Source organism: Pseudochaenichthys georgianus, chromosome 7, assembly GCF_902827115.2.
Source record: "Pseudochaenichthys georgianus chromosome 7, fPseGeo1.2, whole genome shotgun sequence".
NCBI lineage: Eukaryota > Metazoa > Chordata > Actinopteri > Perciformes > Channichthyidae > Pseudochaenichthys > Pseudochaenichthys georgianus.
Genome location: NC_047509.1, coordinates 32,902,144 through 32,971,153, shown reverse-complemented (window position 1 = coordinate 32,971,153; position 69,010 = coordinate 32,902,144). Strand labels below are relative to the sequence as shown.

The window sequence follows — 69,010 nt, the reverse complement described above, 5'->3', positions numbered from 1 at the left end:
TACAGTGGGACTCCCTCAGAAGGTGATAAACACTATTCAGAGTGCGAGAGCTTCCTCCACCAGGTCTCTTTACGACTGTAAGTGGAGGGTGTTTGAGGAGTGGTGCCTTCAAGAAGGACACATCTCTTTTCAATGTCCTGTCGGGGTGATTTTATCATTTCTACAGGACTTGATCGATAAACGCAGAGCTTTCTCCACGATCAAGGTGTACCTGGCTGCTATTGCTGCATGCCATGTGGGCTTTGAGGGTAAGACGGCTAGCCAACATCCTTTGGTCTGCTGTTTTATGAAGGGAGCTCGCAGGCTCCTCCCTGTCTCCAGGTCGCTGGTGCCCTTATGGGACCTGGCAGTGGTTTTAAATGGGCTCAGAATGACCCCATTTGAACCCCTGGAAGGAGCTGACATGAAACATCTGTCACTCAAGACAGTGCTGTTACTGGCCCTGGCATCCGCCAAGCGGGTCAGTGATATTCATGCGCTGTCTGTACATCCTTCATGCACTCAGTTCGCCCCAGGGCAAACGAGAGTGTTGTTGAAGCCCAACCCTGCCTTTACACCAAAGGTGGTTGGTTCGTGTACCCCGATTGACATTGAGGCATTTCCTCCGCCGCTGGTTTCCTCCGGGGAGCAGCAGCAGGATCTGTTGTGTCCAGTCCGTGCTTTACGCACATATATGGACAGATCAAAGGAGTTTCGTCTTAATGACCAACTCTTTGTGTCCTGGGCTAACCCTCACAAGGGCAAGCCTGTTACTAAGCAACGGCTCTCCCACTGGATTGTGGAGGCAATTGCTTTGGCCTATACGAGTCAGAGTTTGCAATCACCTTCGGGTCTGCGGGCTCACTCGACTCGGGGCCTGGCTACATCCTGGGCTTTGTTCAAGGGTGTTTCCATCCAAGACATCTGTGCAGCGGCGAGCTGGTCCTCGCCGCTCACTTTTGTCCGCTTTTACAGGCTAGACGTCTCCGCTCCAAGCGTGGCCCGAGCAGTGCTGGGCACCTTGTTGAGTCGGGACTCTACCTGTTAAGTTCTGGTTGGTTGGTGATTTTCGAGATAAGCTCGTCTGGCAATACGGGAGCTACAATTTCCCATAGTGAGACATCGAACGGAGTGTTATGAATGAGAACTATAGGTTACTTACGTAACCCCAGTCTTAAGAGTAACATGAAGTGAGATGTCTCACCAGACGGCCCTCGAGAAGCGATTGTGTTAGTTGGAAATTCTTGTGCAAGATAAATCCCAACTAAGGTATAAAGGAAAGTAGAGGTTTCATCAGCACATAGCTATCAGTTGCTACATAGTAACAGATAAAGGTGTGTACAGGGTGTGTGTGCAGGGTGTTCACTGTCATGCCTCAGTTCCAGGGAAAGGCATCTGCCCAATTGATTTGATGAGAACAATGAATCATTGTTTGGAGCTTCCATGGAAGATATTGAATGTGTTTTAAATGTGTTTAGTTTTTCAGGGTTTTTACCATGTTATTTGTTTCCCCTATATTTCAAGATCTCGTTATGTGTAGGTAACAAGTATCTTGAGTGTCAGGGGAGGTTTTACCATAAGCTCCTAGGGGCTTTCCAACTTTCCTGCACAATCTTTGTTGGGTTTGTTACTTTTATATACTTTTATTTGTATCACTTCCTTTTTTGCTAATAGAGTAAACATCACAAACTGTATATGGTGGGCTGGAGGATATATGTGAAAACGTAAATCCCATGGGGAAGGTTTAATCCCATGGCGAAGGGTTAATCATCTTCAACACCTCACTGGAGACAGCATGCCTCAAAACCTCAACAATCATCCCGGTTCCCAAGAAAACAAGGATCACAGGACTAAGTGACTACAGACCCGTCGCCCTGACCTCTGTGGTTATGAAGTCCTTTGAGTGCCTTGTCCTGTCCCACCTAAAATCCATCACAGACCCCCTCCTGGACCCCCTGTAGTTCGCCTACAGAGCCAACAGGTCTGTGGACGACGCTGCCAACATGGCCCTTCACTTCCTCCTCCAGCACCTGGACACAGCAGGAACCTACGCCAGGATCCTGTTTGTGGACTTCAGCTCCGCCTTCAACACCATCGCCGGCTCTGCTGCAGGACAAGCTCTCCCAGCTGCACGTTCCCGACTCCACCTGCAGGTGGATCACAGACTTCCTGTCTGACAGGAAGCAGCACGTGAGGCTGGGGAAACAGGTCTCTGACCCCTGGACCATTGGCACCGGTTCCCCTCAAGGCTGCGTTCTTTCCCCTCTGCTCTTCTCTCTGTACACCAACAGTTGAACCTCCAGTCACCAGTCTGTCAAGCTACTGAAGTTCGCAGACGAAACCACCCTCATCGGACTCATCTCTGGTGGGGACTAGTCTGCCTACAGGTGGAAGATGGACCATCTGGTGTAGGGACAACCACCTGGAGCTCAACGCTCTCAAGACAGTGGAGATGGTTGTGGACGTTAGGAAGAACGCAGCCTGACCTGTGGGGGAGACTTCTGTGTAGCAATGCAGTGGGAGTCACCAACTCAGGAAGGAGACACGGGAAGAGCAGGAGCTCTGATGTCAAACACTGATGGTTTATTTGGAGCTTCGGCCGGAGAATTCAGAAAACAAGTCCAAGAGCCAGAGGTTCTGACTTCCGCCACAACTTGTGAACAGAGCCATTCCGCATGTACTTCTACTTTTGATACTTCGAGTACATTTAGCTGATAATACTTATAATACTCTTTTACTTAAGAAACACTTTGAATTCAGGACTTTCAATTTTATTGAACACAGAAAGCAACAGACAAGACAGGACAAAATAATACACAGACAGATCGTGACAACTAATACATTTTGAGGCATTAGTGAACCTAATACAGCTGATTGTAACAGCTCCCCCCCAGCAGCGGTCACTCATGACCCCATCTCAAATGATGGCCTGCTTCTTTTGTGGAACCTCACAACCTCTTCATCTTGAAATATATTTGACAAAGAGAGGTTAAATGTTTAACACTCACACTGGTTCAAGACTTTATCATTTGTGATTCAACAACTTCTACCTGCATTGCCTTTTCCTCCCGTCGCCTCTTGCAGTCTTGCAACCTCTCTTCTTCAGACCTTGGTGAGTAAAAGACAAACATTAAAAACATTCATTAAAAATGATATAGTCAGGTTACAGTGTAACAAATAGTCTCAAGAATGCAAATGTAAATTGTAAAATTAAAGAAACATAGGCCTACGGCATGGGAACGTTTTTGAGGAGAATAGGCACCACCAGTGCCTAATTTGCTGCATGTTTGTCCTGGAATATAAAAAGCACACAACCAGATGGGTCAACAACACATGTCCTGAAAAGTCTTGTATCCACAAGTGATATCAATGAAAAACTGAAATATGAAACCCTTATTTATACATACCTCATTGAAATCAAATTGGGCTCTTGCCACAATGTAAAATGCGTACTGTAAATAAAGAAATAGTATATTATGTTAGGTTGTTGTGATGCTATGGTGTTCATTGACAAATAATATTCCTCCGTGAATGTTGTTTAGGATATAAATAAATCACAGCATGTCTCAAACTATGAGCAATAATGGAGTGCATAGCATGCTGAAAGCATTATACATTTGTATACATTATTATAAACAGAAAAATAGGACTACTATATGTATATATATATATCCAGTATCTTACCTGGACATCATCCACACCAAGACTTGCCCAAGATCTGAGCAAGGTTTCTGTGAACACAATGCATGTGAAAGTTAAGAATAAGTACAATTTAATTCAACTTTATAAGTACTCGAAAATCATGCAGAAAATCTCCCTAGCTTGTGGCCTCAGTATCTGTTAATATCACACGTTCCAATATCAACTGGTATACTTTGACATACAAACGTTATATTATATAGTTGTAGGATCTGTATTATACAACTAAATGAAGCGTTGAATTGAAAGATAGAAACACTATTTGCGGCATGGCATGAATACAGGTTGTCAATATCAAGCAGATAACTTACACTCCTGTTGCTCCTGACCATCTCTGTGGTGTTCTGAAAATGCACTGGCCATCCCAACTTGTGTTGGAGGAGCTTTTGAAATTAAATAATATTAGTTCTCCAGATAACCACATAAAAGAACAAGAACATAATGATTCTAAGAAATGCTTCACCTAATGATATCCTCCCATTGACATCAAGCTGTATTTCCATATCTGCTGGGATGATTTTTCTGTATTGCTCTTTAGCTTTGTTGTTTGTTGTCACATTGTAGTGGTGTAGTATATTTCTTTGCAGAAATATGTGTGTTAAGGGTGTTGTCATGTTCAAAAAGTAATTGTTTTTCCTCATTCCTGAGAACAGTTGTTCCGCACATTGACTGTTTATGCACCCCGCCAGCTCTGGCACAAGCTCTATCCTTCTGAGAACATCCCTTTCATCAGTGTGTGATGTGTTTCTGGTCAAAGAAAAATAAACACAAACAAAATAGTTAGGCAATAGGCAGGAATAAAATAAGCTGCATACACATTTATTTTGTAAAAATCTAATTGAAATATAGGTTATGCATAGTATAGTTATTAGTATTTCTCAAGTAGTGCAAAAATAATATAAAAACGTTCCTAAAGTTTTCAGGACTTTGCTTATACAGCAATCCTACTATTTTGAAGCAACACAAATGTAGTTTGTAGTTATAATTAGTGATGTTACGTATTGCGCCGAGGCTTCGGAGCGTGTGTCGAGTAATCCCCGAAGCTTTTTGTGAAGCTTGTATCGAGGCTTGTATCGCTTTGTACCAGTGACGTCATCGATGACAAACGAAGCCTCGCTGCCTGTCGATACCACGTGAGTGCTTCACGAAGCGATTCAGATCGGTTGAACCGTTGAACCACAACGCTCATAATACCCATGGATGTTAGAACCATATTACCACTCCTACCCGGGCCCGATGACACGAAGGAATCAAGAGAGCTCAGACCCTCACTTAGAGGTCGGAACATGTCATAAGTATAAATAGATACAAGCATAAATAAATGTGGGAATAAAAACATGAATAAATAAATGAATAAATACAGGAATAAATATGTTGCAGTGTTTTCAAGGAGATTCAGCGTGTGTGCTGTGGCTCAGCTGGAAAGCAGTTGACTCATGGCCGCAGGGTCCCTGGTTCAACGACTGAACAATACGTATTTGTTGTTGTTTATAAAAGCTACAGCTAAATGAGATAATTAATAAATATATTCTTTGATATGGTTTAGCCTTTCTCAGGCTACAACATGGTTAAGTTTAGGAATATTATTAAGAAATACAAATCCCTCTTTGCAATGTTTACCAGCCTCCTTAGGCTTTTCAATCACAATCATTAAACTGGAATAAATACAATATTGTTAAAATGAAAATATGATTTTATGTTCGTTTGTTTAGAGTTATTCTAAGGCTTTACTCAATGGGAACTCGGTATGAGATAGAGCACACTGTTGAGATGTCCAATCTGCCTGTTTTACATACTTTGACCAACAGGGGGTTTGTGTCCAAATGAAGCCCATGATGAAGCCTCATGAGATGAACCCTTTTGCGAACCAATTGGCTGGAAAGCTTCAAAGCTTCATAAGGCTTCATCTCACCATCACTAGTTATAATTAATAGTTATTAAATGTAGTTAGTTTCTGCATCACTAGGACATGCACGTCCTAGTAGCGACAGCGCACATTTGACAGCAAATAAGTGAGACTTAAAATAAACACATTTTAAACCGCAGCAAAAACAAATAGTTAATTTATTCAGGGTTTACTTACCTCCATCTTACTCTGACGACATGATTAACAAAACAGAACTGCTACCCCGGAAACTATGGAATGCCATTTAAGCCAAAATTAAATAATTAAATAAATAAATACATATATATATAAATATGCCTATGAAATAAATTCTGAAATAAATAAATGAGGCAATAAATATGTATACATGTACATTTAAATACACATTTATTTATTTCATGGGACTTTTATTTCATAATGACACATTTATTTATTTCAAGAGACTTTTATTTCATAATGACACATTTATTTATTTCAAGAGACTTGTATTTCATAATGACACATGTCCCACTACGCAGGGACAGATTGTCTCAGGCGGGGGGGGCGATCCTTCACCCACGCCCAGAGCGCGGGGCACTATGGGCCTGACCCGTGAGTGGTACAATCTGAATACAGTGGGACTCCCTCAGAAGGTGATAAACACTATTCAGAGTGCGAGAGCTTCTTCCACCAGGTCTCTTTACGACTGTAAGTGGAGGGTGTTTGAGGAGTGGTGCCTTCAAGAAGGACACATCTCTTTTCAATGTCCTGTCGGAGTGATTTTATCATTCCTACAGGACTTGATCGAAAAACACAGAGCTTTCTCCACGATCAAGGTGTACCTGGCTGCTATTGCTGCATGCCATGTGGGCTTTGAGGGTAAGACGGCTAGCCAACATCCTTTGGTCTGCTGTTTTATGAAGGGAGCTCGCAGGCTCCTCCCTGTCTCCAGGTCGCTGGTGCCCTTATGGGACCTGGCAGTGGTTTTAAATGGGCTCAAGATGACCCCATTTGAACCCCTGGAGGGAGCTGACATGAAACATCTGTCACTCAAGACAGTGCTGTTACTGGCCCTGGCATCCGCCAAGCGGGTCAGTGATATTCATGCGCTGTCTGTACATCCTTCATGCACTCAGTTCGCCCCAGGGCAAACGAGAGTGTTGTTGAAGCCCAACCCTGCCTTTACACCAAAGGTGGTTGGTTCGTGTACCCCAATTGACATTGAGGCATTTCCTCTGCCGCTGGTTTCCTCCGGGGAGCAGCAGCAGGATCTGTTGTGTCCAGTCCGGGCTTTACACACATATATGGACAGATCAAAAGAGCTTCGTCTTAATGACCAACTCTTTGTGTCCTGGGCTAACCCTCACAAGGGCAAGCCTGTTACTAAGCAACGGCTCTCCCACTGGATTGTGGAGGCAATTGCTTTGGCCTATACGAGTCAGAGTTTGCAATCAACTTCGGGTCTGCGGGCTCACTCGACTCGGGGCCTGGCTACATCCTGGGCTTTGTTCAAGGGTGTTTCCATCCAAGACATCTGTGCAGCGGCGAGCTGGTCCTCGCCGCTCACTTTTTTCCGCTTTTACAGGCTAGACGTCTCCGCTCCAAGCGTGGCCCGAGCAGTGCTGGGCACCTTGTTGAGTCGGGACTCTACCTGCTAAGTTCTGGTTGGTTGGTGATTTTCGAGATAAGCTCGTCTGGCAATACGGGAGCTACAATATCCCATAGTGAGACATCGAACGGAGTGTTATGAATGAGAACTATAAGTTACTTACGTAACCCCAGCCTTAAGAGTAACATGAAGTGAGATGTCTCACCAGACGGCCCTCGAGAAGCGATTGTGTTAGTTGGAAATTCTTGTGCAAGATAAATCCCAACTAAGGTATAAAGGAAAGTAGAGGTTTCATCAGCACATAGCTATCAGTTGCTACATAGTAACAGATAAAGGTGTGTACAGGGTGTGTGTGCAGGGTGTTCACTGTCATGCCTCAGTTCCAGGGAAAGGCATCTGCCCAATTGATTTGATGAGAACAATGAATCATTGTTTGGAGCTTCCATGGAAGATATTGAATGTGTTTTAAATGTGTTTAGTTTTTCAGGGTTTTTACCATGTTATTTGTTTCCCCTATATTTCAAGATCTCGTTATGTGTAGGTAACAAGTATCTTGAGTGTCAGGGGAGGTTTTACCATAAGCTCCTAGGGGCTTTCCAACTTTCCTGCACAATCTTTGTTGGGTTTGTTACTTTTATATACTTTTATTTGTATCACTTCCTTTTTTGCTAATAGAGTAAACATCACAAACTGTATATGGTGGGCTGGAGGATATATGTGAAAACGTAAATCCCATGGGGAAGGTTTAATCCCATGGCGAAGGGTTAATCATCTTCAACACCTCACTGGAGACAGCATGCCTCAAAACCTCAACAATCATCCCGGTTCCCAAGAAAAAAAGGATCACAGGACTAAATGACTACAGACCCGTCGCCCTGACCTCTGTGGTTATGAAGTCCTTTGAGTGCCCTGTCCTGTCCCACCTAAAATCCATCACAGACCCCCTCCTGGACCCCCTGTAGTTCGCCTACAGAGCCAACAGGTCTGTGGACGACGCTGCCAACATGGCCCTTCACTTCCTCCTCCAGCACCTGGACACAGCAGGAACCTACGCCAGGATCCTGTTTGTGGACTTCAGCTCCGCCTTCAACACCATCGCCGGCTCTGCTGCAGGACAAGCTCTCCCAGCTGCACGTGCCCGACTCCACCTGCAGGTGGATCACAGACTTCCTGTCTGACAGGAAGCAGCACGTGAGGCTGGGGAAACAGGTCTCTGACCCCCGGACCATCGGCACCGGTTCCCCTCAAGGCTGCGTTCTTTCCCCTCTGCTCTTCTCCTTGTACACCAACAGTTGAACCTCCAGTCACCAGTCTGTCAAGCTACTGAAGTTCGCAGACGACACCACCCTCATCGGACTCATCTCTGGTGGGGACTAGTCTGCCTACAGGTGGGAGATGGACCATCTGGTGTAGGGACAACCACCTGGAGCTCAACGCTCTCAAGACAGTGGAGATGGTTGTGGACGTTAGGAAGAACGCAGCCTGACCTGTGGGGGAGACTTCTGTGTAGCAATGCAGTGGGAGTCACCAACTCAGGAAGGAGACACGGGAAGAGCAGGAGCTCTGATGTCAAACACTGATGGTTTATTTGGAGCTTCGGCCGGAGAATTCACAAAACAAGTCCAAGAGCCAGAGGTTCTGACTTCCACCACGACTTGTGAACAGAGCCATTCCGCATGTACTTCTACTTTTGATACTTCGAGTACATTTAGCTGATAATACTTATAATAATACTCTTTTACTTAAGAAACACTTTGCATTCAGGACTTTCAATTTTATTGAACACAGAAAGCAACAGACAAGACAGGACAAAATAATACACAGACAGATCGTGACAACTAATACATTTTGAGGCATTAGTGAACCTAATACAGCTGATTGTAACCGCTCCCCCCCAGCAGCGGTCACTCATGACCCCATCTCAAATGATGGCCTGCTTCTTTTGTGGAACCTCACAACCTCTAAAATGAAAATATGATTTTATGTTCGTTTGTTTAGAGTTATTCTAAGGCTTTACTCAATGGGAACTCGGTATGAGATAGAGCACACTGTTGAGATGTCCAATCTGCCTGTTTTACACACTTTGACCAAATGAAGCCCATGATGAAGCCTCATGAGATGAACCCTTTTGCGAACCAATTGGCTGGAAAGCTTCAAAGCTTCATAAGGCTTCATCTCACCATCACTAGTTATAATTAGGGCTGTCAAACGATTAACATTTTTAATCAGATTAATCACAGCTTAAAAATTCATTAATCATGATTAATCACCATTCGAACTATGTCCAAAATATGCCATTTATTTATGTATATTGTTGTGGGAATGGAAAGATAAATGAAAGAAGGCGGATATATCCATTTAACATACAGTATCTATGTTTATTATAACATTTTTCTGCATGTCAAAATGAAAGACAACCCACACACCTGTCAATCATCAAACCGTGGGGTCTTAATTCATTACGTGTTGATTTCTATCAACGGGGGAGTACTTCAGGAAAGTCGACAGAGGGGGGGGGGGGGGGGGCTAGTGGAGTACTTTGTGACCACAGTGTGTGAACGTTGTGATCAGCTGTTTTAGCGCAGTTCTCCAGTGAAGGGGGGAGTCTCCCTCCGCAGCCGGTTGGCGTAGTTTTGGCACAGTTCCGTTGTACAGACCGACGTTAACAGCAGCCCTGTCTGTGCACACGGAGACCGACTCTGTCGTCCGGTAATCTAACCGCCTTCTGGAAAAGCTTCACAAGTACGTCGGTACGCAAATGCGCTTTGTGACACAAGTGACGGTACGCATTTCAGACTACGCACATAACCTGCGTACCAGTTATGTGCACCCCTGTACCAGAGCCATATTATTACTATTATATGGCTCTGCCCTGTACTACAGCAAAAGTATTCTGCGTCGGGACTTCCTGCAACAACACCACGCCGTTATCAAATATGTTCTATTGAGAAGACGATCACTACGTGACAAAAGTTTTCAAAACCGTGGCGACTGAAATCAATCTTACTAACTGCTGTCTGTGCAATTTACTCCGCGCGAGTTGGCAGACTTTATTTTGCTTACTTTAACATCATTTTTCATGGTGGGGCTAAGCCATTTCTTGGTATGGGTGTAGCCTACCCCAGCCATACCCTGGCGCTGCCACTGGTGGCACGTATGGGGCGGGCCATTCTGCACATGCGTTAAATGCGTTAAATATTTTAACGCAATTAATTCAAAAAATTAATTACCGCCGTTAACGCGATAATTTTGACAGCATTAAAATGTATATATATATTTTTTGACTACTTGTAATCTGTTTTTAATTTTATATTTATTAAAGCCTTAGTCTCTGTTTGACTTTACACGCACTGTTTACCCAGCTGGTATGGCAATGTCACCCCCCTCTTGCAAATGATGGCCTAGGCCCCTTGTCATGTCTGCCGATATCTGTTTTTTTATGTCTGTTCTTTTTTATCTGCGACTATGTTGTTGTCAGTGACGTATGTTTTATCTTTTTAAATGCCTTGTGATATGCTGCAACTAGGGATGTCCCGATCACCTTTTTTTGCTCCTGATCCGATTCCGATCATTTGATTTTGACAATCTGCCGATACCGATTTTTCCCGATCCGATCTTTATGCAATGCATTAAGAGAAAAAAAAGGTAACAGATAACGGCTGGTCATCCAACGCGATGAATTCAGCTATCTTGGCTGTTAATTTTTTGGCCTTTTCACTGTTCTGGGGCAGTTTCTCCTTCCTTTTAAAAGTCTCTGAAAGTGTCGGTTGTTTCAGTGCCGATACCTGAGTGGCCGCTGTGTACTCGTCGTGTTGTTGTTTGTTTCTCAGGTCGCGTATTAGATTGGTCGTGTTGAACGTAGCTCTGTTCTTTCCACCACGCGGAACCTCTGCCTTGCAAACATTGCATCTGGCTGTTACACTGCCTTCGCTTTCAATTTTATAATACTTCCAAACTCCTGACATTTTCTCTGTCCCGACTCCCGAGTCACCAGCTGAACGTAGCCTCTCGTTAGCTTACTGCTACTATTAGACACTGCGCCCACTCTGTTGCCAGATTTGAGAGAAATAAGCAACCAGGTCTATGAAAACAAGCCCAAAGAAAGCAACACATACATGATGTTGTGTAATTTTAAACCAAAACTAAGTCCTCAGGATGACTTTAAGATGTGAACATGGTCATTTTTGTTTTGTAACATTAAATAAAATAATAAAAATATTTTATATATATAAAAAAAAAAAATCCCGATCCCCGATTTTTTTCTCCCGATTCCGATCTTTTGAAAATCACGTGATCGGCTCCGATCCCCGATCACGTGATCGGATCGGGACATCTCTAGCTGCAACCCATTGTCCCCTCTGGGACAAATAAACTCTACTAAAGGTTTGTGCAGGCTGATTACTGTCATGTCTCAGCAGACCCGGCGTCATGGGCGGGCCGCATGGGGCCGGGCCCGCCCATCCAGGATTTGGGCCCGACCATCCAGAATTTGGGCCCGCTGTTTTAATCAGGGCTGAATACAACATTTTAATTGTTTTATTATTATGTTCAGTGGCGGCGCCAGGGTATACTTGGGTAGGCTACAGCCATACCAATACATGGCTTAGCCCCACCATGGAAAATGATTTTAAAGTAACCTAAATAAAGTCCGCCAACTCGCGTGGAGTAAATTGCACAGACAGCAGTTAGTAAGATTGATTTCAGCAGTCACTTGTCTGGAAATACCGAAGACTATAAACGGTTTGAAAACTTTTGTCACGTAGTGATCATCTTCTCAATAGAACATCTTTGATAATGTCTTCTGGCCAATCAGAATCAAGATAACGACGTGGTGTTGTTGCAGGAAGTCCCGACGGAGAATATTTTTGCTGTAGTTACAGTACATCTCTATATACATCGATACAACATTACGTGTTGATAGAAATCAACACGTAATTAAATAAGACCCCACGGTTTGATGATTGATGTGTGGGCTGTCTTTCATTTTGACACACAGAACAATGGGGGCAATCCACCCTTATCCACAATGTAAAGTAATTCACAGCCTCTTCCCTCTTCTCTCTGTGAGGAGCAGCAGGTTCAGCTTTCAGAACAAAGTAACAAAAAACTGAAATGGCATTCATTTTTTTTTTAAATATGTTGCGTAGTAATAGATTTATTTATTTTTCTTCTCAAGAGAGGACCAGAATGTGTATTTTATGTTAGTATTTCAAAAAATCTCCTGGGGGAGAATCTCCCCAGACCCCCTGGCCTGCAGGCGTTGGGTTTTCACTTTTCAGCATGTCAGCTCTTTCACAATTCAGTTTTCCCGGGAAATGTAAGTTTCGGGGTGGGCCCGCCCTGGTACATCAAATGCCCGCCCAGAGACGTATGTCTGCCAATTGATTGCATCAGAATGTTGAATCATTGTGTGCAGCTTCCAAGGAAGATATTGAATGTGTTTTAAAGAGTTCTGTATTGTTCTCCTTCGAGATCAGCTGTAATTTGCATGTGTGTTTCAGTGTCTCACTTCCAACGGAGCGCTGTCTGGATACATTCAGTAAAATAAGCTCACTAAAATAGAAAAGTACATTTCAACAAAATAGGAGTAATATCAGATTAAAATACAACTTTGAAAGAACTCATACTAACAACAGTGCCTTATAATAATCTTATTTAAAATAATAAAAGCAAGATCAATTTAAGAAACAAAAATTCCAAACAAATATTGTGGATGATATTGAGTTATATTGTCATGCTTGTGTGAACATTAATATTCTTATATATCGGTAATGTTAACACCTCACTACATCAAGTCAACATAAACAAACCTAAAAATCATTACATTATTAAAACCAAATAAAATACATTTATATAAATTATTAAATGCCTGTATTGCTGCGGCAATAATTTTGTATCTGATTTTTTTATTATTGCAGTCGTTAGAAAAGCCTTTTAAAAAGAGTTGCAAACTGGACTTGATCCGAAGATAGAAAGAAATACAAAACAAAACTGTCACAGTCACAACAAAGGAGGGAGAGGGAGTTACTTATCAGAGGGAATGTGGAGTTGCCTGTCATTCCTTCACCTGCAGCTCCAGCTGTCACACCATGGACTTCATGCAGCAGAGCACAACAAAAATCAATGGTGAGTTTAATCTCCAAACCATGCTAAACTTTAAGATCTGCTGAAGAGAAAGCTGTGTTAATGCTTTTCAGTTTCTTTAAAATCAAATTACTTTTTTTTTGTTGCAATTTTTGTGCTAGATTACTATATAGTCAAATAATTCTTGCTTGGTAAAACACTTTCTAACGTGATTAAATCCATCCCACATTGGATGAATAACATCAGTTACCTCCACATAAATCAGATTTATATGTGAGTAACAACATGATAGCATTTTTATCATGTTATTCTACTGAAGACAGAGCCAAGAGGAGTTGCAAAAGTCAAGTTTTTCACTCACCACTTGAATTACATTATGCTGAGAATTCATACTAGACTTTTCCCAATGATGGCCAAAATACAACTTCCTAATTCGTCTTTAATAATTATTATTTAGTCTAGTATTTTTCCTGAACTATATGATGACTGGTTTCCTTCAACACAACTAACACAACTTCCATCTTTCCCGCTTCTTTTATTTCGGTTCTCTGAGTGATAGCAGATCTTTAATGTGTTTTTTATAATAAGTCACCTTTCTTTACCCAGGCTTTAACAATAGCCATTGCCAACTGAAGATTGTCAACTATGAGGTTGAGGAAAACAGCATTTCTCATGAGACACACGGCCTCAGCAAAAAACACCTGGTGGTGCGACGAGGGAAACCTTTCAAACTGACTCTGTGGTTCCACTCGCGGCTGTGGAATCCACACACAGAGTACCCGGTCCTCGAGGTCTTTCTGGGTAAAAAAAGATGTGATAAATTCTTCTAACATTAAGCATTAAACCAAGACTGTAGCATTTATGAAGGAAATAATTGTCCAATCCTTACATATGATAAATTACATCCAAAAGAAATAAAAAGCACACTTGTTTGATCCAATGCACTCAGGGGAGTTGTTACTATAGTTTTACTTGGTCTTGTATGACCAGTAGTTTAGCTGCAAATCTTAGCTAATGTTAGCAAAGTTCACAAAGTTATCACTTAGTCAATTTACTGACTTTTAGTTGTTTTACTAATTTAAAATATTTGGAAATACTGTTATTTACTCTTGAGTTAGGTGAGGAAAAAACATTATAATGATAATGCTCTGTTTTGCTAAGCTAAATTAGCCACCATTAGCTACTGGTTGTACTAAAACAAATAGATGTTGTAGCAAAACCCCTTCTAGTACTGAATGGAGAAATGTTCATATTGCTTATAAGTTAAACGTTTTTTTTCTTAAGGGGAAAGTATGTTATTTCTTTATTCATAATCTCACTTTAGGTAACTAGTATAATTATTTGTTTCACCTTGCAGGAAATCATTCAGACAGGATCATAGTCCAGATCTCTGACGAGCAACACGACCCCCAAGGCTGGTCAGCCAAAATCTACCCAGGCGACATTCAATCGAAGTCAGTCACCATCCACATCTGCTCACCTGTTAATTCCCCAGTGGCTCAGTATTACCTCTTCCTCCACATTGAGACGATGCATTGGAGCAGAAGTACCTTTGAAGTGGGAACATTTGTGCTACTCTGCAACCCTTGGCTGAAAGGTGGGACCATTTAGTAATATTCCTTCCTTTTATTGTCTAAATGTGTTGCTGTTACCTTGTTTTAGAGGTGAACCCGTTCCACTGCTATTGCCTTTCAGAGGATCCAGTGTACATGCCACTGAAGGCCCAAAGAGAAGAGTATATCAAGAATGATTGCGGCATTTTGTTCACGGGCACCCCTCAAAACATTAATGAAAGACCCTGGATGTTTGGTCAGGTAGGTGATGCTCAGCTTTCATGAACGGGTCACAGCATTATGTGATGGTAAGAATACAGTACAGGAATTGTATGTTTCCTTGTGTGAACATAAAGTATGAGCCTGGAGTCCTGGAGGCGTGTATGAAGCTGCTGCAGGTCAGCCGGTGGCACTTCAACAACAAAGAAAAAGACTACATTCGACGAGCAGACCCCGTCTACCTCAGCCGGGTGATTTGTGCTATGGTGAGCGGCAACATTCACATTTACTCTTTGTGATGGATATGTAAAACATGCACATGTAATCCCTCTAATGTGAAATGTTTTTAATTATATTATCAATAATATACAGAAGCCTCGTGAGGCAAATAAGTCTGATCGAAATTGTTTTTCTATAACTTGTTTATAACTTAAGAACAGGTTAAAGATTGTGCCAGTTCCATTTTAGGCACTTTTAAATAAGTCTTTAGGATAACATTGTTGGTGTAATTATTTTGGCCAACAAGGCAAAAGTGCTACTAAATAGGAAGTGAAAATATGTTCAGGACAATTCCTCCATGCACTCTAAACACAGGTACATATTGTTTGGTAGAAAGTTATGTGAGATAAATGTCATGACCAACTTTTAAATTGTGTATTGTTTATTTGCAGTGGTCCTATTTTGAACATGGGGTAGTCGTGCACTTCAGCCTTTTCAGGTTGAAATTAGTCTAAAAAATATCACTTAGAAGAATTGCTCTGGCAAATGTATTTTAAGCCTGTTATTAAGACTTAAACACACACATTTAATCTAGAAAATGGATCACCATTTTTTCTGACACAGTTATACAAAGAATGTAATGTGTCTCTACTGTCTTAAGGTTAACTGCGACGGCGACCTGGGTATTTTAATGGGAAATTGGTCAGGCAACTACAGAGATGGTGTCAGTCCCGCAGAGTGGAGCAGCAGCGCTGACATCCTCCACCAATGGGCCTTGTCCAACTGCAAACCCGTACGCTACGGACAGTGCTGGGTCTTTGCATCTGTCCTCTGCACCGGTACGGTATAAATTAGGACAATAGAGTTCTAAAATCGTGGCTGACAATCAAGTGTTATTTAGCCATCAACGACACCAAAGAGTTGCCTTACATGTCATTAAGTTTGGCCTATGATTAAGGAAGCTATCACACTTGGCTTACAAGTATTATAAGCTAAATCCACCTGAACCTGTTTTAATCTATTATATTGATACAGTATTTGCATTGGCTTATGTTATTTAGTAGTTTTATCCCAATCCTTTGTTTCCTTTGTTCTTCTCGTAATTTATGAAAGGGCCAATCCTAGGATCATAAACCTAAATAAAGGGCTTTTCAACCTAAGCAAGCTGTTAGCCTGTTTCTAATAAATCTTTCATAATGGCACAAACCTGCCGACTTTTAGATAGGGTTTGCTGTCCCTGCTTTCATCATCATCGCTACGTTATTTGAATAAAAAAGGAATGTTTTGTCTTTACAGGCTTAACATATCAAGCCATAATTTGTCCTAACAGATCATTTCAAAATGTTGGTCCATCTAGTCTTATAGTGTGACTGCTTTTTTGTGTTTTTTTCCAGTGATGAGAGTGCTGGGTGTTCCCTCCAGGGTGGTGACAGTTTTTAACGCTGCCCATGACGCTAACAGCAACCTGATAATTGAGGAAAATTTCTCAAGCAGCGGGGAAAAGCTCCCAGGACCAAAGGACAGCACGTGGTGGGTGTCTATTGCTCAGTTGATCTTTTAGGATGATTAAACTATGCTTAGTCCAGACCTACTCTGGTACTCTATTACTCTAGTACACTATTTTTAATAGTAACATTAAACTTGAAGTAATTTCCATCTTAAATGATTTATATATACACAAAACATTTGCACGTGCTTTGTATTGGTCGGGCGTAATATAATAGTTTAAATTATGTGTGTGGAAATCTCAGTTCATTTGTAGGGCTGCACGGTTATGGCCAAAAGTTTGCTGTAAATCTCACGGTAAATAAGTAAACAATTTGACCATAGTCCCATTTGGTGATATTATGACCGATCATAACTCATCTTTATGCACACACATACATTTAGCATGGCTTAAGAAACGGGCTCTGTGTTACAAGACGGACACATTTTAGAGTCAACACATATGGAACCTAAATATAGTCTATGTTAAAGGTGGGGTAGGTAAGTTTCAGAAACCGGCTCGAGTGCACTAAAATTTGAAAGTACACAGACAAAAAGAATCCGCCCCTTTCTTCAGACTTCCTCCCAGAGCACCTCCTCCAACACACATGAACGCGCACATGACGTCAGCAGACTGGTGAAAGTGGCCGCCTGTTGCTGGCGAGTCATTGAAGTACTGCTGCAATGCACGCCCAATGACGGCACGCCCAATGAGGGCACGAGATACATTTGTGCGTGCACAAGATGTAAGGCTGACAGACAGGGTGGCAATCGTAATACTGTAAAAAGTACAACCAATCCGTTTAGCCGGGTTGTACTTTTTACAGTATTACGGCTTCCACAGATGACATTTTTTTATGGATTTTTTGTCAAAGCACTTAAGATATTCATTGCTATCGGGATGTTAAGAGCATTCCATGGAATATAACAAAAAGTGTATCTCGAGCCGGTTTCTGAAACTTACCTACCCCACCTTTAAGAATGAGAAAAGTTTTAATATATAGTTTTTTGTAAACATGACACATTTTGAGTCTGACGACGTCAGACCATCGTCCTAATTCAAACCCTGCCTACATTCAATATTTCAACATATTTCAACATGCATAATTTTCATTACTTCCAAAAAAGCTAGAATATAAAATGAAAGAACAAAGAAAAGGATAGGATAAAATATGGTTATCATCCCCTACACTAGATCGACCAACCACACATGCATGTGTCTACTTGCAAAATAAACAACCCCCCTTTAAATAAAAACCCACACAAACACATTGATGTGAAAGACGAGCTAAAGATTATTGTTTTTTGTTTTTCCTTTTTTTTCCTTCCCCAACATAATGACATCATTATGTAACACTCACGCTTCTATTGGCTTGCAGCCCGCCACATTTTACGTGATAGGGGCTAACCAATCAGGGCAGACTGGGCTCTGGTTTCAGACAGAGGGGGGAAAGAGATGCAGCAGAACAGGCAGTATGAGAACAATAAAGAGCTTGGAGACATGTCACAGTAGAGACACAATATACAAATATGAAACCTGAAAATTAGCATAATATAGCCTCTTTAATGTTAAGTAATATTACAGTTTTTGAGTGAAGGTGCTTCCTTATTTTCCCAGTTTTGCAGTATCAATTTTTTATATAATAATGATGAAAAAAGTGAGTTGGCTATCTTATTTTCCCAGCATATTTGATTTTGCATTTTTGTTCATTTTTTTCAAAATGTGTGTGGTTAATTTACAGCATCCATTCGTGTTTGTCCTCTTGCAGGAACTTCCATGTGTGGGTAGAGTGCTGGATGAGGAGACCAGACCTCGGCTCAGCGTTTGATGGGTGGCAGGTAGTGGACCCCACCCCCCAGGAGAAGAGTGGAGGTGGGTTCTCTGCTTCGATCGATTAATATCAAATTTGTTGACATAAGAGCTTCCTTTTTTGATTAAATGTCAAAGAAGGCGAAATACAATTGATAACTCATTTCAGAGGTAGTCAAATCCATGTTTAACTGTATTTTGATCTCCTGCGCTCTGTCGCAGTATCAAGACAGTACGGAAAATTGTTATCCATCATTCTAAAACAAGAGCTAAGCTAACATGCTAAGTCGCTGTCTATGAATCTCTGCCTCAACATAGAGAGATCAATAACCATGTAGCACCATACTAGACTAATTAGATTTGTGATTTCTACATTATTGACACCCCTGGTGAGTTACTTGGGATTGTAGCTACTTAGCATACTGTAACTCAAACACCTTCCTCTGCAGGGATATACTGCTGTGGCCCTTGCCCAGTAGTTGCCATCCATCAACATTTCCTTAGAGCCAGTTTCGACACCCGGTTTATCTACGCTGCTGTTGACGCTGATATCGTACGGCTGATCATACACAATGGACGGGTGATGAAGAGGACGATAGACACTGAGACGGTGGGACGGCTGATCTGCACCAAGAGCATTGGCTCAGACCTACTAGAAAACCTGACACAGGATTACAAGAGCAAGACAAGTAAGGCAAAACACATTATTGTTTTTAAGGAAGCTATATTGTGTTAGAATGATTCAAATGCACTATGCATACTATATTTCTACTATGAAAGTAGAAATAGGGTGGTTATCTTTGTTCTCTACATGTGTGGATAAAGTTGTTCTCCCCATGTTTTACCCTTTCAGAACCACAAGCAGCAGGTTATGGAAGATACTCAGGTTGGAGAGGTCAGTGGTTGAGATTAAGCCATTTTTTACTCATTCTAAATGTGTTTTGAGGTTTTTAATCCCCATTTTCTGTCTTTTTCTCAGGTGGCCAGGATCGACCAATGAGCAGAGATGGTGAAAATGTCATCCAAATTATCTTTGGAGTTTCTGTTAGCCATACCACAAATGTTTCTCTGTTTCTTGTGTTCTGGTGAGGGCATACATTTGATACCATTGTTTTTTTATGACAAAATCCCTTTTTCACAGTTCGCATGTCAGCTACAACTTTTCTGTCCAGTTCAGTGGGAAATCAAGAACGTAAGCTCTTATATTACAAATACTTTTTACATTTAACATGTCAAATTGCTATTATGCGACAATGTTTATTTTGGTGTTTGAAAATCGAAAGTACGCTCTGATCCTATATGGGCCATTCTTCCGAATTGGACCAAAGTCAGGTTGGAAATGTTTTGAAATGTTGTATGTTTTTTTCCCAAAACTTTGTCCATATATATTTTGTACCATATCTAAACACATATCTAGTAAAAGAACCGAACATTTTTATATCGTATTTTCAGACTGTATTGGAATGTTCTTTCTCTACCACAAATAGTCACTACCGAAACATAGTACATACACACTGTAGTAAAAAAGTATTATATTAACCTGTTAAGATTGTTTTGCTTTGTAAAATGCATAACACTGATCATATTGAGTCCAGAGTTGATGATTGTTGAAATTGAACATACATTAAACCAATCAGTATCATATCATTTTAGTTGATAACTCAATTTTTTACAAAACATCAACTGTTTCGGTAGTGACCACAGTATTTTGTTCTCAAGGTTGTATCATATTCCCTCAACCTTATTGCTTAATCTTAACTCATAACATGCCTTATGTTGAAGTGTGAATGTTTGAAGCTACTGACTCAGAATCAGCACTGTAACAGGCTGAAATAGAGGGGAATGAGGCTAGAATGCATGATCCAGTGTTTCCCATAAATTGATTTATTTGTGGCGGGCCTCGACAATTAAAACATTTTAATGTGGTGCGGTTTTAGATTTTTTTTAGTATAGTTTTTATAAAAAAATTAAACCTACAACAAATCAATATATTCCAACTTCTGTTTGAATGTAATCATAAAGATCTTCTAAATACACCATTTAAACAACATTTAAAAAAGTGTTTTAAGTGTTATTTACAGAAATTGAAATTTAGATGTCAGGGTTGGGGACAGCTACTTTGCAATAGAAAGTACCCTATAAATGATGTTTTTGTATATATTAAGCTTATCACTATCTAATTTAATGCCTTGTGTTTAAATAGACCATAACATATTTTTTGTAAATATCTATGTCTGAATGCTTAATTGTTTTGTTAAATAGTTTTTCTTGTCGTGGGACCGCACTTTGTACTAATTTGATAGAATGCCCCATATACAATCTATGCTCTGGTCAGAGGTTTCTCTCCCCACTGGCACAATATCTACCAAAAGGGTTTCCGCTGGGTTATAAGCATGCTTTTGATACTGGTTTTTAAATGACAAAATCCCTTTCATTTTTACAGATGGGGTTATTTTGAGGAACAGCCAAATGTCAGATGGAGAAGGTAAGCTTTCATTTTAATCTAACGCCACAAGGTGTATTTAGGTGTTTCCACTGACAATAGTTTCATAGTCAGAGGGTCAGTTCCAACTGGCATCATCCCTACTAAAAATACCAACAAGTCCTCCAACTCATATGACCAAATAGGTCGATTGTTCAAGCCCTTATTACGACCAAATAGGTCGATTGTTCAAGCGCTTGTTACGACCTATAATCACGTTTGAAAGTTTTCGACCTCGAGTGCTCCCGTTGAATGCAAATGCTACGGAGGGTCGTATATTCACAAATAACCCTCTCTGGAAAATCCTAAACTGTAGGATAGTTTGGCCATTACATTTTTTTTTTATTAGATTTCTATCGAGAAGTATATATTGTACTTTCAGAATCCACGTCCAGTGGATGTGTAGGATCTATAGTTTGATAGATATTACGAAGATGATTTGAGGTCTCGCCAGGAGAACGTGTAACGGCAGCGTCCAAGTAAAGTTAGCGTCAACCCTCACTGTCTAATGATTTTAAAGCTATATCTGCAGTTCTCATCCATTAAAAACATCAGTTTATCCTTTTTTTAAATTGTGTCCAATGCTTTTGTGTTTTTCCCATAGGTTTTTTTCCTTTCGATTCTGAGACACATTTCTTTTTTCAGAAGTTTTGAAAACAGGGGTGTCAAACTCAATTTCTCCCGGATCACATCAACATTATGTTTGCACTCAAAGGGCCGGTTGTAATTTTAATTATATATAAATATACATATGTAAATATATAATATATATTAAATAATGTATTATATTACATTGTTGGCCCTGCATTGGATTATTATCAGTTCTGGTAATATCTTCCTAAATAAATACGTCTGAAAGCAGAAGTCTAGGGCAAATAATTGAAAGTAAATATTCAACAATTACACCCAGAAAAGAGATCTTTTGATCTCAAGGGGCTTTCACCAGGTTAAATAAAGGCTACAAACAAACACCAATTGTATTGTATATTATATTCTTTGCAAGCTCTTGCGGGCCACATAAAATTAGGACGCGGCTGGATTTGGCCCCCAGGCCTTGAGTTTGACACCCCTGGGCTAAAACATCAAACTTGAAGCTCGGTGATTGGATGTTTTAGCAACAATGCACGTTGGGATATGGTGTTTATGCGATATGAAATCAGAAAACATTAAAAAAATTAAATTATACTTTATTCCGAGTGTGCTTGCTTTTCTCTTTGGAAGTCATCACATAACGGCATTGTAATACACGGTCCAGCTGCATTAAATAATACATATCTGCCGTAGTTCTTTATTTATAGAGCCCTGATTCGAAGACCTTTGGACAAACTGGAAAAAATGCTGCCGAAACTGAATACGTGACGTGGATCATAAATATATCAGCAATTAAACAACATCTTCCATTTCATTTCATTTCATTTCAAACCTTTATTTATACAGATAAATCCTATTGAGATCATTGATCTCTTTTTCAAGGGAGACCTGCTCAAGTAGTTCCACATGAAACATAAAAACATAAATAGAACAACAAAAGGACATCATCCAGCATCATTTACATAATTATCCACATCAACAGGTACCAATAGCTTCCGATTGAGTAGCATCCAACCGAGCTTTAAAAACATTTAGTGGCACCAGATTGTTCAGTTTCCATTTAATTTGCAGACTATTAAATACAACACATAAATAAAGCACTCAAATTTCATTTACCGCAAAACCGCATTCATGCACCGTCTGTTTTAACCGCATTTGATACCATTGTTTTTTTATGACAAAATCCCTTTTTCACAGTTCGCATGTCAGCTACAACTTTTCTGTCCAGTTCAGTGGGAAATCAAGAACGTAATCTCTTATATTACAAATACTTTTTACATTTAACATGTCAAATTGCTATTATGCGACAATGTTTATTTTGGTGTTTGAAAATCGAAAGTACGCTCTGATCCTATATGGGCCATTCTTCCGAATTGGACCAAAGTCAGGTTGGAAATGTTTTGAAATGTTGTATGTTTTTTTCCCAAAACTTTGTCCATATATATTTTGTACCATATCTAAACACATATCTAGTAAAAGAACCGAACATTTTTATATCGTATTTTCAGACTGTATTGGAATGTTCTTTCTCTACCAAAAATAGTCACTACCGAAACATAGTACATACACACTGTAGTAAAAAAGTATTATATTAACCTGTTAAGATTGTTTTGCTTTGTAAAATGCATAACACTGATCATATTGAGTCCAGAGTTGATGATTGTTGAAATTGAACATACATTAAACCAATCAGTATCATATCATTTTAGTTGATAACTCAATTTTTTACAAAACATCAACTGTTTCGGTAGTGACCACAGTATTTTGTTCTCAAGGTTGTATCATATTCCCTCAACCTTATTGCTTAATCTTAACTCATAACATGCCTTATGTTGAAGTGTGAATGTTTGAAGCTACTGACTCAGAATCAGCACTGTAACAGGCTGAAATAGAGGGGAATGAGGCTAGAATGCATGATCCAGTGTTTCCCATAAATTGATTTATTTGTGGCGGGCCTCGACAATTAAAACATTTTAATGTGGTGCGGTTTTAGATTTTTTTTAGTATAGTTTTTATAAAAAAATTAAACCTACAACAAATCAATATATTCCAACTTCTGTTTGAATGTAATCATAAAGATCTTCTAAATACACCATTTAAACAACATTTAAAAAAGTGTTTTAAGTGTTATTTACAGAAATTGAAATTTAGATGTCAGGGTTGGGGACAGCTACTTTGCAATAGAAAGTACCCTATAAATGATGTTTTTGTATATATTAAGCTTATCACTATCTAATTTAATGCCTTGTGTTTAAATAGACCATAACATATTTTTTGTAAATATCTATGTCTGAATGCTTAATTGTTTTGTTAAATAGTTTTTCTTGTCGTGGGACCGCACTTTGTACTAATTTGATAGAATGCCCCATATACAATCTATGCTCTGGTCAGAGGTTTCTCTCCCCACTGGCACAATATCTACCAAAAGGGTTTCCGCTGGGTTATAAGCATGCTTTTGATACTGGTTTTTAAATGACAAAATCCCTTTCATTTTTACAGATGGGGTTATTTTGAGGAACAGCCAAATGTCAGATGGAGAAGGTAAGCTTTCATTTTAATCTAACGCCACAAGGTGTATTTAGGTGTTTCCACTGACAATAGTTTCATAGTCAGAGGGTCAGTTCCAACTGGCATCATCCCTACTAAAAATACCAACAAGTCCTCCAACTCATATGACCAAATAGGTCGATTGTTCAAGCCCTTATTACGACCAAATAGGTCGATTGTTCAAGCGCTTGTTACGACCTATAATCACGTTTGAAAGTTTTCGACCTCGAGTGCTCCCGTTGAATGCAAATGCTACGGAGGGTCGTATATTCACAAATAACCCTCTCTGGAAAATCCTAAACTGTAGGATAGTTTGGCCATTACATTTTTTTTTTATTAGATTTCTATCGAGAAGTATATATTGTACTTTCAGAATCCACGTCCAGTGGATGTGTAGGATCTATAGTTTGATAGATATTACGAAGATGATTTGAGGTCTCGCCAGGAGAACGTGTAACGGCAGCGTCCAAGTAAAGTTAGCGTCAACCCTCACTGTCTAATGATTTTAAAGCTATATCTGCAGTTCTCATCCATTAAAAACATCAGTTTATCCTTTTTTTAAATTGTGTCCAATGCTTTTGTGTTTTTCCCATAGGTTTTTTTCCTTTCGATTCTGAGACACATTTCTTTTTTCAGAAGTTTTGAAAACAGGGGTGTCAAACTCAATTTCTCCCGGATCACATCAACATTATGTTTGCACTCAAAGGGCCGGTTGTAATTTTAATTATATATAAATATACATATGTAAATATATAATATATATTAAATAATGTATTATATTACATTGTTGGCCCTGCATTGGATTATTATCAGTTCTGGTAATATCTTCCTAAATAAATACGTCTGAAAGCAGAAGTCTAGGGCAAATAATTGAAAGTAAATATTCAACAATTACACCCAGAAAAGAGATCTTTTGATCTCAAGGGGCTTTCACCAGGTTAAATAAAGGCTACAAACAAACACCAATTGTATTGTATATTATATTCTTTGCAAGCTCTTGCGGGCCACATAAAATTAGGACGCGGCTGGATTTGGCCCCCAGGCCTTGAGTTTGACACCCCTGGGCTAAAACATCAAACTTGAAGCTCGGTGATTGGATGTTTTAGCAACAATGCACGTTGGGATATGGTGTTTATGCGATATGAAATCAGAAAACATTAAAAAAATTAAATTATACTTTATTCCGAGTGTGCTTGCTTTTCTCTTTGGAAGTCATCACATAACGGCATTGTAATACACGGTCCAGCTGCATTAAATAATACATATCTGCCGTAGTTCTTTATTTATAGAGCCCTGATTCGAAGACCTTTGGACAAACTGGAAAAAATGCTGCCGAAACTGAATACGTGACGTGGATCATAAATATATCAGCAATTAAACAACATCTTCCATTTCATTTCATTTCATTTCAAACCTTTATTTATACAGATAAATCCTATTGAGATCATTGATCTCTTTTTCAAGGGAGACCTGCTCAAGTAGTTCCACATGAAACATAAAAACATAAATAGAACAACAAAAGGACATCATCCAGCATCATTTACATAATTATCCACATCAACAGGTACCAATAGCTTCCGATTGAGTAGCATCCAACCGAGCTTTAAAAACATTTAGTGGCACCAGATTGTTCAGTTTCCATTTAATTTGCAGACTATTAAATACAACACATAAATAAAGCACTCACATTTCATTTACCGCAAAACCGCATTCATGCACCGTCTGTTTTAACCGCAGAGCGAGTCACAATAGTCCGATATATAAGCATGAAGAACAAACAACCACGGCCGGCTTCAAGTTGTGTTTCCTGGATGAACTGACCAGGCAGAGTCCCTGTAACTATCTTCACGGAGCAGCTAGCAGAGAGACAAGAAGCTAGCAGCAGCAGTCACTTGACAGAGCTGTCACTCAATGTGACCACGCCCTAATTTATGCACAAACTTTAAGACCTAATATAAATAAAAGGGTCGCGTTAGAAAACAATTCACTCACAGATTCATAATCATGACGGTGGAATCTAACTATATCGATAATAAAATGTATGGAGCCAGGGGTAGAAACATGTTTTTTTCTGCTGTAAAATTGGGCATTTTAACATGGGGGTCTATGGAAATTGCTCCTTTCTGCAGCCATCGCCTATCGGCCAATATATGAACTGCACTGTGTGGCACTTCCGTATTGGCGTCCCGGCTCTACCCCACAGTTTGCCGCTTAGTTGTAACACAGAAACAATAACATCCAACAAACAGTTTACATGTCAAACAAGAATATTTCAATCACTTGGGATATTTTTTAATCTTACTGGATTTTGGTCAAGCAATTGATAGCTGTTGTGTCTTTCCTTGTTGGCAGGTACATTTTTCACCTTCATAGTTAGCGAATTTGATAAATGGAAGTTGCAAAAATACCATAAACCTTAATCTGATATAGAAATAACAACTGATTGAGAACCCTTTCTTCCTCTCCCTATTTCTCTGGAGCAAACTTACAAAAGCCTAGTGTCGCTACCTGATCCGTACTGGAAACCCAACAATCTGATTAGGTCATTTACAAAGCAAGAGAAAAGGTATGTTACATGTAAGGCAAATCTCTCCTTCATCTGCAGAAGAAATGCCTCCTGGTTTGGAGGTGTCCCTAAGCCTCAAGAGGGTGCCAACAGTGGGTGAGAGCATCGTCTTGTGTGTAACGGTCAGGAACAACTCGAGAGGCTCCCGGGTTCTGATGGAGCACGTCAACGCTCAGCTGAAGGAGTACAACAGAAACGCACAGGAGAGCTTTTGGAAGTCTCACAAAGAAGAGCGCATAAAGGCGGGGGAAGGTGAGAAGAGGATAGTATGAGTGTGTACTTTTTCTCATGCTAAAGAGGCACTTTGGGGTTTTCCCTTTTCTGTGACATTATAAAGGTTTGTGTGCATGTAAATGGTCTGAAGAGGCAAAAATCGGTTTCTCTCCCCCACACTCGACTGAAACGCATCCATTGGACTCCTTTGTTTACTTCTCTAACATAGTGACATCACTAAATAACACTCACATCTCTAAACAGTTCACAAAAACCTATATAACACACTACAGGAAAGGGAAAAGGCCAAAAATGCATAAAAGCACCCCTTTAACAATGAATTATAAAGCTGGTAAACAAGAAGCTATACTATCCAATCATATTGTTCCTTTCTAAAAACTACAGGAATATCCACCATGTTTTTTTAAAAGGCATCAGGCCTTCCTTTTATAATATGGTCTAATTTCTGTAAGGCCAGAAAAGGATAGAGGTTTTTAAGCCAATATTTTTCCAAAAGACAGATATTTTATGTTAAGCTTGAAGAAGGGAAAACACTTTGTTAAAAATGTGTATTTTTTTGTGTGTCCATCTGCAGTTCTGAAGCTGGAACACTCCATCCTTTCCTCTGAGTACGAGTCTGTGCTGGCCGATGATGACATTATGAACGTGGCAGTTGTGATAAAGGACGTCCTGACGAAAGAAAGGTTCCTGGCCACAAAGGAGTTCAACGTAACCTCACCAAAGATAACCGTGGAGGTACAGTACAGCAGCAAACTCCACCCTTCACAAATACACTGTGCTGTGTTCTCTCTATTTCTTTTTCTTCTGCAGCGCTCTTTACTATGATATTCTGTATCCTGTTGGTTGCACATGACAAGATTAATATACGTAAATGAAGAGCATAAACCAAAATACCATATGTTACTTTTCTTTAGGCAAACAACCTCCAAGAAATTACAGTTTTCCTTATCAACCAGCGCTTTTCTTATAGGTACTTTTGTCAAAGAACAATGTTTTAAAGGTTTTTATTTTTTAATAGATAAGCTAATATTGCCCTTTCGAGCAGAACATAAAAATCCCTATGCTAGGTGGTAGCACTCAGTAGAAATGGTACTCAACTGTAAAGTGTGTATTGCACATGAGCAGCACTATTGCACGCTATTGAGTTTTTTCGGTGGCTTTAGTGTGTCTTCCCATGTAAATACTTAATTTAAATGCATTTCAAACAAACGATAGGATCGGTTTTCAATTGATCTCCATCCGAGTCTGAAATCCAAATGTCCCACATCAAACTGTGTTATCATTAAACTGTAGTCAGGGTAAGGGCATACAAGGGATAAAGGCATGGGTTTGAAAAAGGTCTTTATTTTTGATCCACAATAGCTTCCATAAAGTGTTGTCCAACACTCTTTTTTGGCCAACACAAAATCAAAATAAATAAAAAAAGTAAAAAGCAACAGGTTCCAAACGACCTAACTAACATAAATCAATATTTGTTGATGGACATTTTGAAAGAAAATGTGCTTATGATCCATCCGTTTATGTGGAGGTAGAAGAAGCTTAAGAGAGCCAGTATTATAGTTTTTCACAAAATAAAAATGTATTTACTGGTATTTTGCCAGAATATCAGGCCCTGTTAGATGATAATTAAGCAATAGCTCACGACAGGCCGTGGTATATGCTCATTATATCACAGCTAAGGGGCGTGGTTCGGCCCGACGCAAAGCTTTTATAAAACGGTTACCAAGTGTAGAAATATGAAAAAAAAATACACACTCTAATTTAAATAGTTTTTATTAGTAAATAATTATGTTCAAAATAAAATAGTCCCTCCGTTGCCTTCTGCGCGAAACATAGTGCGAGGTGGTTGCTATGCAACAACACTAACAGCTAGCGAACATATTAGACAGAGAGCGTTGATCCATTATTTGGCTATTTATTTACATTCTTGTTACAAGAATTGTATGTTGCCGTTTATTGTGCACCCACTGAAAACCTGTCCAGCACCAGTAGCATGGCTTATGTGGTTACTTGTTGAGGTTGTTCTAGGTTGTTGCTTGGTGTGGTGAGAATATTGCTCTAGAGAGAGCTTTCGCACCTGTGGCCACTAACGGTCATCATTTCTCTGCTTTGTTTCAAGACCCGCATCAGAAAGCTTTTGAATGCTGGTACTTTTCCAGTTGGTCTACCTGCTCTTCACGTAGCTCTGCATGTCGTCGTTTAGGTGCTTTTTTTTTTCTGGAGATAGGCACTCAATCCACTCCTCCATAGTAAGACCTCCCCGGAGGTCGAAGTTAATCTTAAATGTTTCCATCTTATGCGTTGTTCAGTAACGGAAGAAATGTAAATATATTTATAAAACTCAAATAAAGCAAGTCAAATCAAGTCAAATAAAGCAATCTGATTGGCCGATAGTGTTTTTGCGGACCTCTTTGATTACAGATTTGAAAACATCGTTGCTTGCTTTAAAAGTAGCACAATTCATTATGTCAAACCTTGGAAAGTTTGCTTTTCAGCCCAACGGTATACTGTTTTTCTCAGACGCGGAGGGATACTGACTTGTTGTGAAAAGTAACTTACAATTCTACCCGTGGTATACGCTCAGTATATCACGGCTAAGAACCGATGGGTTACGTATTGTAACCCATCCCCCCCCCCCCCGTTGACAGTTCACGAGCATGCCCCCCCCCGCCCGCCCCTCGTCAGAGTTGTGTAAAGGCCGACGGGTAATTCTGGATTTTGACAGAAGTTTTACGATCCTGTCCGTCAAAATGACGGGCAGTGAAAAAGTCTAGCGTAACCTCTGGTAGGGAGCCATGTGCTAATTTCCAGGTTGACCTAAAAAAACACGTCATTAGTGCATCACTCTATACTGTAAAATAAAATAAAAACTGTAAAATATGTTTGGAATAATTTATAAAGAATTATTGCACAGAGCTTGTTGTCTCGTGTCTCTTCCACAGATTGAAGGAGGGGGCAGAATCCAGATGAAGAAGGAGTACAAAGCCCATGTGTCCTTCACCAACACATGGAGCAGTAGTGTGAATGGAGCCGTGCTGACAGTAGAGGGGTCTGGCCTGCTGCAGGGCAAACAGGAAGCCAGGTGAGTCTGACACAAGGGCCTCACAATAAATCATCTTGTGCCAAAGAACAGGTGTCGTTAGAAAGAAACCTTGTTACCTTGGAGGGTTAGACATATCCTTCCTCCTTTATCTGTGAGCTGGATGAAGAGTTGGTCTGTAGTGTCAGTGTCTGAGGAATGCTGTCAGATCAGTTTGTGCAGAAGGATAACATCTGAACGTGTTTAGCTAAAGTATGGACCCGTCATCCTCGTTAAATGCAATAATATATATATGCATGCAATGATCCCCTCCTGACTTTCTAACCATTATTCAAATTCAAAGTACAATGTTCTTCATTGGCGAAGCAGGTAACGATTTAAATCTAATAAATTAAAAAAAAAATACATTTTTTAAGAGCATTATAATCTATGGCAATAGAAACTAATTATAAAATTGACATTTACTTAAAAACACTTAAAAAGCCAAAAACATACAAACTACAACAAGCTAAAAATAAATAATAACTGTTGAGAAATACAAGAATAAAAACACTTAACTTAACTCTAGCACAGATGGTATGAGAAAAATAAAGACCTTTTTGAACATTAAAGCATGGAAACATGTCACTATGGAACACGACGTACAAATATGAACCTGAAAAGGAGAAAAATAGTGCCCCTTTATGTTCAAATACACACATTAAAAACAAACTGGACCTATACACATTAGGCCCAATTTACACATACATTATTGTGCTATAAAAGAAAAACATGACAAAAGAAAACGGAACAAAAGCAATGTTACCTTCCTGTAGGGACGTTTTCAAATGTGTATCAGCGGTAATGAACACAGCAGAAACAAAGAAATGTGGTTTTGCAATACTTTCTTAGTCTATTTGCTCCATGTGGGGGCTAATCGGAGACCATCTAAACCCAAGCCAACCAATGCTGACTGTGCATTATGTTATAAGTCTTTGCAATGTATAATCAATAACACATTTTAATATCCATTTGTCTTTATTTGTTTGTTTGTTTTTAATCCATTGTAGTGTTAAGATTTAATCTCATGTTTCCCTCCCAGACAGGAATAAGATTGCTAAAAAGAGAAGATATTCAGCAGAGTCATGTAGAGGGATGACTGTAAGAGGGATCATTGTGCTTTGGCATTGGTTTTATTCACTTGAAGGGGCCCTAAATGTTCATATTTGTAATTGTTGCCTCTACTGTGACATGTCTCCATGCTTAAAAACTCTTTATTTTTCTCATACTGCCTGTGCTGCAGCACCTCTTTTCACCCTCTGTCTGAAACCAGAGCCCAGTCTGCTCTGATTGGTTAGCTGGCCAGCTCTGTTGTGATTGGTCAACTGCTTAGCCTATCACGTACAATGTGTTGGAGTGCTGGCCAATAGAAGCGCAAGTGTGACAAAGTGATTGTGGATAGAGCAGACCCTACCCACAGTCACTATGTTACGTAAGTAAACAGAGGGGTCCAATGGAGGAGTTTCAGGCAGAGGGGGAGTGTGTGGGAGAGAAACTCCCTCTGGAGAGAACACAGGGATTTTAGCCTTTGCAGAACATTTACATGCACTAAAATCTATATATAGAGCACTACAGGAAAGGGATAACCCCAAATAGCATAATAGGGCCCATTTAATAATCTCTATAACTGGTAAAAGATGTCTTGAATAACTTGAAGTATAAATCAACACTCATCGCCGACACACACACAGAACTATTAGGATCTCACAACAACAATTGATCTCTGTTTCATGGCTGCTCTGATCATATTCTAAGCGGGTCCTTGTGTTGAAATGGCGAAAGATTACAGTTTTTTTCTCTCTCTGTTAGGATGGCTATCCTGAAGCAGGACGAGAAGATAGAGAAGACAGTGACCATCATGGCCGCTGGCCCCGGCACTAAACTGCTGAAGGCGACTTTCTCACACAGTAACAGCCCCAAAGCCATTTCCAGAACCGTACACAAAGTCACCGTCGTGAGTGCATGACACTCATGAGTAGTGTTGTCACGATACCAACATTTTGGTTTGGATACCGATACCAAGTCAAGAATTGCGATTCCGATTCTTTTTCGATACTTTTCTTAAAAAAAGGGAAACAGTCTTAAATATAATCAGGGATGCAAACTCATCAGGTATGAAAGAGGTGACAAGGATCCGAGCCCCCCGACCCCACCGAATATCGGCTTTAAAATTAGGAATAACAGATGTTGTTAGCCGTCAGAACAACTAAAGCAGCAGTTAATAATAACAGAAACGCCAAAGAGTCACATCTAATAGAAATATATATAAAAGCATTTATTTTAATTGTGTAGCAGTGAGTTTAACATTTTGGCAGCACTGTTGAGCATTTTGAAAATGTATTTTCATGCCTCTGTGCAAGGCTTAGTCTTTCTATCTTTATAGCCACTGGTGTAAAGTAACTAAGTTCATAAACTCAAGTACTACTTGGGTACAATTTTGAGATACTTGTACTTTATTTAAGTATTTCAATGTTTCTTTTGCTACTTTGTACTTCTAATCCACTACAGTTCAGAGGTACATGGTGTACTTTTACTCCACTACATGTATTAATCCCTTTAGTTACTTCACGGATGTGGAGGAATGATGTGAAATATAACCAAGTGTTAAATCAGACTTTAGTTCCACCTGGAGTAAATCCACAAGCTACCCTGCAGTATACAAAGTCATTCAAACTAGCTGCACCTTTACCAGCTTTGAGAACACTTTCATGATCAATCATTATAAAACATATCATATATATTATTCTGAAATGGACCAATCTGCACAATGACTACTTTTACTGTCGCTACTTTAATACTTTTACTTGAGGAACATTTTGAATGCTGTACTTTTACTGTAACAGAGTATTCCTACACTCTGGTGCTTCTAGTACAAGACCTGAGTACTTCTACTTTTACTGTGGCTACTTTAACTATATTTTGATGATAATACTTTTGTACTTTTATTTGAGGAACATTTTGATTTCAGGATTGTTCCTACATTCTGGTACTTCTACTTTAACTCAAGTACAAGACCTGGGTACTTCTACTTTTACTCAAGTACAAGATATATACTTATACCACCTCCGTTTATAGCCTATGAAAAAAACGAATAGAAAACGAAGACTAAAGCTAACGTTAGCAGATAGTGATGCTAGTTTGCTAGTTAAGTTTGCTCAACGATAATATTGCGACAGAAAAACTTTTCAGTGCACATCACGCTCTGCCGCTCCGACAGGGAGCTCTATTCTGAACACCTGAAGGGCCCGTTCACAGACTTCTGGCGTCTTTTTGTCAACAAGCCGAGGCGCAGCCAATACTAGGCTTGTTTGAGACAAGCAAGACCTGCGCAGACCTGCGCAGTTGCGATCAACGTCTTGCTAGTGCGTTGCATGATGGTTAGTCATTTTGTCCGACTTGCTCTGGAGGCTCGCCCACATGAGACTTTGAAATCTCGCGGGACAAAGACGGCCGCAGCCTTGAGAGCGAGGCGAGGCGAGTTGGCGCAGTTGCTCTCCACGAGCTGCGGAAGCGAAATGCTTGATGGGAAACGGCTCGCTGGTATCTCGAGCTGAGCGCTCATTGGTGGTTTTTACCACGTGCTGCTGATGAAACTCTCCAATTGGCTGGCAAAAGTTTGTTGTTGTTTTGTGTCAGTTTTACGTCGCCACATCCATTCCCATTTTTCATCATTGTTCCACAATGTTTATCATCATGAAATTAATATCTATATATTTTATACTATACTGCTTACCGTTTTCATACTTTATATATCTTAGCATATTCATACACACTGTTCATACTGCTCACAGGCTGATATCTAGTGTATTCATACCCCACTGTTTATTCATCATTCAATTCATTCTATATGTTATTCTGTAGATTGTGTACATTACTTTCCACTTCACTGCTTGTTGCACCTGGTTAGAAGCTAAACTGCATTTCGTTGTCTCAGTACCTGTAATATGTGCAATAACAATAAAGTTGAATCTAATCTTGAGCAGGAACAAATGTATTTACTTAGTACATATCTGACATTAACGATTAAACACATGTGTGCATTCTTTATAAATGCAAACCGAGTCAAGCCGACTCCGGAGGTGGCGGTATGCACCTTCAAGCTGTTTGCAATCCGCCAAAAAACCGAGAGAAGAAGAAAAAGATGAAGAAGCCGACTCCGAGCTGTCCGACTTCAGGCGAGTTTTTTGAGACCTCCCCCGGCTGCGACCGGCTACTCTCGTCTACTTTCGAGGCGAGCCGCAATGCCTCTCAAACAAGCCTAGTGTCTGGCTGCAGACCGCAGCAAGGAGGCGGATCGTATAGGGGCGGATCCTATAGGGGCGTTTCCTATAGGGGCGTTTTCTATAGTGAACGACGGGAGCCGGCTCTCGCCCGCGAACGAGCCGTTTTTTGTTTTGTTTTTGCGGAGGGATCTAGATCGGCATGAAGGCACATTATGCAATGTGCAATGTGGACATTATCCCGCTTATTACACATGGCCACATTCTCAACAAAGTAACGACATGACTCCCAATAATAATTGAAATGCTTTTATGGATTTAGAAAAAGATTTTATTGATTTAAAAAATAGTTTTATGTATTGATTTAAATTGACATGCATCCGCTAAGAAAAGTAGTCCGTTGTTACTGTTTGAACTAACGTAACAACGGCAGGAACTGCTTCTATAGTGTTTTTGAGGAGCTTTTTGATTACAGATTTGAAAACATCGTTGCTTGCTTTAAAAGTAGCACAATTCATTTTGTCAAACCTTGAAAGATATCCCTGCCCTAATGCCAAAAGTAACTGGCAACTGAATATGTGTCGCTGTAGCTATGATGTCTATGTCTGGACCGCTGCGTAAAAAGGAGGGTTTCTGCCCCATTACTTCTCTTCTTACTTCTATAAGAATAAAACACGGAGGACGGAGATCTCTTTTTGTCCCCATCTTCTCCCCGCTGCAGCCTAGCAGCTGATCTCAAAGCACGCTCCCCTCTCCTGCAGGGTGGCGTGGTCAGCTGCAGCTCACAGAATCAGCCCCCTGCAAAAACAGCGCTGGAAAGAGCAAATAGAGCGAAATGAGGCATGGCTAATGCAGGATCTTTTTGGTATTTTTTTTAAATAGTTTTTATAGGTGTTGCTATCTGTTTTGTGTTCTACAAGCAAGTCAATGCATTCATTGGGTGGTATCAGAGAGTTACACGGGTCTGTAAATGCAATGAAAACAATTGGCCACAGCAAATCATTTATATTAAACATGTAATTTTTACTTTTGAATACTTCAGTACAAAGGATGTATTGAATAATTTAAGTGATATATGTGTACACATATAAATCATTAGTCAAAACAAGGCTACATTTGATTTAATTAAAAGGTATAATATGTGGTAAACTGAAGAGCAGTTTGGGAGCCGAAAGAGCCGGCTCTTCTTGGTGAGGCTCACCAAGAAGAGCCGGAATTCCCATCACTAGTAGATACCCACCGGTGCGCGAGCTCTCTCTCTCGCTCGCTTGCGCACGCACACAAAATGGCTCGTGCCACACACACAGAGCAGAGCTTGAATGAAACAGACCCAGAAGTAAGCTACTTGTACTCACGAGGCCTATTATGTGCAGAATCCCTCTCGCTTTCAGGTGGTTTTGATTGAGTGTCCACACATGGACATTTAAGGACTAAAAAACGATCAATTTTTCACTTTGCTGTTAGCAAATCATTTGGGGCTCTAGCTAACAGGAAGTCACTCAAGTGTCACAAAGTAATTTAGCCTATGGGTAGGTCAAAAATCGAATGGGTGCTGGCCATTGGCCTAATCATATCACCTGTGTTGGCTTTATGTTTTTGGTCAAACATTTATTTGTTTCACATTTGCATTGATGTAATCAATAATATTTCTGATTTAATTTAATAAAAATAATAATAATTTTCGGAAGAAAAAAAACAAACACATATTTCTTGAGGGTGCTTAGGGGGTGCTTTGGCAATCCTGGGGGGTGCTTCAGCACCCCCTAGCTCCCCCCTGGCGCCGCCCCTGCACACGGCTCTTATTAACACGGCGCTTTTTCACGGGAGTACTTTTCCCCGTCATTCTTAAAGTACAGATACTAATGAAATGGAGGAATCGTACCATTTTTAACGGCAGGGTATCACGGTACCTTTCAAGTATCGGTACACTGTGCAACACTACTCATGAGTCCATCCTCCAGAAAAGCTCCAGGAAATGATTTTCTTTGCAGTAAGACCTGGACAGTGACTTTGTTTTATTGTTAAAATGTTGTGTTTTGGTAGTCTCCATTCATTGATCCATTCTAAATAATCGACATACACTATATTCTGTAACGGTGATCGGGTACATCAAAGTCAAAGAACAATATTTCTGTATTCTATCATACATGGTTTGATCATTAAAAAAAATATCCAACAGGTTTTACATACATGTACCATACTATACACAAAACATTTTGTATATATGATAATATGAATATATCATAGTATTTAGTACTTGTCTTCTTTACCTTTTCTTTTGGAGTTGCATACATACATTTCCATCAGTAAACTCAACCAGCTGATTGTCTCAGAAATGTCAGGCAAAACGAAATGTCTCTAATATGATTGGTAGCAACCACGCCTATAGAAAAAAATCACTTAAGTAGCCAGTTTCAAAAATATCTGATGACAGCATTATGAGTATGTCTTCACACTGATGGTTCATATATAAAGAATACACACTATACTTTTCATTTTATGATTATAAAGAAGGGGCCTTATGTGACTTATGATTAAATAGTTATCACAAAGATCGGAGATAATGCCATGAATCCTTACCCTCTACTAGTGAGTCAGATCATGGGACACTTAGTTGCCTTTAACTTCCTGTCTTGGTGCTCGGTGTGAGTTTAAGTCTTTGAGTTTCCTCACAAGGAAAGGTTTGACAGTTAAGACAGAAAAGCTTGAACAAATAAATGATTAATTAGAAAAAGAAATGTGTATACATTCAAACACACTGCCTAGTTTACTACTGATAACGTTAGACAGAAATCATCGGAATAAAATGTCTTCATTTTCAAGTTGCCTCATAATGAATCTATTGTTTGTTTGATAGGTATTTTCAAGCTGGTAGCACAACATTCCATAAATAGCATAACAAAATTATATATATTTTGTATTAATCAACCAAATAGTAAAACAAATAAAACAATCAAATAGAATGAGGTGGTTTCACAAGAAAGCAATATTATGATAAATAAAAAAAGAAAGTCTAGCAGATCAAATACCAACTGGAAGATGGGACTGCACGATTATTTTGACTGATGTTGCAATTAGATATCGGAGAGATTCATCATAATTGAATGATTAAAAAACACATATAATACATGCTCATTGCGTGATTTTCCTTTTCAAGAGGATCTGTGCTAAAGGCTTTTTTGAGTCTGTAGAATACAATTTGTAGGCCGGTACTTCTCTGCTGCTTAAAAATACATAAATCATATTGGGATTTTGTTTACATTTTTGATTGAATGCCCTTCTGGAAGAGGTACCAATACAGAAAATGCTCGATTTCCCTTTGACCTACTTCCTGTCAGCCTGGCCAGTCAAGTTTCTCACCATTCATAGAAAATAGCAGTATAACAGACATGTAATTAGTAGGTTTGTCCTGTCAACACCCCCAACGTGCCTTTGGCTTTCTGCGAATGTCACTGAGTTCAAACTTGTAATCATGCATTACATGGGAAATGACAATAGTGAAGCCAGGTAGATTGTGTGCTAGATAATAAATGTGTAACTTGTGATTGTCCCTTCACAGGCTGAACTGCATTTCTGTTATTGAGTATCAGCACTAGATGGCAGCATTGGAGTATCTACCAATGAGTCTGTGTCTGTTTTCTCTCTATAAATCAATGATCTGCTTTCCTAAGCTTTTGACTGTGGTTATTTTATCACTTTGCCTTTGGCACTGCCTGCGCCCTGTGATCATTAAGGGAATATTTGACATTTAGTCTCAGAAGTCAATTTAAATTAGTGGCTAAATGATTTTCCTGTGTTCCTTTGCCCCTTTTGTAAAACTATGTCTCAGCTGTCAGAGTTACAGTGCAAAGAGCATACACTTTTTTTTTTTTTCATGCACACCAATTGCTTAATGCATCAGTAATTTATTTTTAATTGGCACAATGTCTTAAAACAATTATTTACTTTTTCATTGAAAAATGTTAGTTGCTGTGAACATCGGGAGCGAGAAAGAAATGTTAAAATTCCTATATTTCAGACTTATTTCAGAACTTATAATCACAGATTCTTGTGACTAAATCTTTTGACTTGGACTGATTTGAGTTCAACAGATAATTCAACTCATCAAATTTAGAAAAGGTCCCATCATGCATTGTTTCATAGTTAAAAGCAACCATTTAACACCTGAAAATAAGTCAAGGCTGTTTCTCTGTTTTCTAAAATGTTTTTTTGTGTGTTGTGTTTTCACATTATTTTTGACAGATGAAAATGTGGAGCAGAGAAAGCAGGGTAAAAAATGCAACAATTGTCCCAAAGCTGGAACCATAATAAATTAAACAATCCTGACGACGATAATGTTTGGTATACATTGATTTTAAATGCTCCTTTGTTAACCTTAGTTTTGTTGTTAAATCTTGTTACATTTCAGGGATAATAGTGGTCAAGATTCATAGTCACCAATGATGACTGTCCCATTGTTTGTTTGTTTATTGGTTGAGTTGTCCGGGATCATGTACAAAATAACATAAATCCCAGATGCGTTGTAGCAGATTGTAGCAGTTTTCTCATTTCCATCTGCAGTCCACATTATTGAACTCGTCTTAAATTCACCTTACTATTTATTTGCCCATCTATTTGTCCTTTTGTCTTAGTACTGTCAAATATTGTTGCCAGTTTCTATCATATAAAGTCAAGCTGATCCATTCCTCTTTGGTTCCGTAGTGTTGTCATTGACAAAAAAGCGAATTGATCAGCATATTAAGTGATATAACACCTCTTAAATGTCAGCTTCATTTAGCTAAACTCATATTGTTAGGGGAGCTAAACCCAGTTTAAATATTTTTCTATAGTGGAGAAGCATTGTTAACTAATATAAGGTAAACTCTATTCGTGTTATATACTTTTCCAAATTCTTTCCATGAGTCTCCTGCATGGTGTACAGACCATTACCAGCAGCTCGAAGACCATTTTGGCCACTGAAAGAGAAGCTACTTTACTGTAGTATTTCCTTCTAGAAATAGGCCCATCAGAAAGCCTGTAAAACTATACTGATGCCCCTTTCACACCAGCACCTTTTCCGCTCCGGCTCGGAGCTAGAGCCTGAAAAGCGGCGGGTTTTCCTGTTCACACCGCAGCGGCGCCGGCTCTTAGCTCCGGAATCCGCTTCATTTCCAGCTCCAAAAAATTGTCGGTCCAGAGGCAAGAGCTTTGGAGCTAAGAGGCGACGTCGCTTACGTCTCTCTTACGTCGAGGCGTGCAGGAAACTAAACCCACCTCCCCTGAACATGGGTCGACTGTTATGCCTGCCTACAAGCAGTAGCCTATAAACACACTTTATAAAGTCAGGCAACACTAACCAGGCTTCGTGTGATTGTTTATTTGTACCTTACTTTGACCATCCGTTCACTGTTATCGATCATTGTGGAGAGAGGCAGACGTGTTGTTTTGTATTATTGCAGCTATCGGATGCAAGTAGTCAGTTTAGCTTCGGTTGCTATGCTAACATCACCCGTTTTATACCAGCGAAACTTTCATAACAGCGTTGTGATACCAAACAGTGTCAATTCAGACTGACACACATTCACTTAGGCTAAGGGGAACTGGGGATATGCATCAGCTGCTTGTGTGAGTCGGACAGTGAATACTTTAGAGCGGCCGCTGCAGTGTGAGCTAACGGGAGAATAACCTCCTGTGGAAGAGCAGCACTGCAGCGGTCGGTAAATGCTGCAGAAACACATGAATAAACAATGAACTCTGGAGCAAAGTATAAAGTTGGAGAAGTCGTTATTCAATTTATTCTGGCTTCGTGTGATTAAAAGCAACACGATCATCGACCCGACGCAGTTGTTGTTGTTGTTGTTGTTGTGAGCGCCGTAATGGCTGCCGTTGGGGAGCAAATCAGCGATGTAAACGGTGACATCATGACGCAGCAGGGGCAGCTCTGGGGCGCCAGTGGGTGGTGTGAACAGAGCGGGAGCTGAAAAGGGAAACCGGAGCTGAACCAGAAAAGCTCCCGCTCGGAGCTAGAAACTGAAAAGCGCTGGTGTGAAAGCCGCATGAGTGAGCCCGGACAAGGGCACTTTACTGCTCACCCTGCACTTTTCCCTGTCAATATAATGGGCTTATAAATGGGATGATATAGAAGACCTCAGCTCTGTATTTGGGCATTTAATTTCAGGCAGCTCTGAGAAGCTTTCCACTGAGATGCTTTGCAGATGCAGCTTCCTCCACGAGGATTGTTTTGACCTGAAGGATTCCAGGCTGACATGTTTGTACCGAGCAGCTTGTGATCTCACCTCGGTGTCAGGGAGATGGAAGCAGAGGCGTTGGCAGACAGAGACGATAATCAGACTCCACGCTTGCTGATTTTCAGACAAATTAAACGTCAGGGGAAAGCAGGGAGCGGGACCGCTGGGCTGCTTTGAAAAGCTGAGGCTATCATAAATTATTAATGGCTCCCCGTCACGGCCTCCCTCTCTGCATCCCTCGCTCTCTTCCAACCATCCTGATCTTCATCCATCCTCGACTGTGTTGCATTTCTTCCTTTCTTACTTTGTTCCTCTTCCTCTGTCATTTCTCCCTCCTCTGCACCAATCACCTCTTTTTTTAATCACTTCTTATTCGCCTCCTTTATCTTCTGTCCATACCTCCCCCCCTCGGTTCTCCCCCTCATTTCTGCCTTCTTTTTGACTTCACTGATTTTCCTCCCTCCCATCCATCTGCTGTTCATTACCTCTACCCTCCTTAATCTTGATCACTTTTTCCTCTTTTGCATATCCCTCCCTTCCTTCATTACTTCCTTCACTTGAACCCTTATTGCCTCCTGTTTTCCTGTTGTTTTCTTTTCTGATTTTTCCTTTGTCATTGTAAGGCCAATAGTTAACCTAGCTAGTAAATATACGGTATTTTAGATATTGTATCAAACTTTGACTTTAGTAAAGATCCTCAAACACAGCCCACTATCCAAGTAATTCAATTCCAATCATATTAGACAATTCTACACCCAACGATTAACAGCCAATACTAACATTTAGTAAAAATGCAGGTCTCCTATCATGCAAAATGCACTTTTTGATGTATTTTATACATAAATACGTCAGGGAACTCACAAAGTGTCAGAAAACAAAACGTTCTCTATTTTCCCCCGTACCCAAATTTCTAAAAACGGGGGTACAACGGAGCTGATCCAGATATGCTGCAGATATGACGTAATATCGGAAATGTGGGCCCTATCAGAAACGTTACTATCATAAGGCTCACCAGCATCTCTTCTTCTTGAGGAGACTAAAGAAAAGAAAATCACCACTCTCCTCAGATTCTGGTAAACTTGTATCGCGGCACCATCGAGAGCATCCTGACCTTTGTGTCTGATTTATAAAACATCATAGACACAAAGGTATATCCGTAATTTAACGGTAAGCTATTGAAATTGTGATTCCATAGATGTGTCTCCCATCACCCAAAACCCCTGACTATTCTCTCAACTCAGTATTTACATTCTTTAATTCAAAGAAAATCAGTAATATCTTTAAAAACTACAAGTCCCTTTCTATCAGCTGTGCACCGTTATGGTGTAAATATAGCCTATCTACCAATTGGATCAAATATAAAAGTCAGCCGAATTAGTGTTGATACTGCAAGGAGGCGTATTGCGTGAAGAGAAATTGAAGATGTTGTTTAATTGTTGATATATTTATGATCCACGTCACGTATTCAGTTTCGGCAGCAGTTCTTCAAGTTTGTCCAGAAGTCTTCTAATCAGGGCTCTATAAATAAAGAACTACGGCAGATGTGTAATATTTAATGCAGCCGAACCGTGTATTACAATGCCGTTATGTGATGACTTCCAAAGAGAAAAGCAAGAACACTCGGAATAAGGTATTATTTTCTTTTCTTTTTAACACTAGAACCGCCAGAGGTCGCTGTATACCTATATCCGCCAACGGGTCAAGTTTACCCGCTATTGATTTCCAAGGTACAATGTACCATACAGAACGGTGAGTTTTGATCGCACAGGGATGACATGTATACCAATATAATCTGTGGACTCTCAGTGTTTCATATTATATGTCACCCGCTCTATCGAAATCAGTCGGAAGTCGCAACGGCTCATTTCAGAATAAACGTGGATTTACGTAAATAACTATTTTTTCAGGGTTCGGGTGTTTTGTTTGATTTTAAACAAACAAAGTCTTGGCTTTCAGAATATGAAACTTTTATTTCCAAAATCACACGATAAATACATTTTTGAAGCTTGTAAAGGGAAGAAGGCACCTCTCACTCGCAATCTGCTCTTCCAGCAGCGCCGCCCCCCTCCCTCCGGCTGAAATTATGAACGTAAGATTATAGTAATCATAGATAACACAGCAGGGTCCGTTACAGTTTGTTTTCATCTGATTTAAATTAAACAAAGTCTTGGCTTTCAGAATATTAAACTTGTTTCGGAAAATTCAGATGATAAATATAACTTTGAAGCTTGTAACCGCATAATTACAAGCGGAGCACGGAGTAATTTAACATCACAGCAGGCATAACAACAGCCGGTGTTTCTCGTGAGGGTTTTCTCTGGGAAACAAACGCAATACACACAAACGCAAAAATACACAAACACACACGTATACACACACACACACACACACACACACACACACACACACACACACACACACACACACACACACACACTCGCGAGCTTCCCCTCCAAACGAAAATATCTTCCCTCCGTAGTATTTTGATAATTTTGATCGCGAAATCAATAGCGCGAGGAGCGCTACATTTCTATGAGGTAAATATTACCCGCTGGCGGAAATAGGTATAAATATCAATTTTTTTGGCGATTTTTTCAATCTGACTTCATATTGACAATTTTTAACAACACATGGTGTTACATAACACACTTTCAGGAAAAGTCACGGACTGGGAGACGTTAATATTTTATTGAAAAAAAGTTACATACAATAAAAAAACAGCTGCGGGTAAAATTTACCCGTTGGCGGTTCTAGTGTTAAAAAAGTGTTTTCGGATTTCACATCGCATAAACACCATATCCCAACCTGCATTGCGGCTAAAACATCCAATCACCGAGCTTCAACTATAGCTGAGGATTATGGGTAGTTCGATGTTTTAGCCTATCAAAACCTCTGAAAAAAGAAATGTGTCTCTCAGAATCAAAAGGGAAAATCCTATTGGAAAACACAAAAGCATTGTACACAATCTAAACCAATGAATGTTATGTAATTAACAAGGATAAACTGATGTTTTTTAGTGGATGAGTACGGCAGATATCACTGTGAAATTATTTGACAGTGAGGGGAATACGGTTTTATTATGAAAACTTCGAGACCGGAAATACTGTTTTCACCCCGTGAGGGTTGACGCTAACTTTACATGGGCGTTGCTTGAACAATCGACCTATTTGGTCGTATGAGTTGGAGGACTTGTTTCTCAGAGCTAACCAGTACTGGATAGACTGTGTCAAAAAGGAAGATATAAAAAGGCACTCACCTTGTGATAAACCTGCAAGAGAAAAAGCATTTGAGCTCCATACTGTTTCAGAAATAATCCTTGATGTGGTTTGGAACATCATATGGCATTTAATCACGGCAGCATTTAGCTGAGTATCTGCCGGTAGAAATCTCTCTCTTCTCTCTGGAGCTCACATTGTGCCTGCGTGCTCCAAAGGGGGCGGGGTCAGAATCTACTGACCCAGAATCAGACCTTCTCTAGGGCTGAAATAGAGGGATATGAGGGATGTCTAAAATGCATGATCTGGTTGGTATTTTGAGCAAAACACATCATAGACATGTTTTTTATATATTTGTATATATCTGAGACCCATAATGTATACCTAAAAATAGCATAATAGGACACCTTTAAGTGGCTAACTCAAGGGTCAACCTCCACTAAATCAAGTGCATTACACTTGCATTCTCTCTAATGGCCAGCAGGGGGCAACTCCACTGATTACAAAAATAAGTCTGGTTGTAAAGAAGTCTATGAAAAAATACCCTACTTCTCGGAGGATAAACTACCTAAGTAAACATTTTACTAATGAGTTTATGGTGTCAAATTGTTGGTTTTTTGTTTACTTCAACAAAGCATGATGTTCATCTTTTAAACTATATTTAATTAGTAAAAAAGACAGCTAAGCAGGGTCTGCTTTGGGGCAGAGCTAACCTGTCATTGTCTGGTCTTGGTGTCTGTGTTTTCGTCCTACTTTCACAGCATGTTTTCAGATGATCAAAGTTAATTATAACATTGTGGTTGCCTTAAAATATTTACTGTTCAGGATTGTACTTTGCTGCACCGATTACTTCTGGTTCCAAAAAAACAAGATGGTGTTGAACAAGAACAAGAACCAAAGTCCACAAACCAATTGGTGACGTCTCAGTGACTTTGCCCACTTCTTTTACAGTTTTGAACAAGATGGAATTAAAGGCTGTGTCGTTTCGGGTGGTGGACTTGCATGTAGTTCCCATGCTAAAAAATATAAAAAGTAAGAATTGTAACATGTCAGTATTGTGTCCCTAATAAGTGAGAGTGTAACTGTTAAAACATGTGCTTCAGGCTCTGTGGCTCAGCTTTAGGTCCTCCTCCCCCTTCCTGCTATTGGCTGTTGAATGTGGGACCCTGCAGCCAATCACAGTTAATCTCTAGGTTTTTAAAGAGCTGCACCTGTGGAGGACTACCTGGCCATTTTCTGCTCCCTGCTTGCACCAAAACTGTTGGTTTTCCTTACCATTTTTGACTCTTACAATATGTTGAGTCATAAGCTTTAAATCACATTATCTGAATACCAAACTGAAGATGTAATTGTCCAAAGAAAATCTATTACCTAAAAAGTTCTAATTACATCATCAGTTACATGTGACGAGTGGTGGAAGAGGAACTCAGATCTTCTGTTCAAATGCTATCTGGCCCAATTCGATGTCAATTATATTAACCTGTTCTACACCGCCCCCCCCGATACCGGGGGAAAAACGTGTCATCTGCAGGAAACAGCGTCCGAGGGGATCTTAATATTCAATAAACTATGAATGTTTTATATCCATGTAACGGGAAGAAACTCATCTTTTTTTTTTTTTTTTTTAAACCCACAAAGCTAACGCTGAGCCTATGAATGAGCGCCGTTGGGGAGAAAATCAGCAACGTAAACGGTGACGTCATGACGCAGCAGCGGCAGCACCAGTCGGGCTCTTGGCGGTGTGAACAAAACGGGGGCTGAAAAGAAGAACCGATTCCGAAACCTGAAAAGCTCTAGCACGGAGCTAGAATGGGAACTGCGTTGGTGTAAAAGGGGCATAAGCAGTGGACCAATCACAATATAGCCGGCCAGCTAACCAATCAGTGCAGACTGAGAGGCACAAAATACAAATATGAACCTGAAGATGGGCGTAATAGGGCCTCTTTAAAAGAACAGCAATCGCTTATTTCAGGGTACTAATATGTCAAGTCATACCTCTGTGGAGAGCAAGTATAGTATTACATTGTTGATGTGCTCAGTGCTGCTAATCCACTCCTCCCTCTGTCCTGCAGCCCGAGAAACAGAAGTTTGTAAACTTCCCGCTGCAAGTCGACAAGAGAGGGAGCGGTGAGGGAGCAGATTGATGGATCGGCGTTTGATGGATTCAGCTGAACAGATGGAACAGCTGCAGAGCCCTGAAGTGGCCGTCCATCCTTAAAATCGTGTGAGCAAACCGAGACAGTATTTTTAATGGGCCTATTCTCCAGATTTAGAGCTTGAGCTTCAACTTGTGATGGTTAAAAAAAAAATAATCCGCAGGGCAAAATCGAGTCCAAATGTTATTTGAAATGACAGACCTACTCATTGCAGCCCATAACATATGAGCAAAACTGTTCCTATCAATAAAGACAGGTATATCCTTTTTCACCGTATTGTAATGGTCTATAACTGCTTGTAACAGTATCTGTCTTGTGCTTTATATTCTCACACACACAGTATATACCTCTACCAGCAAGCCCAGAAAGCTGCAATAAAGGCGGCGCTGATAATTATGATAATGAATCTAGCTTCTGTCTGCCATCTATTGTCACTACGTAATGAGTTTGTCCCGAAGGTCACTGCTGTAATAGCTCATTACCAGCGCTGGCTAATGCTGCTGTGATGTAGCTCACCATTGCCGGAGGGTCATTGGTCACACTGGGCTATTTGTTTGCTATAGTGCTGAATGGCTGTTTGCCTGACCCCGTCTTTCACCGTTGATCAGTGTGGGTTTCATTTCCGCTGAGGAGCAAAGTGGGGCTGAATGAATAAAAAAACCTGGAAATGAGTTAGCATTTGACCACTTCCGGTTTCCTTGTCTCAGAGTCAACGCCTTTTGAACATGTTTTTGCTTACAGTAGATTCCTTAATTAAAATCTGTGAAGCTGAAAATATTTTCAATTGTGTTGTCATAAAACATAAAATAATAATCAGTTAATAGTTGACTGATGAATGTCCGAGGCTTCTATGTCATGGAAACGGCGGTTGCTAACAAGTGACTAAATAAGACTACTAAACGTTAACCACCTTTAGCTTAGCGGAGTTGAAGCGCATTAGTGTTTGTCATTTTTAATCATCATACATATGTGTGCCACAGACCTTGTTGTAAGCAATATTCCAAAATCCCAATGCTTTTAGTGGAGAAAGCCCTTGCGATGATAACTTCTGAGTAGGCCTACAAAAAAATATTCATCACTACAATTACTGGTATATGTGGCAGAATTAGTTTTTGTGACAGCTTTCAAGGTTCCACTATACAGATGTAGCACTGCAGATCAGACTCAAATGGGTGTGTCCCAGTCAAAAGCCCAGCGGATGCCAGTGGCTGGGGGTGTTGACAAATTGCTAGAGGGCGTTGCCCAATTTCCCCATTTGTTCAATTACAGGATTTAACCATGAGATGGCGCTTCATTCACAAATACACAAAGACAACTGGGTGTTGTCGAACTTAGTCTGTTTCAATGTTTGCAGCTCTGCAGTTGTGTTTGCTGAATACTGTAGCATTTAATCACTTATTTGTTACTGTATGGTTTTCACAAGCTACTATAATGAAAAAACATCAATATTCTAGATCAAATAAAGTATATAGTTTGCTTTATGCAGTATATTTCTTGTAATATTGTTGGGGTGTTTTTACACAGTACAGTAGATTGAAGTAAATTAACTTATACATTAAGATAAGATAAGATGGACCTTTATTAATCCCGTGGGGAAATTCAGTAGTTCAAACAGCAACAGGGTGAGAGTGAAAAACAGGACAGCACAGATTCACACAGATTAATAAAATCAAAAATAAGATGAGCGATAAAAATAATAATAATGAGAAACTATGAAATAAGAAATGAATAAAAATGTAATTATCATATCATATATTATAATGTTTTGTATTATATAAGTAATATCATACATTAACCCCATTATAGCAGATGCTACATTGAATGGATGAACACATGTATGCATCAATAATTACAACAGAGTATTTCTAAATACAAGTTGTAAAAATACTTATATGTATTTAATATTAACCCTTTGGAGTCGACCGTCACGCCGGCGTGATCAGATCACATGACCTGTTCAAGCCGGTGCCGCATAAAAACAACAGTCCGGACAAAATTGCCCTGTGTTTCTGTCGAAAGTACTGGCTTGAAACTATATCCCAGTCTTTGTTTCATGCAAAAAGACCCAGTAAACACGGAGATACGATGATATAAAGTTAATACATTTCAAAAGTATGAAAAATGGAAGCACATATTTGAATATCAGCACCTTACCGTGGTAGATAGGTTTGTGTGCCCTGATGAACCTGGGGGCTGTGTTGTCTGGAACCTTGTGTTCCTGGTAGGGTCTCCCATGGCAAATTGGTCTCAGGCAAGGGGCCAGACTAAGATTGGTTCAAAAGACCTCATGAAAGGAAAAACAAGAAGTGAGGATACCCGGCCCGGAGGAAGCCCGGGGTCCCCTTCTGGAGCCAGGCCCAGAAGGAGGACTCGTCGGCGAGCGTCTGGTGGCCGGGCTTGCCACGGAGCCCGGCCGGGCCCAGCCCGAAAAGGCAACGTGGGCAACACCTCCGCTTCTCTGTCCCGCGGGCCCACCACCTACGGGAAACATCGATGGGGTCGGGTGCGCTGCCAGACGGGTGGCAGTGAAAGCGGAGGGTCTCGACGGACCAGACCCGGGCGGCAGAAGCTGGCTTTGGGGACGTGGAACGTCACCTCTCTGGGGGGGAAGGAGCCGGAGCTTGTGCGGGAGGTGGAGCGGTACCAGTTGGATCTGGTTGGGCTCACCTCTACGCACAGCGTCGGCTCTGGAACCTTACTTCTGGATAGGGGTTGGACTCTATTCTTCTCCGGAGTTGCTCAAGGTGTGAGGCGCCGGGCGGGTGTGGGGATACTCACAAGTCCCCGGTTAGGTGCTTCGTTGTTGGAGTTTACCCCAGTGGACGAGAGGGTCGCCTCCCTACGCCTGCGGGTTATGGGGGGGAAAACTCTGACTGTTGTGTGTGCTTATGCACCCAACAGCAGTTCAGAGTATTCGGCCTTCTTGGAGACCCTGGAAAGAGTCCTGTATGGGGCTCCTGAAGGGGACTCCTTAGTCTTGCTGGGAGACTTCAACGCACATGTGGGCAATGATGGAGACACTTGGAGGGGCGTGATTGGGAGGAACGGCCCCCCTGATCTGAACCGGAGTGGTGGTTTGTTACTGGACTTCTGTGCTAGTCATGGATTGGCCATAACAAACACCATGTTCGAACATAAGGATGCTCATAAGTGTACGTGGTACCAGAGCACCCTAGGCAGAAGGTCCATGATCGATTTCGTTATCGTATCATCGGACCTGAGGCCGTATGTTTTGGACACTCGGGTAAAGAGAGGGGCGGAGTTGTCAACTGATCACCATCTGGTGGTGAGTTGGGTCGAGTGGCGGGGGAAGCCTCTGGATAGACCTGGTAAGCCCAAACGTGTAGTTCGGGTGAACTGGGAACGTCTGGAGGAGGCCCAAGTTCAGGAGGCCTTCAACTCACACCTCCGGCGGAGCTTTTCGGGCATTCCTGTGGAGGTTGGGGACATTGAACCAGAGTGGTCGGTGTTCAAAGCCTTTATTGCCGAAGCCGCGGTGGGGAGCTGTGGTCTCAAGGTCTTAGGTGCCTCAAGGGGCGGTAACCCTCGAACCTCCTGGTGGACACCGGTGGTCAGGGAAGCCGTCCGACTGAAGAAGGAGGCCTTCAGGGATTTGTTATCCCGGGGGACTCCCGAAGCAGTTGCAAGGTACCGACGGGCCCGAAGGGCAGCAGCCTCATCCGTGGCCGAGGCAAAGCAGCGGGTGTGGGAGAAGTTCGGAGAAGACATGGAGAAGGACTTTCGGGCGGCACCAAAGTTGTTCTGGAAAACTGTCCGACACCTCAGGAGGGGGAAGCAGGGAACCATCCAAGCTGTGTACAGTAAGGATGGGACGTTGTTGACCTCAACTGATGGAGTGTTGGGACGTTGGAAGGAACACTTTGAGGAACTCCTGAACCCGACAACTCCGCCCTCTATGTTAGAGGCAGAGCTGGAGTATGACGGGGGATCAACGCCAATCTCCCGGGGGGAGGTCACTGAGGTCGTCAAACAACTCCACAGTGGCAAAGCCCCGGGGGTGGATGAGATCCGCCCGGAAATGCTGAAGGCTCTGGGTGTTGAGGGACTGTCATGGTTGACACGTCTCATCAACGTTGCGTGGAAGTCGGAAACGGTACCGAAGGAGTGGCAGACCGGGGTGGTGGTCCCCCTTTTCAAAAAGGGGGATCAGAGGGTGTGTGCCAATTACAGAGGCATCACACTACTCAGCCTCCCCGGGAAAGTTTACTCCAAGGTACTCGAAAGGAGGGTCAGGCCGATTGTCGAACCTCAGATTGAGGAGGAACAATGCGGATTCCGTCCTGGTCGTGGAACGACGGATCAGCTTTTTACTCTCGCAAGGATCCTGGAGGGGGCCTGGGAGTACGCTTATCCGGTCTACATGTGTTTTGTAGACTTGGAGAAGGCGTATGACCGGGTTCCCAGGGAGTTACTGTGGGAGGTGCTGCGGGAGTATGGGGTGAGGGGGTCTCTACTCAGGGCCATCCAATCTCTGTACTCCCAAAGCGAGAGCTGTGTCCGGGTCCTCGGCAGTAAGTCGGACCCATTTCCGGTGAGGGTTGGCCTCCGCCAGGGCTGCGCTTTGTCACCAATCCTGTTTGTAATATACATGGATCGGATTTCGAGGCGTAGTCGTGGGGGGGGGGGTCTGCAGTTCGGTGGACTAAGGATTGCACCACTGCTTTTTGCAGATGATGTGGTTCTGATGGCTTCATCGGTCTGCGACCTTCAGCACTCACTGGATCGGTTCGCAACCGAGTGTGAAGCGGCTGGGATGAGGATCAGCACCTCCAAATCTGAGGCCATGGTTCTCAGCAGGAAACCGATGGACTGTCCACTCCAAGTAGGGAATGAGTCCTTACCCCAAGTGAAGGAGTTCAAGTATCTCGGGGTCTTGTTCTCGAGTGAGGGATCAATGGAGCGTGAGATGGGCCGGAGAATCGGAGCAGCGGGAGCGGTATTGCAGTCGCTTTACCGCACCGTTGTGACGAAAAGGGAGCTGAGCCGGAAGGCAAAGCTCTCTGTCTACCGGGCCATTTTCGTTCCTACCCTCACCTATGGTCATGAAGGATGGGTCATGACCGAAAGAACGAGATCGCGGATACAAGCGGCCGAGATGGGTTTCCTCCGCCGGGTGGCTGGTGTCTCCCTTAGAGATAAGGTGAGAAGTTCGGCCATCAGGGAGGGACTCGGAGTTGAGCCGCTCCTCCTTCGCGTCGAAAGAAGCCAGTTGAGGTGGTTCGGGCACCTAGTTAGGATGCCACCTGGGCGCCTCCCTAGGGAGGTGTTCCAGGCACGTCCAGCTGGGAAGAGACCAAGAGGTAGACCTAGGACCAGGTGGAGGGATTATATCTCTTCGCTGGCCTGGGAGCGCCTTGGGATCCCCCAGTCAGAGCTGGTTGATGTCGCCAGGGAAAAGAAAGTTTGGGGCTCTCTGCTGGAACTGCTACCCCCGCGACCCGACCACGGATAAGCGGGAGAAGATGGATGGATGGATGGATATTTGAATATCTTCGCCGTATTTGATCATTTTATGAAACGGAAAATACTGGAAACTGTAGATCCTGCTCAACAGGATGTATATGTGTATTTCTGTCGAAAGTACTGGCTTGAAACTATATGCCAGTCTTTGTTTCATGCAAAAAGACCCAATAAACACGGACATACGATGATATAAAGTTAATACAGATATATTTCAGAAGTATGAATAATGGAAGCACATAAATATCTTCACCGTATTTTATCATTTTACGAAACGGAAAATACTGGAAACTGTAGATTCTGCTCAACAGGATGTATTTACCAGGGAGGGGGTGAGGTAATCAGGTAAACGGAGTGATACGAAACGAGACAAAAAGAGACGAAGATATACGAAGACAGGCGGCGGGAGACGAAGAGAGGCGGCGGGAGACTGCGATTGAAGTAAAGTGACAGACAAACATTGAGAATTTAGATATAGTTAGATAGATTTAGAGTTTTGAAGATGCAACTATGATGAAGAGAACTCTGAACGTGAGTCAAGCTTTAAGCTTGTTTTTTGACATGGAGGAGGAGGAATCTGTGATGTTGCCCTCTGTGTCGTAGTTGACAGAAACCGCTTTGAAGCGTGGCACAGATAAAGACAGAAAAAACAGATTTGTGTACATAATGTGTATATATATATATATATTTGTATTATATTTATAATAACACTTTTGCCTTATCAGAATGAAATCCCATGCTACCTCAATCAAACTTTCACATTATCATAGTGACATCCCATGTATATATTTCCAGCTTTTAAATGGTTTCGTTGTGTATGTTTGTGTTACCTATGAAAAATAATATCATTTTCTAAATCTGTTTTTACGTTTTTTTTGTGATTTTGGGTCCAAAATGTTCATATAGTAGAAGATCACTGCTCTAAACAAAGTCAAAAATCCTACATCCAAACGAAATAAATATAATTAATTATGATGAATACGTTAAGTCTTGTTCATTGTTTTTCACTTTTATTAAATGTTTGATATTTCCGGTGAAAATGGTGGACTATCGGACATTCAAAATGCAGCATATTTTCACTCTTACACACATATATTCTCCTTTTACATACATACATTTTCACTCTTACACACATATATTCTCCTTTTACATATATTTTCACTCTCACATACGTATATATTTACACTCACACATTCATACATTTTGCTCTCATATTATCATATTTCAATGCACACATTCATATATTGTCACTCACACATTCATGCATTTTGTTCTCATACTCATATAATTTAATGCTCATATTTATACATTTTGCTCTCATGAGAAATCTACTAAAACAAAGTATGTCATGGTGGTCAGCTGTTAAACACAAAAGTGTATCTTAAGGGCTGTAAATATAATAAGCCTGTTGTCAATTTTAGACACAGGCTTATTATATTTACAGCCCTTAATAACATTCATTTTCTGGACTCAATGTGTGTCTTGGCCGTTTTCTTTGTTCCAAGCAAACGAGTGCTTTTTGTTTTGAAATCACTTCCGCGAGATTCGCGGGCCTCCCCCCTCGCTCCACTGACCATTAGACCATTTAGTAAGGTAAAAAGAAAAAGGGCAAAAACGCCTCTCAGACGCTCTTCCCTTTACTTTTTTAATAAAGAAAAACAAATGGTCCGTAGATACACAGACTCATATAGCCTATGTATGTATACTGTAAGGAGAATGTATGTGCGTGAGAGGACCAGTATGAATTACGGCATAGAAATATGCAAACAAAAAGGGGGGGGGGGAGAGCTGTGGAATGTGACCCTTCCTCCACACATTCCGATGGCCAATTCGTTTTAAACAAAGAGTTCGCAACACAGGACAGCATAGGCAACATGGGGGGTGGGGGCTGGTGAACGGTCTGGTCAATGTTTGTAAACACAATCCCCAGGATGTGTCCTAATCAAACCAAAAGAGAAAATGCAGATATCATTCTCTCTCTCGACTCGCTGGTATCTCGAGCTGAGCGCTCATTGGTGTTCATACTGCTCACAGGCTGGGCTGCTGTGTATATCTAGTGTATTCATACTGTACCCCTCCTCACTGTTTATTCATCATTCAAACATTTACACCTTCCTTTTTTCCCGTCAAGAGGTTGAAAAAGATTGAGTCCTATGTTTCCAATTGGTTCCCAAATCTGAACATTGACCAGTGGGATAAGATCAGGAGCCGGGTAAATGAGAGACTGAGGAGCCCCCGAAAAACAGATCCCGAAATAGCTCGTCCTGGTTTCCGCAGCAGATAGGCCTACAGTATGGTGTCTGTTATGTCAGTTATTTTAAATAAAACGTTGAAAACTGAACTTGAAAATTGTTTCCTCTTTTCATTTTATTTATCATTTTCGGGATGGGGAGACGTGGGGAGACGTGTATGATTAAAAATTAATTTGCAGAAATGTAAAGTGATCTACCTAAGTTCTATTCATATTCTTGACGGGAAGAGCCGTGTAAATGGGTGGCCATATATGCATTTGAAAAGCAATATAAATCACACAGTTATTATACAATAGGCTATAAAAGCACCATCGATAACCATTACCTTTATCCAATTCAAACTTTTGACGGGAAAAAAGGAAGGTGTACATGGTTGGGCTATACTGTAGGCCTACTGTACACATACAAAGGCCATTCAAGCTAGAGTTCTTCTGGAAATGTTCACATCAGGCCAGAGTCCTGCATCGGGTGACCCGCAAAAAAGGTGATTCGCGGGTGGTATTTTTTCAAACACTTTTTTCCGGGTTCGGTTCTGGGTAAAAGAAAGATGATGCGGGTCGGGTCGCGGGTATTGCATAATAAATATATTAAAATAATAGTAATTTAGTTTAATGTTTAAATCCTCAGACTTCTCCCCCGCGGGACCGTGCATAATCATAACCTCTGCAGCGCATCAATCTGCTGCTGTGCGCGCCACATTCGAAATGGCTGAGGTGAAGCTCTCTAGTGGAGAATACAGCATTTTCAATAACACTTCCTCAAGAGCGAAATCCAACGTCTGGGAGGCTTTTGGTGTCATCCTAAATGGAGAAAATAACCAACATCCCACGCTTTTTGAGACAAATATGCAACTGCATGTGTTAATAATTGCACGTTTTCACTACTCATATATAGGCTAGGCTATGCGGGTTCGGGTCGGGTTGCGGATCTTGTGCCGACGGGTCGGGTCGGGTTTGCGGAACTAATTGGCAATATGTGCGGGTAGCGGGGCGGGTTCGGTATTGCACGTTGCGGGGCGGGAGCGGGTCTTGAAAATCAGACCCGTGCAGGACTCTGCATCAGGCACCTTCAAGTTAAACAATACTACAGTAAACAATTAACACAGTAGGCCTAAATTATGCGGATTAAACCACATTTATTTCGTTAAAAATAAACGAAATATGATTTTGTTTGAATGATTAAATGTCATCAGGCACCTTCAAGTTAAACAATCAGGTGCACACTTTAATGTGCCGCCACCTCCGGACTTGGCTTGAATCGGGTTAAAGAATGCACAAATGTGTTTAATCAAACATTCGCTTTCAGCAGGGGCCCGCCCCGTGCCGATCACGGACTCGCACGGGTAGGCGTCTGAAACGAAGCGCTACATCTGTATGTTGCATAAAACACAATGATACAAAATAAATAAAACACAATGATAACAAATTTATAAAACACATTTCAGAAGAATATGTTACGGCAAACAAAACATTTTATAAATGTTAAAGAGAATAGACGACAACAAACAAAAGCTTAGAAAATGTAATCTTTAAATATACATAGTAAACTTTCATATTTAACAAAATAGGTAGTTTTAGAAGAACATAGTTCTTTAAAAAAAAAAACATTTCAGCGAGAAAAAAAGTATTATTACAGAAAAATGTTACCTTTGAAATGCTGTTGTTGGCACTTAAGGGCCACTGTAATCTTGGCCTGTTTCTGTATCCTGTCTATCTGTCACGCTTGCATGAGTAAAACTATGTGTGAGTGTGTGGTTTTAATATGACCACTACTCACTGACACAGCACTGCCTCATTAGCTCAGTGCAGATGGATGTCCTCGGTCACTGCATTTTCCCATAGACGAACTATTAGACTGCTATCGCTGCCTATGGGGCATCCTAATATAAATGAATTGGCCCCTGCAGATTCTTGTTCAGACACTTGGCAGCCCAACGATCACACATTTTCTCTCTAATGCATGCCTTATTTTTCACCCAGGGACCCATATGACAAATTCATCCTCATTCTGGGACCAACGCACATGAAAACATATCGATAATTTAACCATGGAAGCATAGGTCACATTAGTTTCCTCATTTTATTCACAGTGACTATAATACTGGGAGTTTAAGAATAAATGTATCTACATAATCCTGTCAGGTACTAAAGTTATAGTTCTGGCCTTAAAATGAATCATAGACTTTCTGTTGTTGGATGCCTGCAGGAAAAGTAAAACTTTTAAATAACACAACTTTCATGTGCCAGTAAATCACAATTTGTTTATTCATTAATACAGAGTCAGTTCAATAAATCAATATCTCAGGATACGAAACTAGGTGGTCCATGGCACACTTCTACGTGTAGTTTACGATCATCACAGGGGTTAGCAACAAGTCCTCCAACTCATACGACCAAATAGGTCGATTGTTTAAGTCCTTATTACGACCAAATATGTCGTTTGTTGAAGCGCTTAATACGACCTATAATTACGTTTGAAAATTGTCGGCCTCGAGTGCTCCCGTTGAATGCAAACGTTACAGAGGGTTGTTTATTCACAAATAACCCTCTCTGTAAAATCCTAAATTGTAGGATAGTTTGGCCATTAAAACGCTTTATGATTAGATTTCTAGCGAGAAGTATATATTGTACTTTTAGAATCCACGTCCAGTCGATATGTAGGATCTATAGTTTGATAGATATTACGAAGATGATTTGAGATTTCGTCAGGAGAACGTGTATATGCGGCAAGCTTCCATGTAAAGTTACGGGTTGAAAACCGTATTTCCGGTCTCGCCGTTTTCATAATAAAACCAATGATCAAATGATTTAACAGTGATATCTGCACTACTCATCCACTAAAAAAACATCAGTTTATCCTAGTTAATTATACGACATTAATTGGTTTAAATTGTGTACAATGCTTTTGTGTTTTTCCCATAGGTTTTCTCTTTCGATTCTGAGAGACACATTTCTTTTTTCAGAGGTTTTGATAGGCTAAAATCACGCCGCAATGCACGTTGGGATATGGTGTTTATGTGATATGAAATCGGAAAACATTAAAAAAAATAATAATAATACTTTATTCCGAGTGTTCTTGCTTTTCTCTTTGAAAGTCATCACATAACGGCATTGTAATACACGGTTCGGCTGCATTAAATATTACATATCTGCCCTAGATATGTATTTATAGAGCCCTGATCAGAAGACCTTTTGACAAACTGGAAGAGATGCCGCCAAAACTGAATACGTGACGTGGACCATAAATATATCAACAATTAAACAACATCTTCCATTTTTTTTCACACAATACGTCTCCTTGCAGTATCAACACTAATTCGGCTGACTTTTATATTTGATCCAATTAGTAGATAGTCTGTATTTACACCATAACGGTGTACAGCTGATAGAAAGGGACTTTTTTGTAGTTTTTAAAGATATTACTGATTTTCTGAACTACCTTTCCAACTCCTCATGCAGTTGACTGTTACAGGTCTATACAGGTTCATGGTACAATGCATAAGCTTCACATCGAGAGACTGAAACTGTATTTTCCTTTACCGTTCTGTTTTAAACTCACAATAAAGTGAATAGTCATATTATGTACGATATTATTATGTTTTATTAACTAGACCACTGGTCTAAACCGCACCTCCTAGTGGTTAAAGCACGTTATTGAATGTAGTTGTTGAATAAGTTATATTTTTACATTACATTACATTACATTGCATTTAGCTGACGCTTTTATCCAAAGCGACTTACAATATATTTGATATATAAATATTTGATGAAAACATTTAAATATGAAGAGTAGCCTACATACAAAATAGGGGTCAATGATAGAAATATAGAATGGAAAATATCTAGAAGATACTGTAGTGATCTCTACAATAAAACAGTTTAGTGCAGGACGTCCAAAGATATTAACAGGAGGATGTGCAAAACAGACAAACTGATAAGGCTGAATTTTACTCAGGTGTAACTAAAGTCTGATTTAAGGGTTGTTTATATTTCACATCATTAATCAGAATCTGCAAAGTAACACAAATAAATGTAGTAGAGTAAAAATACCAGGTTAACCTCTGAATTGTAGTGGAGTAGAACAAAGTAGTACATGCTGCTGTAACAAAAACATTTCCCAACTTGGGATCAATAAAGTATCTTATCTTAAGATGATCGATGGCTACTGCCATATTTGCTAAATGTGCATCTGAACCTTGACAAGTGCATGTTTCAGGCTTATCAATTAACAACAGGAGGGGTCACAGACATAAGACCAGCTGTCATGTGGTATTAATGCTGCCCATTATGGACACAAGCAATTTTCACCCATGTATTAATTATATGTTTTAAATTTGATAACACCAATGTGTTTCGTGTCCCCTAAACCTCCAGGGATGTATACAGTTTAATACTGGCAACTTCTAATTGTGGGAAATACGAAAACGTCTTTTAAAACTACATTTCCCAGTAGAGACGTGCCATAGAACATGTTGCGAAACACACAATAGCCAGCAAGTGTAATTCTGGGGGGGAGGGCCGGGCTGGACCCGTCCAAGTCCAGTTTTGGATAGTCTGGCGTGGTTCCATTCCATTTCAAAGAGCTGTGACGCTCAGCGTAACCTTGTCGCACTGCCACTCCAATATCCAATCACAGAGCTTGAGGGCTAATCACGGGGTTTGTAAAGCAAGGCGGATGTTGTAGTCCCAAACGATAGCTGGGGATTCTGGGTAGTGTAGTGTCTTCGGAAACTCTGTAGTGTCTAAACTCCGAAAAAACAATTTGTTTCTCCGAATCAAAGGTTAAAAACACAAAAGCATTGTACACAATTTAAACCAATCAATATTGTGTAATTAACAAGGATAAACTGATGTTTTTTAGTGGATGAGTAATGGAGATATCACTGCGTAATCATTTGACAGTGTGGGGAATACTTCCGGTTTTATTATGAAAACTTCGAGACCGGAAATACTGTTTTCACCCACGCTAACTTTACATGGAAGTTGCCCCATATACAGTACACGTTCTCCTGGCGAGACCTCAAATCATCTTCGTATATCTATCAAACTGTAGATCCTACACATCCACTGGACGTGGATTATAAAAGTAAAATATACACTTCTCGCTAGAAATCTAATAAAAAAGCATTTTAATGGCCAAACTATTCCACAATTTAGGATTTTCCAGAGAGGGTTATTTGTGAATAAACGACCCTCCGGAGCGTTTGCAATCGACAGGAGCATGTTGTTTCTTACACGACCACTAGAGGGGCTACACTTTAAAACGTGTCTCTGGGTCGTATTTAGCTGCTGAACAATCGACCTATATGGTCGTTTTTTGTAGGAGGACAGGCTGGGGGTTAGAGACTTATTTATTTTTGGAATAAGAAATCATGTTCTTTCGTCTGGCTAATTCAAAATAGACTTAACCCTGGAGCTTTTACCTTGTTCGCTCCCAAGTCTTGTTGTTGAGGCATTGCACATGAAGGCATTGCACATGAAGGCATTGCACATTAAACAAAAAATGTAATTAAATGTAAATTAACATAGTAAATAACAAAAATAGACAATAACATAAAAAATCAAATCAACAGTGAAAACAAATAACTGTTGCCACAGTTTGCTCAAACCTCTTGATGCTGAATGCAGCTTTGAAGATTGGCCTCCCGCTGTGCATGCTGGATCATAGCAATACTATGGACTCCTGCTGTGCATGATATACACCCTTAAAGGACTCCCAGTGCAGTCCTCATTCTCAATTTCAGCTTAGGCAACTGCTGTCCATGGTTCACATTTTAGACCAATGTATTTCTTTACATACTTTTAGTTTTTAACCAACAATCGCGGTCAACAATGTCGATGCATTTTCTTGTCATATTTGTCAAGGTTGCTTCTTTTGTCCTCGCTTCCCTTGGAATAGCTACTTGGACTTTAAGTCATCTGAGGTCGCATTCACACCAGCGTTGTATAGTCCGGTTGAATCGAACCCTGGTGCATTCACCGCTTGGTGTGGTTAGTTTGGGTTGGTGTGAACGCAGTCCGAGACCTCCGAAGTGAACTAAACAACCGGACTCTGGTCCGCTTAACCCTCCTGTTGTGTTCGGGTCAAATCTGACCGATTTACTACTTTCATCAATCATAACTTTTTTGTTTTACATTCGATTGCATTAAGTCTTTATGATATCCTTCATAGTAGACATTTGAACATATACAATTGCTGATCACCACTTTCATTGAATTGTGGATGATTTAGTCAACTTTGTAACACTCGTGGTGTTCCCGGTCAAAAATGACCGACATAAAGAAGGGGAATTAGTTACCATCCGGATCAGATAAAACACACACACACACACACACACACACACACACACACACACACACACACACACACACACACACACACACACACACACACACACACACACACACACACACACACACACACACACACACACATATAGATGTGTTCCCCCCCGTATGTGCCCAATCCCCCCATGTGAATCACACCTGGCACACACACACAGAACAATTTGACACATTTGCCGCTCTTATGTGCCCATCCCCCACATGGATCACACCTGGCACACGCAATACATGTTCAGTGTCTATTCTTTGTATATTTACTGCAGTTTATGTTTACCAGTAGTCTGATGCAATATTTACAGTTTGAAAGGGTGTTAAATGCAATTTGGTGATCATTAATGGTTTTTGTGTTAATATAATAGCAGTTAAAACAGGACCGGTCAAATTTGACCGCGAACACCAAAGTAAGGGGGGGAAAACGAAGAAAATATAGGGTTAAAGATATTACTGATTTTCTTTTAATTGAAGAATGTAAATACTGAGTTGAAAGAATAGTCAGGGGCTTTGGGTGATGGGAGACACATCTATGGATTTAGAATTTCAATAGCTTACCATTAAATGACGGATATACCTTTCTGTCTGTGATGTTTTACAAATCAGATATTAATATATAGAAGTAAAACATGAGAAATAGTTTAGCAATATCCTGTAAAATTATGTAAAAACATGAATAAAAATACACATCTTCAGATGTTATACATACATAAGTATCCTACACTAATAATACAAAGTTATTATGGAAACAAATATTAAGAGTACATACTTTCATAGGGGGAAAGTAGAAGGTCAATGATAGAAATATAGAATATTGTGAAGAAACTTCTGTTCAGCAATGCAGTGAAAGAATGGAAACTGGAATCCGCTTAATCAAACACTGGAGTTTATTGAGAGTCAAACGGCCGGAGCATTTACAAGGTATCTCATCATTGAAAGACCCTGGCAACACTGAGGACAAAATGGCAGTAGCACCTCTATATGTGAAAAGGGGGGGGAGCTGATAACCGCGCGCTTTCCCTAATTAGTACCAGACATTTAAGAAACAAAGAACGGTCTGTTAAAGCCAACGTGCATGGTCCACACTTCCCCCACAGGAAAGGCAGAGCCTCTTGACCTTTGTCCTGTTCAAATTACAAACAGGACACATACGAGAAAAGACTAAAAGTCTCCAAATGCACAGATCACATTAAAATATTCTTTAACAAATATAAAAAATCAAGAAGATACTGTAAGTGATCTCTACAATACAACAGTTTACTGCCGGATGTATAAAGATATTAATAGGAGGATGTGCAAAACAGACAAACTAATTAACCTTTATTAACACATTAAAGAATACTTTAGGTTAAGGTCTTCTTTTAAATAAGAAAAAAGCTTTGGGGGTATCTACAGATAAATATTAAGCCTGACAAAGTACTTAACGTCTAATATATTACTTTCCTGCCATGTTAACTATGTTGAAGCACTTATTTTAACTGATATTATACATATTAATTATACTTTTATATATGTAGATAGTATAAGAAATGTGCAGAATATGACAGTTTAATGGTGGAGGTATACGCACATATTGATAGATGTCTTGTAATGCACTGTTGAGGAACCTGTAACCCAGCGTTTCTCAAAGTGTGGGGCGCGCCCCACTGGTGGGGCGCAGAGATGTGATAGGTGGGTCGCAAAAAAAAAAATTATTTTTGTATTATTTATACACTGGTGGAATATCAAAACAACGGCCCGCCCGGGGTGCAAAACGTATCAATGAAAAGCGACCCTCTACCACACAAAACAACACCTGTAGATAACCCAATTTGTGTTCTTTGAAATTGAAAAGGATATTGCATTGTGTTTGTTACTTTCGTTGCAGTTATATGTCTTAAGTGTAATTTGGCATGCTTTTATTTTGAAGGCAAGTTTACGCTGTTGACAGTTGTTGTTGCTATGGAAACAAGAAACGTTTCACAGCGGGCGGAACTTGTCATAAAGTCCGCGATAATAAAGCCCACCCATTTAGAGGGAAGATATGATTGGTCAATTGTACTGTCATTTGACATTACTCTCGTTCAGTTACTATAGCTGGCCCTCTGTAAATTCATAGCTGGACGTCCAATCAGCTCCTGTCTTCACAGACTCGCAGAGAGGAGCTTCTTTCATTTAACCCTTCACATTCAAACAGAAACTGAATAGGCAGATTCAAAGGATTTATTTCTTTGGAAATGTTATTTTAAATACAATTTAATCAAGTTATTTTTGGTAAAACTATTGACAAATATTACTAAAAACATATTTAAAAAGAATATATAAAGAAAAATATAATTTGTTTTAATGTTTTTAAATACTATTTTGTAGAATATCTTAGGCCCTCAGAGACAGGCTCGCCACTGGTAAAAATCTCTCATACACACGTGTGAAACACTCTCACAGACACACACAACAGCGTTGCAGTCGGGAAGAAAAGCAATGTGGAGCGAGAGAGCGAGAGAGCAAGAGAGAGAGCACACCTTTATCTATTTAATAAAGTTGTACAAAATAAAGTAATGTCCAATGTGTATTATAGGACAGTAAAAAGTTTAAAAGGGGAGTGATTAGTCAAATATGCATAAATAAAAAGAAAGAATGCTAACTAGGTAACATAAGATAGAATAAACAAGTTTAAATGATTTGTTGTGATCATATTCTAAAGATGTTTGGATTATTGAAAAGTATACAGCTCCCTTTCATCTGAGTGTTGAGAGCTGTATCCATAAATTCATGTTAGGCTCAAAGTAGGGCTGCTCGATTATGGCAAAAATCATAATCTCGATTATTTGGGTCAATAATTGATATCACGATTATTAAAAACGATTAACCATTTACTTTGAAAAACATCAATTTATTGAAGAAAATAATTTGAAAAGTATGTTTTTAACAGTTGATTACCCTGAACTTTAAGTATAATTCAACTGAAAAACCTATTTAAAAAATAAATAAAATCGTTTTATGTAGATTATGTTGTTTTCATAATCGTTGCAAGCCAAAATCGTAATTGCGATTAAAATACGATTTAATTGAGCTGCCCTAGCTCAAAGTGCACCAGATTGATGCATTCAACTTCAACATTTAAAAAAAATCTTCCTGGGGGTGCATGCCCCCGGACCCTCGAGGATGTGACGTCCACCACCAAATAAAGCAGGTTAAAATAATTAAATTGCATACATTTTATTTTAGTAAACACTGAAAACGGGTCCCACAGACCCAAACAGCACTCAAAGGTTAAAGGTAGCATATAATAATGTTAAAATGTGCTAAATATATACACTGCAAAAAAACAAAAAAGAGGCGTAAAAGTAGCTCACGACTTGTTTTATTTTTTGAAAGTAACCCTCATCCTAAAAATAGTTGGAGACCCCTGTTATAGAACGATACATTTGACAATTTTAAGCTTGGCCTACCATTTTATTGGAGCGATGAGGAACAGGTGGGGCTTGAAAAGGCCCACCTGTTCAAAGTGGGGAATGACAGAAAAAGTTTGAGAACCACTGCTGTAACCCAAGTTTTTCATTCATTTCATAACTACACCGCAGTTGTGTATATGATATGTCAATAAACCTTAGAAAATCTTGAAATCTTGAAAGGGATGTGCAAAATAGCAATTATATACAGTTTTTAATGAACAATTAGAGAATAACGAGTAATGCATATCATTGATAGGGATCTGCAGATACATTTTTAGTCTTTTCAAGTACCCACTATCAAATATATTTGGATAGTCTGCCGTGGGTTTCGTTCCATTTCAAAGAGTTGTCTGACACTTGGCGTAACCTTGGCGCACTGCCACTCCAACATCCAATCCCAGAGCTTGAAGATTAATCATGGGGTTTGTCAAGCAACGGGACTGTAGTCTCAAAGATAGCTGAGGATTATGGGTAGTGTAGTGTCTTCGGCCATCCTAAACTCCTAAATGTTTTTCGGATTTCATATCGCATTGACACCATATCCCAACGTACATTGTGGCTAAAACATCCACTCACCAAGCTTAAACCATAGCTGAGGATCTTGGGTAATCAGTTCAGTGGGTGTGTATCGCAATGATGTTCGAAATTTCCCATATGCCTACGTCTGTTTCCTGTTACTTTATTTTGAAATTCACTTCCTGACGGACAGCAAAAAAGCCAGAGATTATAGAATTAAACAAATAAATAAAAACAAGGACAATTGTGTGTTATTGTTGAGTAAATAACAGTGTGTTATTTAGAAAATAATAACAAATTAGAAGGTAAAAAAGATTTTAAAAATACAGATTTCAGTATTCTGAGGCTCTGAGCCCCATTTATTTTTCCTCACGGACGGCAAAAAAAGTCCGACATTATACGATTTAAAATAAAAACAATAATCGTGGCTTGATATTGAGTAAGAAAATGTTTTTATGAACCCCACAGCTTCCGGTCTTCCAAGACCCGACCGGACAAAAATATGTGTTGCAGGCACGAAACACACTACCAATAGATATACATTGCTTTTAAAATCATTCTGTCTGACACGAAAAAAAGGGGAAAATCGTGTTGTTGAACACGAATCAATAGATTAAATGTCGTGACTATAACACGAAATGCCGTGAGACTGGGTTGACACCCACCGTGTATTAGAAAAAGGGAAGCAAGACAGATGTCGAAGATGGTAGAAGGGGTCTAAATTGAGTTGTATTTTTTATAAGATGGGAATGGCATCCAACTTACCACCTCATTTAAACTAACTACAAGGTGTAAGGTTAAAGTGTTAGCTACATTTCAGTTGCACTTCGTATGTTGGGGATGCAAATTAGCAATATGCACAGATGCTAGCAGCTAGCCTGAGAATAAATCAAGGCCTGACCTGAACTACCACCAAAGATCGTTTCCTTTTTGATCAATTTGGCAAGTGGGCCTTAAGTTTTATCCTGTTTACTCTCTCACCCTTGCCCCAGACCTTTCTGACCAATGTGAACCCCTTTTCACATTGCTTTATGTGGCACATTTAGATGCACCTTTCTATGTGAAAAGAAACCAAACTAAGGGGAAAACTATTTGGCCGACTACAAACAAACCACAGGAATTTGAATTCCTGCAGGAGATGTCTATAGCTGTCTCATGTACTCAACATCATTTGAATAAAAATAAAAATAGTGGCCATAAAATGAAAATGGCCAATACATTCAGGGAAATTGGATTGCAGTCAGCCATTTTGCAACCAGAATATGTGTCACGGTTGAATGAGTCAGTCGGCCATTTTGGCTTCAGGAGACACGACTTAATCAGTCAATTAGAGCGACGGTTGATTAATACGACCGGACTGGGAGAATTCTCAGCCAAGAGAGAAATGGACCAGTGAATGAGTAATGACCACCGGAGAGCAAGAGCGCTGCTGCGTGAGTTATAATCATCAAAGATTGAAGGGGGAAATAAACTCAGATTTTAAATATATGGCCCTGGCACTCAGTTCCTGAGTATGACGATCCATGGGCAATTTTCTGAATGACTGGAGAAGGATAAAAGTTCAAAGACGGTAATTTGCCAACTGAACAATAAGGACATCTCTGGGGGCTATGAGGAGCAGAGTAATGCATCCAAAAGTACTGGCTATAAATCTTTAGTCTCTCCTACTTTCAAAAGACTGAGTAGCCCTTACGTACAATATGAAATAATTATAAAGGGGACTTATTATGCCAATTTTCAGTTCCATACTTGTATTTTGGTTTTCCACTAGAACATGTTGACATGCTTTAGAAAGTTTAGTGTCCAAAATAGACATTATTGTTCTCATACTGTCTGTCTGACTTTATCTATTCACCACAGAAACTGAAAAAGTGGGTTTTTCTTAACATGACCCCTTTTATTGTCAATACAGAGTAATTATCCATCTTTGAACAATGGATACATTTATAAATAATGATTGAGCTGTTGACACCGAGGCAAAACATTTGTTACCTCAAATGTAATACCAAAACTTTAGTTCTGACTTTTACTGTATACCTTTCAAACAATAAGTTAGTGTGTATAGTGCTTGCATGGCATTATGTTTCTTCTCTGTGTAAGCTAGTGTCAATGCTACTTTTCACAAAAATAAACTAGAATGTAGCAGTAAAATATCATACTAATATTCAGTCATCTTGATGATATTTGTTTAGCCACACAGTATACAGTATAAAAAGTGCTCTCTGACACATATGTACGGTGGCCGTCAGGTGCAGACGCATTACCACGGCCCGAAATATTTCCATTAGGAGGAATGCGCTGCAGTTCTAAAAACTATGCAAATTATCTCTCTGTTTCCGTGGTGTTATGAGTTTCCTGCAGCGTTTTTTTATTTGCAGAATTTTGTATTTGCAGCGTTTCATTTATGCTTTCAGTAAACCCTGCACATTTCTCGTCACGTTGGTGAAGAGGTTTTTTCATTGCATGTGTTTTGGTACATTTGTGTTTTTGGATCTGCTTCGTTTTTGAAACTGCTAATGGAAGTATTTTTTGCCTTGTCAGCCACCATACTTTTAGTAAAAACACACCTACCATATCTTTCTATAAAAAGCGTGACCACATCACCCCAATTCTGGCTTCATTGCACTGGCTTCCAGTTCGGTTCAGAATATATTTTAACCTCCTTTTATTTGTTTTTAAAGCTCTAAATGGGCTGGCTCCTGCCTATAGAGCCGAACTCCTCCATCGCTACACCCCAGGCAGAGCCTTAAGGTCGGCTGATCAGCTGCTGCTGATAGTGCCTAAAACCAGGCTTAAAACCAGAGGGCATCGAGCTTTTGCAGCGGCTGGCCCTAGGCTCTGGAATACTTTGCCCCTCCATGTGAGGTCAGCCCAGACCCTGGGGTTTTTTAAATCAACACTTAAAACTCACTTTTTCTCTCTGGCTTTTGTTTAATTATTTATTTATTCATTTATTTATTTATTTAGTTATTTATTCATTTAGTTCTTTATTTTAATATTTATAACATAACATAGGATTTCATAAAGTATTTTTAAAATAGTTTATACATTATTCGAATATAGGAATAGTAGATAGGATTACTTAAAATATAGTACCTTATATTTCATCTTTTTTCCCCTTTAGACCCTTGCGGTTTATTCTTAAAAACCCTTACCCACCCCCCATTTTCCCTCTGCTGGTCTATGGCCTTGTAGAGAGTAACGGGGTACAGAGTCGCTTAGATAAGCGGGGGAGTGCATCTGACGAAGAGATAGGGTGTTGTGCTCCCTATCTCTGTTTCTTATCCTATATCTAATATAACTGCTCGGGTCTTGATAGATTGAGTGGGGAAGTTCATGAGATCTTTCTAGAGTGAGGGTTATCAAGAATAACTTTTATCCAATGACCTTTTCCCTCTCTGTCTGTGTCTGTGTCTTCTCTTGTTCCGATTAACCCAGCCAAATATTTGTTCTTGTTTTGTATCTATATCTACGCCGGGATCCGGAGTCGAGGCTGATCCTCTTGCTGTGGTCCTGTGTCTTGGATCCTCTATCCTGAGTTCTGGATTAAGTCGTGGACTTCGGGTCGTGGCTGAACCTGTCTCTGCGGTCCTGCCTTGGGTCTCGTCATGCTGCTTCCCTGATGGCTTCCACAGGATTGTAGCTGACATCCTCGTGGATTCATCTTCTTATTACAGACACATGCATTTTCTAACGTTCGGTCTAAATGCTGTCAAATGTATTATCTCTTCGATTTCCACACGGCATCTATTGCACGTCTGTCCGTCCTGGGAGAGGGATCCCTCCTCTGTTGCTCTCCCTGAGGTTTCTCCCATGTTTTCCCCTTAAACTGTGGGTTTTCTCTGGAAGTTTTTCCTTGTACGATGTGAGGGTCTAAGGACAGAGGGTGTCGTTTTTCTCATACTGATATTCTGAACAATCTGTGCTGTTGTATTTGCTGTAAAGTGTCTCTACTGTAGGCTATTTTTATTATATGTACAGCACTTTTAGCAAAAATCATTTATAAATGTGCTATATAAATAAAACTTGATTTGATTTGATTTGATTCCTAATCCGGATGCTCCAAAAGTGAATCAAAAATACACTGAACAAAAATATACACTTTTGTTTTTGCTCCCATTTTTCATGAGATGAACTCAAAGATCTAAAACATTTCTATAAACACAAAATAACCATTTCTCTCAAATATTGTTCACAAATCTGAAAAAATCTGCGATAGTGAGCACTTCTCCTTTGCCGAGATAATCCATCCCACCTCACAGGTGTGGCATATCAAGATGCTGATTAGACAGCATGATTATTGCACAGGTGTGCCTTAGGCTGGCCACAATAAATTATATCTATCTATATTTTGTGTATATAGAAAATGTTTTAGATCTTTGGTTCATCTCATGAAAAATGGGAGCAAAAACAAAAGTGTTGCATTTATATTTTTGTTCAGTGTAGGAAGAATTGTGTAAGTGTGAATTTGAACATTATTGATGTTTCCCAGAAGGTGTCACTTGCATCATAAAGGAAGATAGGATCACACACATTAAACAAGCTACACAAAAAACAAAACAAGTATGGATGACATGAAAGACCCCAAATATATAAGTGACCACAGTTGCTTCGAAGTGCATCAGCAAGGAATCTTTTCTCACACTTGTCTCACTCTTAACTTCTAAACCTGACAGCTTTAATGTCTTCATGGATGTTTTTATCCCTGTCACCAGGCGTCAGCTTCAGAGTTTAACTGCCAGTTATATCTGGCTGTAATAATCACATTTTCCAGTATGGATTTCATATGTATTGCTCCGCAGCCTCATTTTTAAGGTTTGACCAGTGATAGTAACCTTCCTGGTTCAAGTCCCTGAACAGACTTAACATATGGAGTCTGTACTGTTACTTGGAGAGGTCCCAGTTCACCTCCTGCGCCCTGCCGTGGTGCCCTTGAGCAAGGCACCGGACACCCCCCCATTCCCATTGCTTCCCGGGCGCTGTGCAATAGCTGCCCACTGCTCCTAGTACTGGGTAAAAAGCAGAGAACACATTTCACTGTGTGCTGTGTGCATGAACATGTGTGACCATTAAAGAGGGTTTCATCCTCCAATTTGAAGGCATACATTACTTATGTGATTAGAAGTAAGGTAAGGAAAGTGTTTGAGGTAGCTC

At 40.2% G+C, this 69,010-nt stretch overlaps 1 protein-coding gene across 1 annotated transcript; it reads left to right on the top strand.

Annotated features, from left to right (window-relative positions):
- The first annotated feature begins 13,240 nt into the window (after window positions 1-13,240).
- Window positions 13,241-31,986, top strand: LOC117448915 (protein-glutamine gamma-glutamyltransferase 5-like). Its single transcript, XM_071203586.1, has 15 exons — window positions 13,241-13,277; window positions 13,824-14,036; window positions 14,593-14,832; window positions 14,931-15,049; window positions 15,145-15,273; window positions 15,888-16,065; window positions 16,621-16,756; window positions 18,481-18,584; window positions 18,971-19,210; window positions 19,375-19,416; window positions 19,501-19,530; window positions 26,747-26,959; window positions 27,516-27,676; window positions 29,884-30,023; window positions 31,830-31,986. The coding sequence occupies exons 1-15, from the start codon at window positions 13,241-13,243 to the stop codon at window positions 31,984-31,986; spliced, it is 2,139 nt and encodes a 712-aa protein (XP_071059687.1).
- The last annotated feature ends 37,024 nt before the right edge of the window (window positions 31,987-69,010 follow it).

Bases quoted from the DNA above. Each gene is read 5' to 3' on its own strand.
- LOC117448915 (XM_071203586.1), top strand. From the start codon at position 13,241: ATGGACTTCATGCAGCAGAGCACAACAAAAATCAATG. The intron at 19,531-26,746 runs GTGAAAATGTCA...CTTCATCTGCAG, and splicing joins TCGACCAATGAGCAGAGATG to AAGAAATGCCTCCTGGTTTG. The intron at 27,677-29,883 runs GTACAGTACAGC...TCTCTTCCACAG, and splicing joins CACCAAAGATAACCGTGGAG to ATTGAAGGAGGGGGCAGAAT.